General features: G+C 35.7%; 6 protein-coding genes across 7 annotated transcripts; 2 read left to right on the top strand and 4 right to left on the bottom strand.

Annotated features, from left to right (window-relative positions):
- The first annotated feature begins 24,944 nt into the window (after positions 1-24,944).
- Positions 24,945-38,226, top strand: LOC147544994 (kinesin-like protein KIN-4A). Of its 2 annotated transcripts, none has more exons than XM_086633038.1 (26): positions 24,945-25,739; positions 27,191-27,337; positions 27,441-27,587; positions 28,605-28,858; positions 29,551-29,738; positions 29,824-29,948; positions 30,146-30,182; positions 30,341-30,432; positions 30,647-30,760; positions 31,281-31,394; positions 31,522-31,615; positions 31,883-31,998; positions 32,361-32,459; positions 32,535-32,648; positions 32,751-32,867; positions 32,971-33,051; positions 34,290-34,361; positions 34,715-34,808; positions 34,901-34,932; positions 35,043-35,140; positions 35,217-35,315; positions 35,515-35,736; positions 36,184-36,346; positions 36,630-36,785; positions 36,922-37,232; positions 37,766-38,226. In XM_086633038.1, exons 1-25 carry the CDS (start codon positions 25,623-25,625, stop codon positions 37,129-37,131), a joined length of 3,102 nt encoding a protein of 1,033 aa, XP_086489164.1. In that variant the 5' UTR covers positions 24,945-25,622; the 3' UTR covers positions 37,132-37,232; positions 37,766-38,226. The 2 variants fall into 2 exon arrangements, with proteins under 2 accessions (XP_086489164.1, XP_086489163.1); XM_086633037.1 differs by having other exon boundaries at positions 31,880-31,998.
- Positions 38,227-40,590: 2,364 nt separating this feature from the next.
- On the bottom strand, positions 40,591-45,436 carry LOC147544993 (Leucine-rich repeat protein kinase family protein). Its single transcript, XM_086633035.1, has 2 exons — positions 43,625-45,436; positions 40,591-41,581 (listed from the first exon to the last, which is right to left on the bottom strand). Exons 1-2 carry the CDS (start codon positions 45,054-45,056, stop codon positions 41,016-41,018), a joined length of 1,998 nt encoding a protein of 665 aa, XP_086489161.1. The 5' UTR covers positions 45,057-45,436; the 3' UTR covers positions 40,591-41,015.
- An 8,889-nt stretch (positions 45,437-54,325) lies between these two features.
- LOC147544992 (2-oxoglutarate (2OG) and Fe(II)-dependent oxygenase superfamily protein) lies at positions 54,326-58,353 on the top strand. Its single transcript, XM_086632821.1, has 12 exons — positions 54,326-54,627; positions 54,746-54,867; positions 55,565-55,683; positions 55,761-55,824; positions 55,975-56,042; positions 56,481-56,539; positions 56,633-56,798; positions 56,907-56,926; positions 57,025-57,071; positions 57,494-57,574; positions 57,665-57,754; positions 58,122-58,353. Exons 1-12 carry the CDS (start codon positions 54,594-54,596, stop codon positions 58,248-58,250), a joined length of 999 nt encoding a protein of 332 aa, XP_086488947.1. The 5' UTR covers positions 54,326-54,593; the 3' UTR covers positions 58,251-58,353.
- A 167-nt stretch (positions 58,354-58,520) lies between these two features.
- On the bottom strand, positions 58,521-60,072 carry LOC147544991 (uncharacterized protein At4g06744-like). Its single transcript, XM_086632818.1, has one exon. The coding sequence runs from the start codon at positions 59,967-59,969 to the stop codon at positions 58,659-58,661; it is 1,311 nt and encodes a 436-aa protein (XP_086488944.1). The 5' UTR covers positions 59,970-60,072; the 3' UTR covers positions 58,521-58,658.
- Positions 60,073-60,827: 755 nt separating this feature from the next.
- Positions 60,828-65,006, bottom strand: LOC147544990 (FMN-linked oxidoreductases superfamily protein). The gene is made up of 3 exons (XM_086632819.1): positions 63,405-65,006; positions 62,109-62,215; positions 60,828-61,920 (listed from the first exon to the last, which is right to left on the bottom strand). The coding sequence occupies exons 1-3, from the start codon at positions 63,885-63,887 to the stop codon at positions 61,161-61,163; spliced, it is 1,350 nt and encodes a 449-aa protein (XP_086488945.1). The 5' UTR covers positions 63,888-65,006; the 3' UTR covers positions 60,828-61,160.
- Positions 65,007-68,162: 3,156 nt separating this feature from the next.
- LOC147544989 (putative WRKY transcription factor 15) lies at positions 68,163-70,025 on the bottom strand. The gene is made up of 3 exons (XM_086632820.1): positions 69,143-70,025; positions 68,901-69,026; positions 68,163-68,661 (listed from the first exon to the last, which is right to left on the bottom strand). The coding sequence occupies exons 1-3, from the start codon at positions 69,895-69,897 to the stop codon at positions 68,502-68,504; spliced, it is 1,041 nt and encodes a 346-aa protein (XP_086488946.1). The 5' UTR covers positions 69,898-70,025; the 3' UTR covers positions 68,163-68,501.
- Positions 70,026-71,443: the final 1,418 nt, after the last annotated feature.

Raw genomic sequence — 71,443 nt, 5'->3', positions numbered from 1 at the left:
CCGTGTGCCCCTTTCCGAAATATTTTTTCTTGTTTTAATTATCCGTGTGCTGGCCAAGAAAACCAGAGACAAAAATATGTGTAGTAATAGTCCCATAATATGGCGCTTTCCTTCCACCAATAGTGTCAGATTCATTGATTTTAAGAACATCTCCAATGCAAAATTAAAAAAAAATCATATTCATCTTATATGTTGGGTACCGATTAAGATTCTCTTTCTTAGATGACACTATTGAGATCCTCCAATTTTTGTACGTCTCTAATGCAAGTCTCTAATATTGATTTTTGTACTTATTTGACGTGATCACTTTTGTAAAGAAATATTTAGTTATTGCGAAAACTTAATTTCTATTGGTCTAAATTTAAAAAATGATGAGTTGGACAGTTAAAGATATCTCAAGAAAACACTCTACAAATAGAGTGTTATCTTGAGATATTTCTGTTTAACTACCTCCACATCATATCAGAGATTCAAATTGAGCTTTGCACTGGAGAGAGCTTCCAAATACAAAATTCTAAAAATTTTATGTGACCATTAGAATTTTTAAAATTGAGCCTTGCATTCATGACGCTCTAAGGGAGCCATTGGAGATGGGAGAGAGCACAATTAAAATTGAGCCTTGCATTCATGACGCTCTAAGGTAGCCATTGGAGATGGGAGAGAGCAAAATTAGAATTTGTTAGAGGTAGTTTCAACTATTTTTCATTCTCATATCCACCCACGTCTATATATATATATTTTTTTTGTTGAGAGACCCATTTCTATATTTTGATTAGCGTTTTGGATCACTTATGTGAGGAAATAATTCTTCAACAAAAAAAAAAAGAAAAAAAAAGGAAATAATTGACTGTTCTACTTTTTTAATAGGACCAAATCCACTATTCATGAGTGGGGATCTTTCTATCAATTTATTTCTTTTGTTCTCTGTAACTTCCTTGAGAAATGTTGTTTAGTGCGACAATGCTATAACGACTCAAAAGCAATAGAATGAGAATTCAACACGTGGCTTCAAAAGAGCTTAGAAGAACGCACTTTGAGGTTCACACTTCAGTCTACAATTATAATGTATTTACAATTAAGTCCCTCCACCCCAAAAAATAACATAGACTATTGATCCTTTCAACGATTCAGATCATGTCATATCCTTTCCATTCTATCCGACGGTTCATATCAAGTCCCTAGAAAAATCCAACGGGAGGTTACACTGCTACGTGAGGGACTGCAAAAAATACGTGTTCATCTCTTATACTGTACCAGAAATGCCAACATTATCTCTCACAATTTCACTTCTGAAGCTTTGGTACTCGAGAGATAACTTGGGGACTATTTTGAATATTGTTGTTAACTTTTCACATTTTCTTTTACATCTTGTATTGGAACTTGTATGTGATTTATGATTGCTTTTTTCGCAAAAAAAAAAAACAAAAACGATTCAAAACATATCCAGAAAAATAAACTCACAACCAACTGGTCTCGGCTTGTCTCTCTCCCGATTGAACCCACCAAAACAGATCGCTATCTCCTTCTCTCTATCTAAAAAGCTAAATCCAAGAATCAACCATGTTGCTGAGATTTAAGGTGGTTCTCTATTCCCTCTCTTCAACAAAACACGAAGTTGCTTGTGTTACAGTATTTCCTCAAATTTCAGAAGATTTGGTGAGGTAAAATTTAAGATTTTTCCATTTGGGGGTTTTCTATCTAAAATGTTTTTATTTAAGGTTTCTGTTTAGGTGAAAAATGACTGCTTTAATCGGCTATAATTCAAATATCTTTTAGGCTAAACCAAATGCTTTTCTTTTATAATTCTAGGAACTCTTTTTCAATATTTTTTGTTCTAGTGTTAAATTATTAAATCTTCTCACTACTAACATTTTCTATTGCAAGAACGACAACCGTCTCCCACCATCCCCTTAGGAGCATCCGATCTTGAGCCTTAACCACACTACAAAAATACAGTACATTTGCAACGATGGTCGTAACTGTTACAAATCAATAGAAAACCATTGCGAGAAGGTATTTGTAACGGCTCAAAGCCACGAAAAATATACGACTTCAGCTACCACAAAAACAACAGATGGTGAGAAATACTATCATATCTAATTTACGTTCTACGTTTAAAACCCATAATATCATATCATATAGAGGGATTGAAGAAAAAAAAAATTAAAACTCTCCACCTATCTCAAAATACTTATGCATGTATTGGTGGTGTCAGGTTTCACTAAATTAAAGACCTGCTCTATAATATTCCTCCTAAAACTTTGAATCATAAAAAGAAGAAACAGTAGTGGGCAACTCTACCGGAAAATATAAAATATGATATAGGATGTCTTTGAAGTACCCATTGATAATTTAAACCTCTCCAAGTGGTTTGAATAGGAGTTTAGAGTAAACTGTGATTCTTTCAGTTGAAGTTGTTTCATCTTTAGAAGAAGAGTTTCTTTCAGAACTGAAGTTTTGTGAAGAGTTCGAAAGAATTAGTCAATACATATCCCAGAAAGTCAGTTCATTTTAATAAAGATAACACTTGGCAAAAGGTCGTACATTTGCTTGCTTGTATCAAAAGACAGATCGAGGAAAAAGTGTATCAACATTGTCATGGTTTTGAAACTATTAAGATCCGTGGATAATCCAGGGTGTTTGTATTGCAAGTACCCTTTGATGAGGGGTGATCATCTGTCTCACTTCATTTGGGCTTACTCAAGACATTCAGCTTCTTCTTCGTCTTCGATTCCAAGAGCGACGGAAATGGTGAACGAAGAAGTTGAGACATATAAGTTGTCGAAGTTGAAGATGGATAGAGTCGAAGAATTATTAAGAGCATACTTTTTACGTTACAGATTTTAGTTGTTATTGTATTAGTGTACGTTTATCATTCATGGTAAAGATTAGACTTAGAAAAACTATTGCAGGAAGTCTATTTGAATACTACGGGAAGTTAATGAAATATGAATTGTTGCTTATGAATGTAAATTGTGAATTGTAAAATGTTATTGTATTAGTGTATGTTTACCTCAAAATATCTTCACCAAATTAGAGTTGATTTTAGCTTGAAAAGGGATGAATCTTGAAAAGGAAAACTTCACCAACAATCTAATGTCAAACTCTTTAGAATTGATGAATTTTTGGTAAAAAAAAATTGTAAACCAAGAAACTATGAGTTCGTTTATCTAGAGAGAGAGAGACAAGAGTGGGTTGAAAATCTCAAATTTGGGTTTAAATTCATAGATAAGTTAGGGCCAAGTCCAAGAATTTGGATGTGACATATTTATTATAATCTGGATCGCCAGTCCACATCATTTTTTTTTGGGTGGAGGGACTTAAATGTAAACACAATATAATTGTGAAGTGAAGTATAAAACACAAAAATGCTTTCTTCCAGATCCACTCGAGCCTCACATGTCGAGTTCTCATTCGTTGCTTTTGGGTCGCTATAACACTGTAGCGCTAAACAGTAGCATTTCTCAACTTCTTTTCAGCTCTATCATTAGTTTCCCTTTATAGAAGTTGTCATTTCCAATCACCTGTCTGCTAAGACAAAATGAGTGGATCAAACGACTTTATACTATATCATTTAACCTACAAGAAATCATGTGGATTCAAGTTAGAAAAGATTATATGGTCATCATTCACAATCTTCATCAACTGATGAATTCCATTTTTTGAGTCAGGGTTTAAAATTTATACTTGGTTTACTTGACCTTTTTCTTTTTTTTTGGGTTAATTCCGTTTTAGCCCCCGATTTGTGACCAACTGGCCGTTTTGGCCCCTAATTGTGTCCGGCAGTTCGTTTTGGCCCCAAAAAATTCCTAAATGGCCCCAAATTTTTTCAACCTCCCAATTCTACCCCCATGGCATTTCTGTAATTATTTTTTTTTCTTTTTCTTTGTCCACCTCATCTAACAATTGACACATCACTCTGTCCACCTCACCCTTCTTCTCCGGCGAAAGGTTGCCGGCCGGAATAAAAAATTCCGGCCGGCCACCTTTACCAAAATATTTTTTTTTCATTTCTCTCTCTTCTTCTTTCTTTACCTCTCTCTCTAACCCTTCTCTCTCTCTCTATAATCCGGCGAAGGGGCGGAGCCCCTTCGCCGGAAACCAGACCTTGAAGGTCTGGTCGGAAACCAGACCGAGATCTGGTTTCTACAACCAGATCGGGATCTGGTTGTAGAAACCAGATCTCGGTCTGGTTTCCGGCGAAGGGGCTCCGCCCCTTCGCCGGATTATAGAGAGAGAGAGGTAAAGAAAGAAGAAGAAGAGAGAGAAAGAAGGAGATGAAGAAGAGAGAGAAATGAAAAAAAAAAAAATTTTGGTAAAGGTGGCCGGCCGGAAATTTTTATTTCGGCCGGCAACCTTTCGTCGGAGAAGAAGGGTGAGGTGGACAGAGTGATGTGTCAATTGTTAGATGAGGTGGACAAAGAAAAAGAAAAAAAAATAATTACAGAAATGCCATGGGGGTAGAATTGGGAGGTTGAAAAAATTTGGGGCCATTTAGGAATTTTTTGGGGCCAAAACGAACTGCCGGACACAATTAGGGGCCAAAACGGCCAGTTGGTCACAAATCGGGGGCTAAAACGGAATTAACCCTTTTTTTTTTGATGAAATGGTTTACTTGACCTTGGATGTTTTTTTTTACTTGACCTTGGATGTTGATAGACTGTAGTAAAGGTTTTGGGATAGTTAAAAATCGAATAAGAACCACTATCATCCAAGTAAAAGACCTTTTGGTATAACAAGCAGAAAATCAAGATCTACATGTAAGAAAAGAGAAATGTAATGATTTGTATTGGTTTCCTAGATATTACATAAGATCCTTATAAAGACTAGTACAAGAAAGGTACAAGAGAGAAATTTTAAACATTTACACAATGTGGGACTATATGTTCTAACATTCCCCCTCAAACGAATGACTTTTGCTAGTGAAAAATTCATGAGTTTGGTAACAAATTGTAGATTTTGGACTTCGTATCATGCTATCTTGTTTGTTGTTGTTGTTGTTGGCTCCATTGCCAGGTTGGCTCCATTGCCAGGTATTTTCTCTATTTAAAGAGAATTGTGGTCTCTATTTAAAGAGAATGCGGACAATTATAACCCATTGTCCGGTTGTGGGCAGAGATATACTCCTTGCTATCTTGTTTGTTGTTTTTCTTTTCTATTAGAAGTCCATTTGAAGAAAAGTTGGCTCCATCGCCAGGTTTTGTCGTTTTGTCATTTTGTCGATTTGTTGTATCCTCTATTTAAAGAGAAATTTGACAATATAAACCATTGTCAAGTTTTTGTTGGAGTTCTTCCTCCATTGATGTTGTTTAGAGTTCTTCCTCCATTGATTTTTTTTCAATAGCCCTCACACATGATTATTACTCCATCATCAATGCAATCAGGGGCGGAGCTATGTGTAGACTAACCCAGGCTATAGCCTGGGTTAGCTCCTAATAGTTCCGGACCACAGGGTTGACACTAGTTGGATTTAGCCCTGCTGGTTGAAGGCAGTTTCTTACACACCCAACATCATGGGTTCGAATCCACCTAAAGGGTGGTTTTTCAAATGTTTTTTGCAGCTATTGGAAAGGAGTAATTCAGTTTTGGCCCCCAATTGATATCAGACTTCTGATTTGGCCCTTTGTTCGTATGTAACTGTCATTTTGGCACTCAATTTTGTCAAAAACTTCCTTTTTGGCCTCCATATCTTTTTGTGCTTATTCTTTTTTATTTAATTTTTTTTTCTTCTTTCATTTTTATTTTCTCTTATCTTTTCTCTCTCGTATACTTTATATTTCTCTCTCGTATACTTTATGTTCTCTCTCTCGTATACTTCGTCTTTATCTCTTCTTCTTCGTCTTCCTTCACTTTTCTATTTTCTCTTAGTTGCTACGCCGAAATGTAGAGTCTCGTTTCTCAGATTTTTCCTCTTTGTAAACGAGTAGTGTAGTATGTTTATCGTATTTTATTTCATTTACTTAGTAAAACAGAATATTTTATATCCTATTTTTTTGTTTATCTCGACGAGTCTAACTTCAAAAAAATTTCTCCGCTTCTCAAATCCTAGGTATGTCTATTAGTAGAAAAATAAGAAAATATTATCATAAAATGAATAAGTGTACAGAGAAAATTGTAATTAAATAAAAAAAAACGTCGTTATTTTTTGCAAGCACTAATGCGTTTGAATACAAATTCAATATCCAAATTTTAAGCTAGCCCTAGCTAGAAACAAATCCTGGCTCTGCCCCTGAATGCAATAAAGTACAAACCCTTAATCTTATGATTTTATCCTTTTTCAACCACTAGCAATCACCATTCTTGATCTTTCCCACTTCAATTCTTGTCTATACTCTTTTATCTCATCTCCATTTGATCTTATGAAAACTAATTAACAATGGTAGATTACTAAAGGAACAAACATTTGAGAGTTTTCATCTTGGATATAAGAAGTATGAGTAAATCAACTAAGAGGATGAATTTGCTTGCCATTAACGGACCCACAAATATGTTTACAAAAAGCATCAAAAGAAAACCCTCTATGAGAATAAGCTTCATTTCTTTCACACATTCTATCAAACATGTGGCGTGCATCATTTAGTAGATCAAAATTTTGGGCAACTATAAGTATAGTTTCAAGATAAACATGGAGTAAATAACTAGTTTAAGAAAAGCCCATGAAATCTTTCCCCCTCTCTAATAGCTTTCCAATTTCTCACATCTCAAATAGACCTTCATTTAAATGACCATTGATCCACATAGATTTCATGTTGTGGAGAACTTGAGGCATAAGAAATGCTTTAGATCTTTTGATTTCTTCAACAATCCAATCTTGTTTTGATTTCTTCTTCTTGTTAATCTTCATCATTTTCAAATACTATTGAGAAAAGTATTGAATAATGACTAGATTTGAACAATAGAAAAGAACTACTCTTATTGAAAAAAAAACTAAACTTGAAGCAAAAACTAAAAACCGACAAAAGTCCGGCGGACAGTAGCCATTAATGGGACTACCGCCGCCGGCAAAGCGGATGACTCTTTTGACTAACTATTCCCAAGAAAGAAGAACTAGGCTCTTATACCATGTAAGAAAAGAGAAATGTAATGATTTGTATTGATTTCCTAGCTATTACATAAGATCCTTATAAAGACTAGTACAAGAGAGAAGTTTTAAACATTTACACAATGTGGGACTATATATTCTAACAGTACAAATCGCCAGATTTTTAAGTCTCCAACAGATCATGAGAGACCAACTTTGGAGACTCTTATGGGATATTTCATGGGGGTTAGAAACGAGTTAAGTCCAAGGGTCACATTTCTGCCATATAGATATGTATGTGTGTAGACCGTGTCTGTTTTGTACACAACACGACCATTTCACAAAAATGTCTGAAAGAGTTGGAAAAATACACATATTTTACACTACTTATGTTATTCTCTTATAGTATCGCACCAAATTGATTACTTAAATGGCTTTAGATTGGAGTTGGAAGCGAAACAATATTTGCCTCCACAAAGAAACATTTATGCGTATTGATATCAAATACATTGTTTAAGTCAAACAGATAAATAAATGTGTTCAACCATTTGAATAGTAATTTTATCTAAATACAATGAACATGACTTAAATGAAGTTTATTGCAATATAATATAAGAGTTCTTTATTTTTAAGTATTCAACATCTATTACTAACTCAGTGTTTGTTTAGTTTGATCTAGAGTTATCTTCAAGTTTAAAGTTTTGGTTCAACTAAAAATGCTTATAGTCAAAAGATGATATATGTATCATGATTTGAAACTATGATCATGAAGAACACCACCAAAACAACCCAAACTTGTTCTTCTCTCCACACTAACTAACAAAATTATCCACTACCATAAGTGGTTAACCTCAAAACTAAGAGGATATATGAATTCTATTCATATAGTGGCCAAATATAATAACTAGTATTAAAGAAATTTATTAGGGTAAAAATGAAAACAAATAGTTGGGTTGATGAACCAACCAACCCAATAAATAAACAAAACTAGTCTCTTAACTTGACCTAAAATTTACTTTTCTCATACGGGGTTGTATTCAATTATAGTGTGGGCGAAGTTGTGCTTACCGCATAACATTCTTAAGATATTTTTCGAAAGCGTGCAAATGAAATTTGTACTTAGCCATTGAATTATTAAAATATCCGTAAATTATCAAGATAGGCAAAAGCGAACAAAATTACTATGTCTATAAATAATGAAGTGGTTGACAAGTTGAATTAATTTTGGCATTCAAAATTTAATGCAAGGATAGTTAGGGACGCAAGTAGTAAGTCCTATCATGTTAGTTTCGTGGTGGATATATATTTCAGATACATTAGTTGCAAGCTAAATTGACATATAAGATAGAGACTTGGAAAAGATGGAATTAACATTAATTAAGATGGAGTACTATCACAAAATAAGGAGAGTATCGACGCTTTAAACCAGAATGAATAAAAAGAAACTTTTATTTTTTTCCTTTTACAAGAAAAAGAAAGAAAGTGATTTACTAAAAGAATAAAAAGAAGTTAGATAGAGAACATTAGGGAGACATAAGATTGACAAAAAGAAGGTAAAAAGATAGAATCACATTTGATAAATAAGTGATTTGTAGGACATTTGCAACACAAAAAGAAGTTATTTATGTTATATGGTATGTGGTTGCCCATATAATCATTGGCTATGCAAAGGGATGTGGACGCCCATAAGATTATTGGTTTAGCATATGTCTTGGGTGCTTTTAAGGTTACCTTTCTCTTACCAAACAAATACTATGGATGCCCACCATTTTCATATAACCACCTATATGTGGTGCCACTATATGCAAAGTGTCATCTTGGTTGTGACAACACATCATGCAAGTGACAACACGTGAGGTTATGTGTCACCATTCTACAACTCCATATGCAAAGTGTCATCTTGGTGGTGACAACACACCATGCAAGTGACAACACATAGGGTATGTGTCAACTTCCTATTACTTCTCCCACCCTATAAATAGATGCACTTGGTGTATTGTTTGTATAAGTTTGTAAGAGATGAGTTGGTAAGAGATGGAAAAGGTTTGGAAAGAATTCATCTAATAAAGTTTGGTTCAAGTTTATCTCTTTTGTTTTAGTATAGCTCATTACCTATACCTCTTCCCCTTCCCTTAATTCCATTAAGTTGCATGCAAATATGGATACACATTGAAGCAAATAGACTGACAAATTTACAACATGTTATCAGCACGAGTCTCTAGCCAGCTGAAAGAAGCCGTTACTCTGCTCCGTTACCGAAATAAACATCGGTGGAATATCGAACAAACTAAGCCGCTACTCCGTCTAGTGAAAGGTATAATATTTTAATTTATATTTCATAATGTCTAACCTTGCTAGACTTGAATTTGCAGCTCTAGATATAACAGGTAAGAATTACATGGAGTGGGCAGTCGAAACTAGACTGAATCTAAAATACAAAAATCTCCTGAACACTATTGAAGAAGGGAATAATGCAGATGAAATGTTACGGGCTCATGCTTTAAGCTTTTTGAGACGTCACATACATGATGACCTGAAGTCAGAGTATTTGTATGTGGAAGATCCCTTGACTTTATGGAATATCTTAAAAGATAGATATGATCACCTGAAGATGGTCATCCTTCCAAAAGCTCGAAATGATTTTATAAATCTTCGACTACAAGATTTTTCTTCCATTTCTGCTTATAATTCCAGCCTTTGTAAAATTGTTTCAAGACTAAAAGTGGGAGGTGATATTATCACCGATGAACAGATGATAGATAAAACATTGAGTACGTTCCATACCTCGGATATTGTCCTGCAGTCACAATACCGAGAGCGACGTTTCTCTAAATTCTCCCAGTTACTAACCTGTCTTTTGGTCAATGAACAGAACAACCAGTTGTTGTTGCATAACCATGAATCTCGACCCACTGGGTCCGTACCTGTGCCTGAAGCACATGCAATATTGTCAAAAGATCATGGAGGGAAACAAAATTACAAAGGGAAGCGTGGTTCCGGAAGAAACCACCAACGTGGATCCCGCACGAACAAATGGGAGAGAAACAAGCAAACCCCTAACCACCGGAAGTGGGAAAAGGGAGAAAATTCAAAGAATTACGCAGCGAGAAAGCCTGATAAAGTAAAGGGTAAATATAATACCATTCCCAAAGCTCGTGAAGAAGCTTGTTACCGTTGTGGTATGGAAGGTCATTGGTCCCGTACCTGTCGTACGGCGAGACATTTGGTGGACCTATACCAAGCATCTCTGAAATCTAAAGTTGCACCAGAGATGAACCACATGGAACTTAATCCACCATTGTGTGTTGGAGATTATCTTCCTGAAGGAGAAAATCAAACTGATGATATGTTTAATATTTAGTGTATTAACTTTTCTATCTATTATAATGCTATATTATAATAACTTTTGTCTGTTAGATATTAGATAGTATATTATATGTATCTGTAATAGTTTTGTTTCTGTTATAAATAGTTGTGGTTTGAATCTTACATTATATTATGAAAGGTATAGATTCCAGAAGAAACATATCTAAAGGTGATGAAGATAGCTGTCTAGCAGACAGCGGGACCACAAATTCGATACTTCGAAATACAAAATATTTCTCGACCTTAAAATTATGTGAGGCAAATGCGATTATTATCGCTGGCTCATCAAACATTATAGAAGGCCCCGGAAGAGCTACTATAATATTGCCTCGTGGTACGAAAATAATTATTGAGGATGTTTTGTACTCGACTAGATCCCTGAAGAATCTATTGAGTTTCAAAGACATTCGTCTGAATGGGTATCACGTCGAGACTGGGTCTGAGAATGATAAAGAATATTTATATATCACCTCGAGTATATCATTCCAGAAGCGTGTTCTGGAAAGACTTGAAGCTCTTTCTTCTGGGTTATATCTTACAGAGATTAAAACAGCTGAATCATATGTCGTTGTCAACCCGAAGTTACACGATCCAAATACTTATAAAATTTGGCATGATCGACTAGGACACCCAGGATCTACCATGATGAGTAGAATAATACAAAACTCTCAGGGACACCCTCTTCAGAACCAGAAGTTTCTGATAGATAGGGATTTTACTTGCACTGGTTGCTCATTGGGGAAGTTTATTACACCCGCAGTGTGGACCATTTAAATATTTTATGGTATTAATCGATGCATCAACTAGATGGTCTCCTGTAAATCTGCTCTCGACGCGGAATCAGGCGTTTGTAAAGTTATTAGCTCAGATAATTCGTTTACGAGCTCACTTTCTTGATTATCCGATTAAGTCAATTCGTCTAGATGGAGCAGGAGAATTTACATCGAGTACTTTTGATTCCTATTGTCTCTCAGTTGGAATTAATGTTGAACATCCTGTAGCTCATGTTCATACTCAGAATGGTCTAGCTGAATCATTCATTAAGCATATCCAACTGATTGCGAGACCAATGTTGATGAGGACTAAATTACCGGTTATTGCATGGGGACCTGCAGTTCTTCATGCTGCAACCTTGATAAGGTTACGTCCTACTTCGAATAATCAATTCTCACCTTTGCAATATGTTCAAGGCCAGCATCCAAACATATCTCATTTGCGTATTTTTGGATATGCTGTATATGTTCCTATTACAGTCCCACAACGCACAAAGTTTGGGTCTCAGCGCTGACTGGGAATATATATTGGTTTTAATACACCATCTATTATTCGATATCTCGAACCCCTGACGGGTGAGACTTTCACTGCACGCTTCGTCGATTGTCACTTTGATGAGACAGTTTTCCCACCATTAGGGGGAGTAAATTTGCCTGAAGCAAATGTTACCAAAAAGGAACTTTCTTGGGTTACACCAAATTTGTCTCATTTTAATCCTCGTACTAATCAATCTGAAGTTGAAGTACAAAGGATAATACATCTACAAGAGATTGCTAATAAAATGCCTGACGCATTTAATGACGCTGCGATAGTGACAAAATCACATATACCTGCTGCAAATGTTCCAGCAAGGATAGATGTCCCTGAAGGACACGATAAAAATATTGCAGCAAATGAATCGTCCAGAGCACGTCTGAAACGTGGACAACCAATCGGTTCTAAAGATATAGTTCTCTGGAAGAGGAAAAACCAACCACAAGCAAGTAATGTTCCAGAAGAAACGACAAATGCACCCCTAGAAGTGGGTAAAGCCCAGAAGAGGCAGAAGCTCTTGAAGAGCACGAGTTATCTCCAAATGAAGAAATGTCTATAAATTATGCTTGTAATGGTAAAGTGTTGAATCGAGATAACATAATCATCGATGATATATTTGCGCTTTCGGTAGCCACTGATATTATCACTGAAAATGATGATTATGAACCACATTCTATTGAGGAATGTCGGAAAAGGACTGATTGGGTAAAATGGAAAGAAGCAATCCAGACAGAGCTGAATTCACTGTCAAAACGTAACGTTTTTGGACCTGTAGTCCTGACACCCAATGATGTAAACCCTGTAGGTTTCAAATGGGTACTCGTTAGAAAACGGAATGAGAATAATGAAGTCATTCACTATAAATCAAGACTTGTGGCACAAGGTTTCCTGCAGAAACCAGGGATCGATTATGAAGAAACATATTCTCCAGTTATGGATGGAATAACCTTTCGATATTTGATCAGTTTAGCAGTTCTGGAAGAACTCGAAATGAACTTAATGGACGTGGTCACTGCGTATTTGTATGGAAAGTTAGATACCGACATTTATATGAAAGTCCCTGAAGGATTTAAATTGCCTGGAGGCAACCCACGTACCATGTATTCACTAAAGCTTAATCGAGCTTTATACGGATTGAAACAAGTTAGACGAATGTGGTACAATCGTCTTAGTGAATATCTGATCAAGGAAGGTTATGTTAATGATCTCGTTTGCCCATGTTTATTTATCAAGAAAGGAGATGTTAGATTCGCTATTCTTGCAGTATATGTTGATGATATCAACCTTATAGGAACTCCAGAAGAGCTCTCTAAAGCAGCAGAATATTTGAAGAAAGAATTCGAGATGAAAGATCTCGGGAAAACAAAATCCTGTTTTGGCTTACAAATTGAAAGAAGCACAAGTGGCATACTTGTTCATCAAACATTATACACAGAAAAAGTCTTGAAGCGCTTTAACATAGAGAATTCTTATTCGCTTAGTACTCCCATGGTTGTTAGGTCTCTCGATGCTCTGAAAGATCCATTTCGACTTAAAGAAGAGGACGAAACACTCCTTGGTCCAGAAGTACCATATATGAGTGCTATTGGTGCATTATCATACTTGGCTCAATGCACTAGACCGGACATTGCTTTTGCAGTAAATCTATTGGCCAGATATAGCTCTGCACCAACTAAGAGGCATTGGGTTGGAGTAAAGCAAATTCTAAGATATCTGAGAGGAACAACTGACATGGGATTGTTTTATTCAAAGAACTTATCCGGTGATTCTCAAGTAAAAGGATACACAGATGCCGGTTATATTTCTGATCCGCACAAAGGGATTTCTCAGACAGGTTATGTATTCACAAGTGGAGGTACAACTTTCTCATGGCGATCTAGTAAACAAAGTATGCCCGCTACCTCCTAACCATGCAGAAATTATTGCTCTCCATGAAGCAACAAGAGAATGTGTATGGCTTAGATCCATTATTGAACACATTAGAAGCTCAAGTGGTCTTGATTCAATCACAAATTCTCCCACAGTCATTCACGAAGATAATTCAGCATGCATCGCTCAGATCAGAGAAGGATACATCAAAGGCGATAGAACTAAGCACATATCCCCTAAACTGTTTTACTCACATCACCTCCAGAAGAATAATGAGATTGATATCCAGAAGATACAATCATGTGAGAATTATGCTGACTTGTTTACTAAGTCTCTGCCTACTACATCGTTCAGAAAATTGGTAGATGGCATCGGAATGCGACGCTTGAATAGCCTGATGATGTAAGACTACATCCTTCCAAGATATGATATTCATCAGGGGGAGTCTATTATCATGTGCAGGTTCATGTATCGCTATCTACGCTCTGTACTCTTTTTTCCTTCGTCCAGTTTTTGTCCCAATGGGTTTTTCTGGCAAGGTTTTAACGAGGCAGTATTTAGCGTATCCAACGTCACTCGGAATCTATTATTTGTACTCTTTTCCTTCATCAAATTTTGTCCCACTGGGTTTTTCTGACAAGGTTTTTAATGAGACAATTATTCCAAGTGATGGTCATCCAAGGGGGAGTGTTATATGGTATGTGGTTGCCCATATAATCATTGGCTATGCAAAGGGATGTGGATGCCCATAAGATTATTGGTTTAGCATATGTCTTGGGTGCTTTTAAGGTTACCTTTCTCTTACCAAACAAATACTATGGATGCCCACCATTTTCATATAACCACCTATATGTGGTGTCACTATATGGGAGCTCCATATGCAAAGTGTCATCTTGGTTGTGACAACACATCATGCAAGTGACAACACATGAGGTTATGTGTCACCATTCTACAACTCCATATGCAAAGTGTCATCTTGGTGGTGACAACACACCATGCAAGTGACAACACATAGGGTATGTGTCAACTTCCTATTACTTCTTCCACCCTATAAATAGATGCACTTGGTGTATTGTTTGTATAAGTTTGTAAGAGATGAGTTGATAAGAGATGGAAAAGGTTTGGGAAGAATTCATCTAATAAAGTTTGGTTCAATTTTATCTCTTTTGTTTTAGTATAACTCATTACCTATACATCTTCCCCTTCCCTTAATTCCATTAAGTTGCATGCAAATATGGATACACATTGAAGCAAATAGACTGACAAATTTACAACAATTTATACGACATTGGGGCTTGGCATTGTGATTTTGGTAGTGCTCACAAAATTTTCTTGTAAGAGTAGAGCTATAGAAACTTAAGTCCAAAATTTGTGCTCCAACCAATTTCAAGGAGTGTAGATTAGCTAAAACAGGGCGCGCCTTTAAAAGTGACTAGTTTCTCATCTACAGGCTCCTAACTAGGAAAATGTTAAACCACTCACCATTTTTGTTATATACACTCACATCTCTCCTTTGATATTAAACAAAAAATATCCTTGATGTGAGTGTATATAATAAAAATGGTGAGTGCACTTAAAATTTCCCTCCTAATAAGCTATGATGGATGGAAGTTATCTCTCTCTCAATTTTACAATGCCTTACTTTGCGAAAATAGTTTGACATGGACAAACATTAATATTCTCATAACATAGATATAATATCTAAGTTGTCTTACAGACTTAATAATGCATCAGCTTTAGAGCCACACATGATAGGTTTGACGAGAAGACGTGCTCTATGTAGCTCAACAAAAGAAGAACAATACAAACTCAAAAGAACGTCACATGTGAGAGGGTGAGGGGACAAGTACAAGAAGAGACCACACAGATGAAACAAACTCTTAGCGAAAGAATATAATGTAATATTTAGATCTATCTCCTCTCATTGTCAAAGCTGTGAAAAAGACCAAGTAGGGAAGTTCCCATTGCCATTTTGAATTCTTGGGTTCTCGTTTGATCTCTAACATTCCCAATGTGAATAAAGAGGAATAGGAAAAATTAAAGAGGGTTGAAGATGAGAAAATGAGTTATTCTCAACCCATTTCTAGGGCAGCCCTCAACCTAAAAATGGGTCACTTATAGCAGGGACCCTCCCTATGCAAAGTCACTTGTCAATGACAACCTATTTCGCTCTTAGGTGAATTTACATACACTCCCGTTTTCGCTATAAGCATTCCAAACACCTTTTACTGCGAAAAATTTGGGCTCGGTAACTAGTTAATTTGAATGGATCCCCGTCGCCATCAAATAAAGTAGACATGCAACTTGCTTGGTGCCTCTTTCAACAAAAAAAACACTTGCTTGGTGCCTCATGAAGTCATGAGTCCAAGCCGAGGTGTTAGTGGTGCCTCTAAACAAAAGTCAAAGGCTATTATCCTCATGTGTATATTCCTAAACGATAATTAACCATTTTATGACATTTAAATTCATGAATGAATCTGTTTATATCAAACAAAACTTTAATCAATTCTATTAATATGGAATAAGCTCAAAATAAAGATTTTTACAATGAGTATTTTTTTATGGGTTACACGATGAAGTAGACATTCTTGTCATAAAATCAACTGTTCAATTATTTTTGCAGGTTCAAATGAACTCTAGAATAAAATTATTTCAATTATTTTAAACTAATCCGTATTTAATGTTCATGGATGCTTATGTGATCTACTGCAGTCTGGATACCGAACATTCAGAAAGATATTTTAATAAGTTCTATAAATCTTGTACTTTGAAAAAAAGAATTACAATAAAAAGAAATGAACCAAATTCTCTTTTCTTCTACATTTAAATAACAAAAAAAAGTGGTGGTGAATCCTAGAGTCACATGAGTAAGGTATATTTAACCTAGAGAATAATGGAGTCCATTTATGTCTAATCCAAACTCAGACCCTTAACTATGAAAAGATAATAATAAAATACTCCTAGATGACCCAAACATGGGCTCTAAACAGAAAAAGAAATCCACAAGGACTTGTGACTTTCAGTCTCAGCTGCCCGCTGCCCGGGGCCTCCTTGCACATGTATTTTGTAGAAAGAGAGTGTTGTTGCATGAGTGATGAGTTTTTTTTGTTCAAGACAAGAAATGGTGGAATTCAAAAAGTAAACTGGGGCTTAGTTTGGGCTGGCAAAGGACCACATTGATGGTATAATGAAATAATGAATCATTTCTCATTTATTGCTTCTGGCCCAACCCTATTAGATATCTGAAAAACAATTTAAAACATTAATTACTAGATTATTTAAAAAGAAGTCATGAAACTATCAACCATTTATTCTTGCATTGCCAAAAAATTAGTTCAATATCGTCTATTTTGGGCCGGTGTTGAAATGTTGAATCCGACTTTGAACAGTACTGGAACTAATTACAAAAAGTTGGATCAGGGAGGTGATTTGGAAACTTCAATGTTACTGCTTGCTTGATGTGGAACCCATGGAAGGGGAGGATAGACTTCAATGGTTGACTTCGTCGGGTAGAGTCCATTGTATGTTGTGCTCACCTAGAACTGGCTGGAGTATTCCGGTGGGCGAGACTACAAGCAATAATACATATACGGCCATATCAACTCGGGGGCAACCGAGTGGACACCCGTCAGAAGGTTGGTGAAGGTGAGCGTTGATGGCACGTTCAGTGTGACTGGGGCTTTGTGTGCGGCACTACTTAGTAATCACCGAGGGGTAATCATCACCGGAAGAAAGTGAAGCTGGAGCGTTCTTACTTGGTACGAAACTTGGATTGTCAAGGGGACCCAGGCGAAGGGGACTCCCAAGTTATGGTTCATTCTCTTAACAACCTGGAGGTTGATATACCACGGCGCTACCAACACACTATTTATGATATATTCTTTTTGTATAAGACATTATAATGAAACTGCTCATAAGATCGCTAATTTTTCTTTGTTACAGAATGTAACAAGGACGTGGCTTCAAACTAGACCTCCGTCTTGTATTATGGACACTCTCATTAGAGAGATCGTCGGATAAGAATATCAAAATTTAAACGTTTTATCGACCACAATATTTTGAGAGTTTACATCCACTATTGCATGAAACTGATAGAAGGAGCAAAGGATATGGTCATATGCATTAGCATTAAAGTCAGAATTTCATTTTTAGTAGGGTCCTTGGTCGTGAACAATAAAAGTACGTTAATTGGGGAATTAAGAAAATTATCCGGGAAAAAAAGTGAAAGTCCTAAAACACACAAACCAAACATATCCTTAAAGTCGCCAGCAGTATGTCGCTGACCAGAGTTAGCCGGCGACTTCGTTCGCTCCCTCTCTCTCTTCTTTGTATTTTCTCTCCTTCCCTTTCTTCTCTCTCTTCTCTCACTATCTCCGGCGAAGGGGAGGAACCCTTTCGTCGGAGTCTGGTTTGAAACTCAAACCAGATCTCATCTGGTCTGATTAATTTCCAGACAAAATCAGATCTGATTTCGTCTAGAAACCAGGGCTCAGGCAAAGGGGAAGAGCCTTTTCGCCAGAGATATAGAGAGAGAACAAAGAGAGAGAGAGAGAGAACAGAGAGGGTACAGAGAGAGGGAGGGGAGAGGAGAGAATAGAGAGAATATGAGAGAGGAGAGGAGAGAGAAAGAGAACAGAGAGAAAATAGAGAAAATAGAGAAGATAGAGAAAGAAGAGAGAGAGAAGATGAGAGTTGCTGGAGATGATGAAAATGTGGGCGGGATTTGTTGTGGAGGTCGCCAGAATTTATGATGGAAGTCGTCGGTGTTCGTGGTAGAATTGGGAGAGGGGGAAGTTGAAAATATAAGGGTTCAAGTGTTTGGAGGAAACAAAAGATTTTAATTTTTTTTATTTCAGCCCAGAACTTTGTACCCCGAATAATTTCATTATTTTCCAAAATCACCCACCTGATAAAAGGAACAAATTAAACTCGATCGAGAAGTATGAAAGTTAGAATTTTGATTGAAGAACAAAACGTTTGGTCTATCACGACCAAGGAAAAGACTTTCAATGAAACATGATTTTCTCTTTTGTTTAAGAAAATATCATTGTGGGACAATATGTCTTTTTGTTATAAAAAGAATATCGTGCTTATGGAAAACGAAATTTATAGATTTTCTTGAAAACTAAATTTGTAGATTTTCTTCTCTTTTAGTAGAGAAATAAATTAATAAATAAATAAAAGGCTGAATTTCATGGTGCAATTCTTCGTTAGAATGTTGACACTGAGCAAGAAAACTAGTTTTGTTTCAACCCACAAAAAAAAAATGAAAATTAGTTTTAATTACTAGTTACATATTTAATATTAGTTGAGAGGAATAATATAGTCTAGCCAGGAGGTGAACGTGCTTCTTTGGTTCAGGCCTCAGGGAGTCGCTGATGTTGTACACATGATGATGGACACTTGGAAGTAATGGAAGATAAGTACTACAATATATGAATATGCTTAAAATCTAGAATGAACTTACAAATATCTTACTATGATATTTCACTCTCAATCATTTCTCATTTTTATTTTTTTACGCCATTAATGAGGTCTCTTGTTACTCAAGTACTTTCATATTTGTATGTGGGCACCCATGATTGATACCTCTTGCAGGGCTCGTGACATTGTTTTCTAAGCATTTCTCATTTTCTCAATGTGTACCCTAAATGGCTAAATGCATGCATAAAGTTAGAATTTGCACCTCCTAGAGAGAGATCAACAACGACCGCGATAAGTTGAAGAGATTTGCGCTAATTTTCTTTTGAATTTCTCAGTTGGAAAGAAAAAAATTATAAAATCTTTAGTTACGACATTGACTGAGAGGCTTTCTCTAATTTAGTTTGAGTTTGATTTCTACAATGATTAACTTTTTTTTTTTGTATTTTGACTCAACATTTTACGTAATGGTACGAATATCCTTATAGATATTAGTTGGTGAAAGATAAGTAGTGGCCAAGATGGATGGGAAATAGAAAGATAGAAGGAACCACATGGGATGTAAAGGAAGTGCATGTGACCAAGTAAAGGGTCACAGCAGTAGAAAGCTGCAAGAAAGAAAGATGGAGTGAGAAATCAGAAATAAAAAGTGATGGCTTTTATATAGATCAAGATCAATAAATCTTAGTTGTGATTTCATACATTTTTCATCAACATATGAGATGTATTTATCAATCTAATGTTATGTTGGTTGCTAGTGTGAATGTTGTGTTGGTTGGAATATACAACTTTGTCTAGCTCAATATTCAAGTTTAGGGGCTATTAAGTTAATTAGATAAAATTAGAGATTAAAGGGCCAAGTGAACTAATCATTAGGAGCTATTAAGGAATTCGTTAACATGTTAATTTGTAGCTCAAAGAAAAAGTATTTTGAACCTGACCTAATGAACTACAAATTCTGTGTTTATAGTGGTTAGTCTGCCACTTGAGATGGAAAAATTCTTGAAGTAAGTTTTCCATAAAAATAATAATAGCTCGGATCTAAATAGTTGAAGATTAAAAAGGCAGAGGGTATGGAATGCGTTTTAAAAGGAATCAATAAATTGTTGTGCAGATTTGTTGTTTGCGTTGTGTTGATGTATCACACACACACACACGTATTCTTTTAAGTAATAAAGCATTGTTTTATACGTGAAAAATATGTTACATCATTAGCTATTTAATTTCAGTTGTTAGAACGAAAATGATTCACGGCAGCCTACCTGATCGAACACATCGTCTCCCTACATAGCTAATAGGATAAGGACAAAACGTCACTATTTTGCCCTTCGTGTCATATAAGCGGTATTGTAGGCGGTGAATTTGGGTGGTACATGTATCATCGCCTTGTAGAAACTAAGCTTGTTAACATTTTTTCTTTGAACAAATGAAAGCCCTTCGCGTTAATTTTACATATTAATATATATTAGGTCTTCTTAAAATAATATTGTGGTTGTTGGACTAAAAACTAAATAAAATCAGAAAATTTGAACATGATCATTGAAATCCAATGATAAATAAAAGAAGAAAACAAAAGTATTCACTAATAACAATTAATTTGAGTCCCTAATTTGTTTCACCAATTTTTTTTCCCTAACTCTACCTTAGAAAAATCAAACAAAGCCAAGAGAAAGTAAAACACAAGATAGAAAATATAAAGTGGATTTGAAGGAATCCAAGGAACATAAATTAGTTAGGGAATGTGAAATTCTAAGGTTATTTCTCTCTCTAACTCTTTTTTTTTCTCTACTCTGTAAAGTGTATAGTTGAGCAGAAAAGCTGAGGCAGGGTTTAGAGGGATAGAAAGTACACAGCATATTTACCTATGAAGGAAGGGTATTTTGCTTAGCTTGCATTCTACCACATGACTTGAGAAACTAAAACTTTGAAACCTAAGGACACTTAATGTCCCACCCATTAATGAAGGAATAAAGAACTTTTTTTCTACAGTTCAATTTTCTTTGAGCTTCCTTCATTTTACTTTATTACATGTAGGTCCCTCCACATATCAACTCATCAAGACCTTTGAAATTGACATATCTTGGTTGAGTGAGAACTCAATGATCACCAAATGTGGAACCTTTTCAATGTTGTAATTGACATTAGTTTTACATTAGTTTAGTATTATATTATTCTTCAAGATTTTGCTGTTTTTGAAAGTTAAATTGACATTTTATCTCACTTCTTTATGTTTAGATAAAGATCAAGATTATTCCTAATAACTTATTTATGTTTTAGTGGGATCTACGAGGAACTTATAATAGATAGTTACGTGTTTTGTTTTGTTGAAAAATAAAAGATTTTTTTTTTTTTATAATTGACTACGATCAGCGATAGTCATTACATTGTCATTGATACATCAAAGATGTGATAAGCACGAAACTGTCGAATTCAAACTCTTATAAGGAACGGGCCTATAGCCCAACTAAACTCTAGCCTAAAGCCCAACAACATTATTTATACCTTAATAACTCAAGTTCAATAAACCATGAAAACCACTTCTTCTGAAAATCGAACCCGAGACCTCCAAGATTTTGGAGTTTATGTCAATACATTGGACCTCCAGGATTTTGGAGGTGAAAAATAAAAGAGTTAATCATGTAGTTCGTAAACAACTCTGTCAAGTAATATACCTATTAAAGTTGGGTGTCAGTTTTATCCATCATTAAGTATTGAGTGTTTAGTTCAACTAAATTGGAGACCCCTAATGTATGAATTAGACTAAAGTAGTGCTTATATTTTTAAGCATCTAAGTATAGTAAATGATTGATTATATATATATGTACTCTACATATTTTAACACGAATTGATGCATATATTTTTTTTTTCTTTAATAAAACCGGATCTTAAAGCAAGGTTTCTTTTCAAATTCATAGAAATTTTATAGCAAAAACTTTGTTGAGATAAAGACTTTTCAGTATAGAATGTCATATCATAACTTTATATCGTACGTAAATTATTTACAAACATACAGTGGGCGAAAGATAGTTCTTTGCCCTTTCTTTCTTTTCCCCGAAAACAGCTTCTAGTAAGAAATAAGCAACGAGGACCTCGTAGTGTTTAGAAGTCGGGATGAAAAAAATCCTTACTTCATTTGCTATAAACATTAGTATTTCAAGTTGTATTTTTATTTCTGCAATTTGGGCATAAAACATTTATGGTTAAACACAGTTTATATAACTCTACAAGGAGGATTGTCAGTAGTGAAATTAGGGTGTCGATGTGGCGTTCCGTCGAGGTCAAGGCTTCCCAAGAATGATTCAGCTGGCAGTTCTGGGCTTCTGGCACAAAATAACTTCTTGAGACTTCTGCCAAAGACAAGAAAATCAAAGATTGGACTCAACTCTTCTGACTTTCCTTCATAAAAAAAAACTCTTCTGACTTTTACATTCTATGGGAATAGGGACCCAGGCAGTTGGGGGTTGGGTGTAAATTTCTAATATGGAGGTGCTCATCCAAATTTGACCCAAACTCTATATTTCATGTGTTTTCTTTGTGAAACTTATAGATTTCATAATGTTCATCTTATAATTTCAACTTTTCGTACATTTTTTTTCATCATGTTGGGCACATCGTACGTTACATCAATTGACTTTGATACATGATAAGAATGTGATATGATCACACCGCCAGAGATCTACGAAAGGTTGGTATGTTACATATGTATTACTTTCTTTTGTTGAAAACGTATATATTACTTGCTACATAAATTTTGTTTAGTGTCGTAGTGCCTATAAGTGAAGTAGACAGAGCCTCGAAATAAATTATTATTTGATCCCCAATTGTGACCAACCCCAACTCTCCCTCTTAATTATGTTACATTTCGGTCAATTAACTTTTTAAGTCATAACTTTCTTTTTCTAATTATGCTCTTGCTTTCACGCACTCTGTTTCTCCTTCACCTCTCTCTCTCTCTCCTCTTCTGCTAGGGAAAACAGACTTTTGACTTTTGAGCGATTTAATAGATTCATAATACATAGTAAATGAATTGCCCTAGTAAATAACCGGGCTTAACGTATCTAGGAGAATTGTCTACGTAAGTTCCTCTGTTAAGGCAAGAGCGTAAACATCTTTGTATGACTTTTAAGACCTGCCCAAGCTGCATTCGCGACGACAGTTACATTGACTATTAAGTTCATAATGTTTTCATACCATATAATGAATGTATAACTATTGGAATCTCATGTTAACAAAGATTGTAAACATAAAGATTATTCATTTTAACAAGAAACCCAAAGTTTATTTTACAATGAAATTGGATTAACAGCTAGAAGAAGAACTTAAACAACAACAACAGGCCACATGACTTCGGGACCCACCAAGCTACTGTCTAATTGATGTCTGGGTTGTGGGACACCTACCAAACTACCCACAATATAGACCGTTATTTACCAAAATGCACTTACCCAACTATCATCACTATAACTTGCCAATTGGCAATGAAAAGTAAAATAATAGACCCCCCATTTCTTCTTTGTTAGATTATATAATTCCATACCACGTGATCTTGTATTGTGTAAGAACATTGTATATTTTTTTGGGAAGGAGACAACCTTTGGGACTTTCGGCCAAAGTTGCACTTTCCTTTCCTAATTAATTTACTCAATCGATCTAAGATTTATAGGGAAGGAAAACAATACAGAACCTTTCAATTTTAAAGAAGAGATATTTCGTATTTTTAGTTCAAGGATATGTTGTAAGTGTTGGTAAAAGATCAACTTTAGTGAAATGTACAAAAAAATAAGGTGAAATCTAATGTATACTTTCGGATTTCGACTTGGCCATTAAAAGAGAAAAAATAGACGAAATTCGACTGTTCACATCAGATTACAGTCTTCTTTTTCGTGCATAATAACATTTTTCTTAAAAGATTATCTTTATATGATTTTCGTATTTCGAATCACAAATTAGTAGAATACCACTTTAACGTTGTTAGAGTTAACTTGACATCTTAGATCTCGTTTAGCGTTGTTAGAAGTCACTTTCACATTGTTAGTTAGTTTTGTGTTTCGTCCCATGAATTTCGCATTTGACCTATTCTAACTTAAACATTTTTAATTAAACAACGAAATCTTAATAAAAACATAAATTAGAAGCCAAGAGATGTATAAGCGCTGATATTTGTGTTCATATTTCTAGAAGCTATCGTATAGTATGAATTACTAATCATATCAACTAAAACACTAGTATGTACATAATCACATTCAAATAACAAAGTATCAAAAAAAAATTACTTGCTTTAGAAATTGTCTGAGTCTTTATAATGCATGTGGTTGTCCTTTTAGTTTTTTTTTTTTTTTTTTTTGTTGTTGTGGTTGTCCTCTTAGTTGAAGGCCTTACATGACATTTCAAGAGTCACCTTAGGTGAATCAAATTATCATTGAAATGGGACGGTGAATGACTCCGGTGAGTACTAACCTTCATATTTTTTTTTTAAAACGATCTACGCTAGTCGTTACAAAGTATTGATACATCATGAAAATGTGATAAGCAAGATAACTGCCTAAATTAAACTTATAATGAAAGAGACCTAAAGTCTAACAACATGAAAGAGGCCTAAAACCCGATATACTTATTACATCATTTATACCTTTAACAATCCAAGTTCAATAACTACGAATTCCACTTTCTTTAAGAATCGAACCTAGCACCTCCAGGTTTTTGGAGTTTATGTCTCCCACTTTGAACCACTTGGGCAATCAAGTGTTGACATATTATCTTGTTGGGTTTCAAGCTCGAGAGTAGTGTGGTCACAAACTCGAAACTGAAAAGAATTGACAAAAAAATACAACTAAAAGTAGAACTTACGATTTAATGCGAAACTCAATATGCGGAACTCTTTCTTAATTTTATGGGTGTTGGTGCTGGACCGTTCTTAGTTGGTGAAGCGATTTGTATTTTATATCGGACCTAGACAAGCGGGTTGGTTGCGGGCTGACGAGCTAAAATCCCAAACCTGTGTTCATTAGGGGTAGAGGAATAGAGGATAGGTAAATCTGTAAAAATGTGGAAAGGCAGGTCGCTTTCTTTAGTGTTAGGTATAAGCTTCGTGAATTAGGAAGGGTATAATATAATCTTCACAAATTTGGAAGGGCATTTTCAGAAAAAAAGAATAACAAAGTTTCACCAAGTAACCCAGCAGCGATACAAGTATTCCGTCACCAATCACCACCACCACCACCGTCTCCACCTCCACCACCGTCATTCTGCAAACGCCACCACTTATTTTATTTTTTTTACCTTCTGGTTTGCAGTGAAGTCTAAGGAAAATGATAGTGGTGGTTGTTGTCTTTGCAGTTATCCAAGCCTCTCTATTCCTCAACAACCTTCAAAAACTCTCTCTAGAAATCTTCTAATTAACTCTTCCTCTATCTAAATTCTCTTCACTCGTTTCAAATCTTCTCTTTAACTCTTCCGTCATTTCTGGAACTCCATCATAAACTTTTCATCTTTAAAAAAAGAAGAAGATCAGTTCTTTTTTCATCTCCTCAATTCTAGTTTCCTTAGTTCAGATGAGAGTGATTTATTAGTTTTCACTCACTAACTTTACTTTCTCTCTCTCTATATATCTTTCTATCTCTATATAGATTGAAATTAAATGGAAACTAGTGAAGATTGTTGTGTTAAAGTTGCTGTTCATGTTAGACCACTTATAGGTGATGAACGTCTTCAAGGATGTAAAGATTGTGTTACAGTTGTTCAAGGAAAACCACAGGTACTGATTTCTGTTACTACATTTAATAAATTTTTAGAATCTTAAAAGTTCAATTCTATTCAGTAGATGTGAAATTTTGATTGAAAAACAAAAAGATTTTGCTTCAAGAATGTGAGAATCAATGATGTTCTTCAATTTTAGGTTATTCGATCGGTAAGTTTAAATTGGAGATCTGGATCTACAGTTGCTTGTAAAGTTTTACTTCTTATTGTTTAATTTAGTGATTCGATTTTTCCACCAAAGAACTGAAATTTCTTGCTTACCTGGAGTTCGTGTAAGATCGGACGATTCATGTTGAATTAGTCATCTCTGATCTTACCAAAACTGATTTCAGTTTTCTTCTTGAGCTCGAATTAATTACTGATGAATTTTGGCTTTAATTCTTCTTCTCTATTTGAGTTCCAATTTATTTCATCATTGTTGTTTTTCTCTACAAATTTGGTGTTTTACAGAAAACTGCACACTTACACAATTTTTATATGTTTTTGTTGGTTTTTTACTCAAAACCTAATCTGCTCAAACACTGAATTATTTCTCATTTGGAGTTTTCATGTTTATAACCATTTGTATTTTCTTGATGAATTGTCTTATTCCTCAATTTGGGTTCTTCATAGTGAATAATTCCTTTGTCCTTACATATAAGAATTGCTTTGTCTCTCCCTCTGTTTAAGTGTTTTTATTTGTCTGTGAATCAAGGGCCAGAAACCTTCATAAGAAAATTTACTTTTTTGCAGTGTAGTATGATTATTTTTTTTAGTGTGAAGATTAGTGTGATTATGAGTGAGGTAAAATTTCGGTATCAATCTCATTTGAGTAGGAACTCAAAATTACTAAATTGGGTAGAATAAACGTGTAAATTTTCCCTTCCTATATAGGTCGAGAAAGAATGCGTCTTGAACACTTCCTTTGATCCTATTTGTCAAAACCTTCTTTCTTAAATAAAGAGCGAGCGCCTTTTTCTTGTCTTAGCAAGGGAAAATAATTAAGACTGTTACCATTTTTATTATAAATGAAATCAATTGAAGATTGCGTAACATTAGTAGTTCTTGAAAAAAACAAAAAGCTCAGATTGCAGGTAATAGAACCTTATTCTCATTGAAAAATAGGATTCTGCATTTTAATACTGAACAAGTGAGAAGAAGGATGGAATTTTGTCGACTTGAGTCAGAACAGATAAAACAAGTGGACTTAAAGCTTCATGTATGGAACTTCTATGAAATGACTTGTTCCACTTGTATGTCACTTTAAATGAACGAACAACATCAATATGAACCATTTTTCTGTCTACCGACTCTATCGTTTCTGTCGTTTTTAACTGATGAACTGGATAATTATTTGTTAGCTAACAGCTTACTCGAAGCATATTTGTTCTGTAGTTGTTGACCTTACATATCTCTATATCATAGTGCTCGGCTATTTTTCAATTGACACAAGTTTGATGTTTTATGCAGATACAAATTGGTACACATTCTTTCACTTTTGATCATGTCTATGGAAGTAGTGGTTCTCCATCATCTTCTATATTTGAAGAGTGTGTTGCTCCACTTGTTGACGGTCTGTTTCAAGGGTACAATGCCACTGTTCTGGCTTATGGTCAGGTATACGGTTCATTGAAAAGCTAAGCAAGTAAATAAAGCTCTTTTTCTTTTAAGTTTTATTGTCTGATTAGCTTTCCGTATATGATCTGATGGTATAATTCAGACTGGCTCCGGAAAGACATACACCATGGGAACTGGATCAAAAGATGGCCAAACAGGGCTCATCCCTCAAGTGATGAATGCTCTTTTCAACAAGATTGAAAGCTTGAAGCATGAATCAGAATTTCAGTTACATGTCTCCTTCATCGAGGTTCATGATACTCTTTATGTCTCAATTTATGTTTTTGAACTCTTGTCTTCAGTCTGAAATATATTTTATTTACGAAGAATGAATGAAAGGGTGAACCAAGACAACCTAGTTATGCACTCTTACTCTTCACATGTATAACACATCTCTAGAATGTAAAGAGCGTAACTTATTCCAATACCAAGAGTTATCATATTTAGAGCACTCATATATTTAGATCTCCAATTGGGAGCAATTTTTTTCTTATCTGTTCAGTTTCGTACTGATAAGCTTACTCTTTTCGGAACTTGTGACATACTTCTTTTTAAGCACGAGTCACAACTATCATCCTCGTTCTTTTTCTCCTTAAATTGATAAGAAATTTGTTAAGTTATGCATGCTTGAGAAGCTAAGACAAATGGAGATAGCAAGAAGAACTCGTATAAGTGCCAGCATCTTATGTAGAGAATAATTTATGTACATCCTCAAACAAGATGAACATGTCTAGAGAATAATGAATGTAAACTCAGAACAAGATGAACCTGGTTACTGTTGAAACCAATCAAAATTTATCCGATTAAGAACGTGATTATGTGCATCTGAGCAAGACCACACCCTACTATTTGGTATACGTTCTCCGTATTGAAGAAATATAAACAAGAAGTTCGAGAAGAAAATAAAAATAAAGGAGAATAAAACTATCGTTCTAGCGATTGATAAAAATGTGTAGTTCCATAAAAATGACATCCCATAAAGCTTGAATACAAAATTATTTGAGATTCACAGTTATCGCATTAACACCTCAAAAAGAGCTTACAGATTATGCTTAGATCCAGTACCTCACAACATCTGGTAAAAGCTTTCTAGGTGTCATTCATCTACTTACTTTTAATGTCTAGTTCCAAGATAGGTGATTTGTATTGCACTTACAAGAAAAGGTTGTTTGGTGATATAATGTGCTCCATTCAGATAATCTTGTATTTTTTTTTTGTATGTTTTTCTTGCTTAATGCAAATATTTAACTAGAAGTTTGATGTGAAGATTCTAAAAGAAGAGGTGCAAGACTTACTGGATCCCACAAGTTTAGGCAAATCAGAAACTGCTAACGGACATGCTGGGAAAGTAACAATCCCTGGTAGGCCACCAATTCAAATTCGTGAGACATCAAATGGTGTTATAACACTAGCAGGGTCAACTGAAGTTGGTGTTAGCACTCTAAAAGAAATGGCTGCATGTCTGGAACAAGGATCATTAAGCAGGGCAACAGGAAGCACAAATATGAACAACCAGTCTAGGTAAGACGACGTCTGCTTTTCTCTTCTGTTACTTTCTTTCAATCCCACATCATTCAATGAAATTAATTGCTGTATTTCCTCTGATTAATTTCTAATTACCCCGAAAAAACTTAATTTTGGAGGATATCGTTTTAAGTACAATGAGATTAAAAAAAAATATATGGTGATTTGAATTACTCTTACTGTGTCCAAGAGACTGATTTGGATATAGTTTAGCTGCGATACACCCGATTTTTGAGTTCCCTGATGAAAAAGTTACATAGGCTTGTAATGCTAACTTGTATTTTGTAACTGTAATGTTGATATTGTTTTCCGAATCTGCCCAACCAATTTTTGAATGAGAGTTCCTCCATTCTGTTAAATGACGGTTAACCATGTTCTACTAATTGGAAAGACTACGCTTTGGTAACTCGTGTATAACGTTCATAAGGATAAAGGATATTATACGTTGTTTTCTATTATTAGTATTTTTGCATTTTATTTTTCTTTTACTAAAATAAGTAGAACGGTTTTCTCCAGTTTGGTTCAACTTTTCAAGATTAGATAATATTTCTCTGGAATCCATGCACCCTTGCAGTTTTCTTTGATTTGGATAACACTTAATAGGCTTATGACCAAAACTTAGTGTTTGTATCGCAATTATATTTCTGATTTTGATCCATACTCTTTCCTATTTGCATGTTTGTTTATAGTCGTTCTCATGCCATATTCACAATCACACTGGAGCAGATTCGTAGAACCAACCCAGTATCTCCTGGCAACAAAAACCCAAATGAGGATATCAACGATGAGTATCTATGTGCCAAGCTCCACTTAGTAGATCTTGCTGGGTCAGAGAGAGCCAAAAGGACAGGGTCGGATGGTCTTCGTTTTAAGGAAGGTGGGTAGATCTAAAATCAGTGCATCTTGAAGTACTTTCGCTTGACAATATCTCATCCAAGTATCTCTCCCGTGTGTGAAAACAGGAGTTCACATTAACAAGGGGCTTTTGGCACTCGGTAATGTTATAAGTGCACTTGGGGATGAGAAAAAGAGGAAAGAAGGTGCTCATGTTCCTTATCGGGATAGTAAACTTACTCGGCTTTTGCAGGTATGATATTTTGCTGAGGTTGAAATGGTTGAATAGTGCTACTCGAAAAATGTCGATATAATAGATTAGATTGTCAATTGAATTGGTTTTACACAAAAATGTGGATTTTATCTATGATATCAAGAACTGCATTATTGCTAATCTGCGATGCATTAGTTTTCCGTATAATTTTATTAACTCCAGTTGTCTTTTGCCAGGATTCGCTTGGTGGGAACAGTAGAACTGTAATGATAGGTAATGTCTTGCTATCCAATTGTTAATCACCCTTTTCATTACGCTAAGCCAGCATGACGAAATAAAAACTAGGCTGGTGTTGAATGCTGGGTATGATTTATATTTTTGAGTGCATTTGTGTTTTCCTTATGGTGTTCAGACTTGTTTATTGGTTGCAGCCTGCATCAGCCCAGCTGATATTAATGTTGAGGAGACTCTTAATACCCTCAAATATGCCAATCGAGCTCGAAACATTAAAAACAAGCCTATTGTAAGTTTCTCATTTGACTGCATGTTGACATAATTCATTCCGGCTTTAAATTGGTGAGCTTCATTTATTTGAAGGCAATATATTTTTTTTATAGTTATTATTTATGATTTGATATGATATATTATCTTGGTTGAAATATTTTGTTACTTCATCTTAAGTGTTATACAATAATATTTACTAGTGAGATGGCTTACGACGATAATTTTTTTTAAAGGTTAATAGAGATCCAATATCAAATGAGATGCAAAAGATGCGTCAGCAACTTGAGTACTTGCAGGCAGAGCTACTCTGTGCTCGTGGGGGAGGAGCTTCATCTGATGATGTTCAGGTAATTAGCTTTGACAAAATCTATTCCTGTTTCAAATTAAAAGTTCTTCTTAGTCGGATTATTTACTATGCTATGTGAGATGTATACTGCTTAGTGTCCGTTTACCTCAAAGTTCAAACATTCGGATGATCGTGTCAGATACTTAGATCCTTGTGTCATATACTTAATACTCTTATCTGGCTCACAGTCACTTCAATGAGTATAAGGTGAATTTTTATAGTACATCTTATGTGTACAGTGTAGCTGCGCATAATCATATCAGGACCATAATATATCACTCTAGGTTGGTGCCTTTAGTCTATATAACAATGATTGATCAAGAACATAAAGAAATGCAAAACTATAACAATGTGTCCTCGTTTTGACATTTTTTTTGGCCACTGTGTCAGACACCTCATCCTGTTATCGCACACCAATACCGATAATGGTTTTCAATGTTAGATAGGATTATATTTTGCTACAACAAGGTGAACTGAGCCTATGAAACATATAACATTGTTCTGATACTGCTACTTTATAGGTTCTCAAGGAAAGGATTGCTTGGCTTGAGGCTTCTAATGAGGATCTTTGTAGGGAACTTCATGAATACCGTCATAGATTTGATGGCGTGGAGCATTGTCAAACCAATTCGCAAGTACGTTGATAGGAATTTGGGGCTTCTACTAGCTTATACTTATCCGTGGATAAGAAATCGTCCTATTAGTTACATAAGCTGGTTAACCTCTCAATGCATGTAGTAATTTTTCACCTTAATATCTCAGCAAAGTGGGAACGGTTTTCCGAAAAGTGATGGGCTAAAGAGGGGCTTGCAGAATCTCAACACTTCTGACTCTAAAATGAGTGAAATCACAACAAGTATGCTACTTTTCTTGGTTCTGAGCTTCCCCTCTAGACGTTTTACTTTCACTTAAAGATCTTTTTTTCTTTTTGATTAGTTAGTAACATTTAGAGTTTGCTCAGAATATGTGATGGTATATGAAATATTAGTTGTCACGCAGTTCGGTTGGCGTTTTTAAATAGTTCGGTTTCCTCAATCCTCATTTCCATCACACATTTTACTCTTCAATTATCTTTTTCTTTGCTAATTTGGAATTAAGAGAATACATTGGCCAACTTCAGTAGGTGATAATCCCAAGGAAGTTGATGAAGAAGTAGCGAAAGAGTGGGAGCATACACTTCTACAGAATACGATGGACAAAGAATTGAATGAGTTGAATAAACGGCTGGAGGAAAAAGAGGTATGCCATTGGCTTAACAAAATGACTTGTTTTCTATATGTATCAAGGTCAATCCGGCAGGTTTCTTTCTAAGTGAACACTATTATGGGTTTGTGTTTTCTATTTTTACCATATGCATATCTAGAATACACAGATATTGAGTTATTGACTATCTTGGACACTGTTCCGTGCGGTTAAATTTGAAAACTTTCTTATACTAGAAAATGAATGTGATTACTTCAGAGTTTAGAAGCACTGTGAAGTTAGCATCTCCCCTCATCATATTACTTCTGAACTAGGAATTTTTAGAAATTCCATGAAACTCTTTTACTATTCAAAATGAGTCTGGAAATTTGATACAGAGTTCTTCTTTATTTGTGCAGTCGGAGATGAAACTGTTCGGAGGGTTCGACACTGTTGCGCTAAAGCAGCATTTTGGCAAGAAAGTCATGGAACTTGAGGATGAAAAAAGAACAGTGCAGGTCAATAAAACATGCTTGGTGTTTTTTTTTTTCTTGACACTCCTTAACTAACGTTTACTTATTCTACAATTGCAGCAAGAGAGAGACCGACTTTTGACTGAAGTTGAAAGTCTTGCTGCTACTTCTGATGGCCACACACAGAAAATGCAAGACGTGCACACCCAGAAACTGAAGGCACTTGAGGCACAAGTGAGGATACAGTTCTATGAGTTTTTTTTACCACTAGTTCTATGAGATTTTCATATTGTTATCTTTGTCTTTCTCAAAATATTGGTGGTATGTATGCTACAGATTCTGGATCTTAAGAAGAAGCAAGAAAACCAAGTTCAGATTCTAAAGCAAAAACAAAGAAGTGATGAAGCAGCAAAGCGGCTGCAAGATGAAATACAATTTATCAAGGCACAGAAGGTTGGCTTTCAATTGTTTCTAGTCATCCTTGGGTTCTCTGAAGCACTTCGAGTTATCATGTAATTTCTGGGTGTTATATGATGTCGCTTACATTCAATGACAGGTCCAACTCCAACATAAAATTAAACAAGAGGCAGAACAATTTCGACAGTGGAAGGCCTCCCGTGAGAAGGAGCTGTTACAGGTATACTTTTGTATAGTATGTTGACCACATTTGACTTCCTTTTATTCTGTGGTTAACTAGTCTTTTCTCTGATGAGTAATATTATCAGAGTAAAGTAACATATGCGGAACCTGAAGAGATCAACACATTATCGCGTATATAACAGTGCACCCGAATTCTAGACCAGGTCGTCAAATAGTCCTTATGAACCCTTCCAAGAACCCCAGTATAGAAAATTAGAAATATGATTTCAATCTCAATGACAAGCTTGTTGACAGTCTTATACTTCTTCCATTACATAATGAGTTCCATTCAAACAGAAAATTACCACTTCCTGTCAGAAATTGGTTCCCAGTCAAAAGTTTGTTAACTATATGCTCCTCCAAGGCCCCCATCATTCCGAAATTCCTTAAAAAGTAAAAAAAGGAAAGTTCCAACCCTGGATTTCATGGGAAAATGAAGAAAAGGTGATCAATGATTTCTTATCTCTTCCTTTTTTGAGGAATCGCAAAATATTGTGGAAAGGGCCAAAAGGTCAAAGAATAAGCAAATGGGCAATGTTGACAGTTGAGTAATTATTGTTTCTCTATCCATTTGTACATAGTACATCTATTCCCAAGTCCTTTCACATCATATTGATGAATTAACCAAATGAAGAACCTTGATTGGAAGTTGGAACACCAGAAAACTGCTGAACATACAAATTACAATTACCAAATCTTTGACCAAGTGGAACAACAAATCACCGACTTTAAGAATCAATTAGTTTATTTTTTACCTGGAATTTGATTCCAAATATTCAATTTCGAGTCACTAAGTTAGTAGGCTCAAATACTAGAAGGTGCCCAACCAAATGATCCTCGAGGGATTTTAGTTCAATATTAGCGAGTTGAGAACTGAAAGTGACTAAACCTCCTGTCGTTTTGCCTCTAGGGACGCATGCGAGAGAAAAAAAATAGTGATTAGGTACAGTGCTTTTCAGATAATGACTTTGAATGTTGCATATCAATTTTCTGTGGTGTTGTGATTATATGGTACTACTGTCTTATAGCCATGAGAGTTCATTTTTTGCATATAATCTGTAGCAACAGACACTACAGAACCAACTACTTTTCATATGGCTTGTAATTATGATACTTCAATTATTTTACGAGTATATAGGATCTCTCGGATGATGTTTAGAGTTGCTGTTATACATCTCAAAAGGATGGACTTTTCACATGTTTGCCGTAATTTTTCATTTTTACCTGCTTAAACAGTTGCGGAAGGAGGGAAGGAGAAATGAGTATGAAAGGCATAAACTGCAGGCTCTAAATCAGCGTCAGAAAATGGTAATCAGATATTGCATATGTATAGACTTAGCTTTTCCGAAAAATAGTATGGTTATGAATAGACAATGATAAATATACCTATGAATGGGTACTTCATTACGTTTGGTGCCGATACATTTCTTGATGGTTTATCTACTAAACTACTTGTCTCAATCAGATTATAGAGAAAAGGTCTTAATTATTACATGTACTAGTCAGTGTTGCATATCTTTCTCTACCTTAAACCTTCAAAGTTAACCTTGTTATAGGGATCACATATTTCCGATCCATTCTCTGTAGAATGTAGTCTCTATTATGGATACTCGAAATTGAAGTAAACAAAAGATGCAGTTATCATGAGTATTCTTGTGCAGGTTGTTCAGAGAAAAACAGAGGAGGCTGCTATGGCCACCAAAAGGCTAAAAGAATTGCTAGAATCACGCAAATCCTCACCACGAGATAGCACAGGTACATAATTTTTTCTTTGCTGTTGTTTTTATTGATTTTTGTATAAGTTTTATCGTTGTGTTCTGATGTTGTTGCTGCTTCGTCCTTTACAGTAACTGCCAATGGAAATGGGTCAATTGGCCAGGTAATCATTTTTTATTACTCAGAAACTATCATGCCTTTGTTCTGGAATTGGGGTTCAATGCTTTTTATTTCCCTTCGGAGCTAATGTAGTACAATTTTTTTCTTCATTAGAGCCATGAAAAGTCGCTGCAAAAATGGCTTGATCATGAGCTAGAAGTTATGGTGAATGTCCATGAAGTTCGTTATGAATATGAGAAGCAAAGCCAAGTGTACGTACACAATACTTAATTCTTTTTGCGTAAAATTGTGTTTGAAATCTCTTTACAGAACTAATTGTCTTTGCAGACGAGCTGCCTTAGCAGAAGAGTTGTCCATATTGAAGCAAGAGGATGAGTTCGCCTCCAAGGGGTTTCCTTCCCCCAAAGGAAAGAATGGGCACTCTAGGTGAGTGACTAAATAGAGTAGGTCTACAGCATTTTTTCGTCAGATGCCAATTTTAGAGATTGCTTACATTCAAATATTGAAACGTTAAAGAGCTAAAACAAATTAAGTTTCTAGTTAAACCCTCTTTCATTTTTTTAGTATAACAGTATCAGAACGCATTAACATTCATAGATTCTTATACATATTCTTGCTTGTTCAGAGTGGCATCCATGTCGCCAAACACAAGAATGTCAAGAATTGAATCACTTGAAAACATGATGAGCATTTCTTCAAGCACACTGGTAGCAATGGCATCACAGCTCTCAGAGGCAGGAGAAAGGGAACGTGCCTTCACAGGTCGTGGACATTGGAATCAGTTGCGTACGATGGTAGATGCGAAGAACTTGCTTCAGCACATGTTTAATGCTGCTGCAGATGCAAGGTACCATTCTGAACCTGGTAGTGTTTCAATAGTTGTGCTTACAATGCCAGAAAATTAAGTGCAACTCGAATATAGTTCCCTCGTCTCTGGGTTACTCAATCCGGTTGACAAAAAACTTGGTACTGCAAAGTTTCTCAGTAGCTGGATTAAACCAGTGAAAGCTCGGAGCTGTAAACTACCTAGTCGAGTTCTCAAATTTTCCATCTGCTATATTCAATGAGGTCAAATACTTTCACTTCGGAAAATTTGGGAAAACAGAAACGCAACAATAATTGAGGATATAGTAGACAAGATTTCATTTGACCTTTTTTATACTAGTTATAGCTAGACATTTTCTTAGGGAAAAGTACTAAGTACTTAGGTTCCTTCATCTTTGGTCCTCCAAGTTACTACGTAATAGTATATTAGTATGCATACAAATGAGATATAAGTATGTCTTGTCAACAGGTGCCGATTATGGGAGAAGGAAGTTGAAATCAAGGAGATGAAAGAACAATTAAATGAGCTTGTTAGTATACTACGACAGAGTGAAGCTAGGCGGAAAGAATCTGAGAAGCAGCTAAAACTGAGGGAGCAAGCTATGGCCATTGCCTTGGCTACATCAGCTCCGGTGAGATTATCACTTTAACTCCGATAGTTAAGAAATTTATTCTCATTTTCATGAAGAGTAAAATAGTAAATCATACTGAAAACCAAAAACTGAGGTCTGGGAACTATAGCTACCTGAACTGAGACATACTTACAGGCTGTTTCTCTCATACTTCATTATACTTTAAAATAATAGATTTAGACAACTTTAATTGTTTAGGCTATCACCATGGTTTCCAATCTCATAACTAAAATTCTGTTACATTTCAATTTTCATCCCGACACTTCAAATTTGCAATCAACAGGTGAACTCAAACGGTTTATTGAAACACTTCGCCGATGACATGAGTGGACCGACATATCCTCCATCAGTACCAGCACAGAAACAGCTCAAATATACACCAGGCATTGCTAATGGTTCGGCGAAAGAATCAGCAGCTTTTTTGGACAAGACACGAAAGGTTAGTTGTTTCTTGTTTATTTCCTTTCTAATAATATACGTTTTTTATTAATCAAAGAAAAGAAAGTTCTTGCTGGGTTTATTTCTTGATTTTCCACCTTCTGTCACGAAATAATAGTGATTAATTGCCGATGCAGATGGTACCCCATAGCCAGCTATCAACAGGAAAGAAACTGGCTATTGCAGGACAACCTGCGAAGCTTTGGAGGTGGAAAAGGAGCCATCACCAATGGTTAGTGCAGTATAAATGGAAGTGGCAGAAGCCATGGAGACTCTCTGAATGGATAAGACACAGTGACGAGACAATAGTGAGGTCAAAACCTCGGCAGCAGATTCGACAGACGTAATTTAGTACCTAACATGATCACCAGCTCTTCTGTGCTACTTCTTCAGGTTTCACCAACTAGGATGATTGAGTACTGCGCGGAGGAAACAGAAACTGGTGCACGTAATTCCCTAAACTTAAACTCAGTTTAGTTTCGCCTCTTTACTTACTGGTTTAATAACTTGCAACTCTAATTCTGGAGCTTACCCACTTTTTGGGAGGCAAGTTTGTGATGCAAAAATTAGAAGTTGTTAACCAAAGAGTATGACTTTGTTCAATTGTATTTATGTCAGTCGGAAGAAACACCACTACCCAATGGTGGAAACTTGAACGTTCAAACCTACCAAATTATCGACCTTCCAGGACTCCACAATAAACAATATATAAACTATTTAGGCATATCCTTTGTGGGTTTATAAATTCACTCTTTGACCAGTTTATTTACTGAGGCAGCCGTTTTCGTTTTTTTTTTTGTTGTGAAATTAGGAGTTATGTAATCAGTAAATCTAGTTGTTGAAACTAGAAATCTGTCAAAAGGCCAGTGAACTCAGTTGTACTCTTCTGACTAGGGAATGCACTTTTCCACACAATTTCTAGAGATGTTCCGTTTACCCTCATACTATGTGAATCTAACGAATTTTTTTTTTTCATTGCAGATGCGTTGTAAAGTAGTTTTAGGAATATCTTCGTCTTTTCGCTGTCTTCACTGAGATACTATCAGATATGGAATTCGTCCTCCGTATTCTCCCTTTTGATTATCAGAATTAACGGCAACATGTAAAGCATTTTCGACCTCCTCTATGGAGAAGGCAATCAAGTAGTAGTCGGAGAAAAAGGCGCAGAGTTATTGGATGGTGTAAGTATAGATTTCATTGGTTAGGGTAATAATATTGTTTTGAAGTTATTTTTATTTCTTTAATTTACACCAAAAGGAGAGAGATATAAATTCCTCTAGTGTGCCATGACCTAGTTATAAAAAAATTTGTAATAATATTTTTTTTCAATTATTTGTTTGTGTAGTATAAAAACTCCATTAACGTTGAGTGTGTTGGTTTTTTGTGTATATACTACGAAAACAGCATTTTTTCGGTTTAATGAAATTAATCTCTATTTAACATTTTCTTTCTCACATATCGTACTTTTACTTTTGCCAATACACAGTCTTTTTGCTCTTTGGCCTCCCACTCACTATGGCCTTATACTGAGCAGTCCGAAGGTACTCTCGGACTGGACCGAGTTTGTGTTGTTTATCCCCAATCAGGAATGGCCTTGGATTGCCCTAGTCCGAGGGGTGTGAAGAGTGAAACAGGCCAAGAGAAAAAGGGGAGGGGAGCCTGTAGACCCTCCTTATATCTAGCCTAGATGTAGATAAAATGCCACGTTTTTTTTTGTAGAAACTACATAAAGATATTTTGAGAGAAGAAAAACGGTAGGGAACAAGAAATTCTAGGGTGAAAAAGTTAGATACAAATTTGTGGGAGCTTTAATCATGAAAAGTTACATCAGACTAATGCGAGAGAAAAAAGTAGAGAACATCCATAGTTCAGTGAATTTGTTTCCTCTAATTTGCGGAATCATATAAATTTCCATACCGAAGACTTGAGTAAGTGATGTATTTTTTTTATTTGATTTTCGTCACAATATTTTTGTATTCGTTCAACAAAAAAAATGAGGCGAAAGTCTGATAGACAAGTCATTTTCCTGGTTTCAGAGCTCCACTAGCCAATGAAAATAATTTACATAGTTGTTGTAGCTGAGGGATCCCTCAGGACCACCATTAGCCAAGTAGGTTGTCCCAATAAACAATCTAAAGCCTGATATGTTGTTTCAGGTGGACCAATGTGAGGTCAGATGCATTATATATCTTCCAAAAGTCATGAGTAGGAAAAAGAGACTCAATCCCCCTTTATCCTTTAAGCCAAATTTCTAGAGAGAGAGAAACAATTAGAGATAGAGAAGATATGGTGCTCCATTTATTGTTGGTAACAAAATTACGTTTCATAAACTTGTTCAGGTTATGTCCTTTACTCTGGGTATTCAATATCTATTTACCACCAACTAGGCAGCTTCCAAGAATTTGTGATGTTGTATCAAATGCTTCTTCTCTCTTAGTATTTCGCCTCCGTCTTATTCTCGCCGAAGACGGAAGAGGAGGTGGAGGAGAAAGAGGAGGAGGAAACAGATGGGAGAGGGCTTTCCGGCTCTTCTGCCAAGAAGTTTTACCTAGCTCAGCTCACCAACGTGGAAACATCGAAACTGAAGCTGCCCTTCACCTTATGCTCCTATCGTCACCTGTCTGAATCTGATTTATCTGAATTCGCACTTTATTTTATCAAGTAAGCGTAGCATTTTATACAAAACTCAAGTTAGATATTTCAAAAAAGGCATACTATTCTATTTGCAGTTTGGATTTTTGGGTTCTCCTAGTATTTCTTTAGGAGTTATCTCATTCTAAATTACTCATCTATTTTGAGTCCTTATGTACTTCTGTGGAACCTTATAATTATGAAGTATAACTATTGAATAGATTTCACTAATTATTTTTGCTATTCTGTACTAATGGATGGATTAATTTGGAAACTTTACTAAATCAGATTATTTAGTATCATGTGAACTTGACCTAAAGAATTGATTATTGAACCTAATATACTGCTCTAGGGGAAGCATTAGTGATCAGAAGGAGCTACAAAACGAGCTAGCTTACCCTATGATGATGGGGGTACGTACGACAAAAGAGTTCATTAATCATGGCGTAAATTACGATCTTCCGTTTGACATATTTCGATTGTAAGGTCTATTCGGAAACTAGATAATATATGAGGTGTCATATTATTCGTGGAACCAGTAAGACTATAAAATAATATAGTAATATTTTAGCTCCTGTATTATATTAAAGACACTATTATTATTATTATTTTAAAGATACATGACTAGGATTGTTCTATTATAATAGGTATCCATTTAGCGGTTAGGAGTTTTTTCTTCTAGAGAATAAGTAATAGGATTTCATATTCAATAAAAGTAAAGAATTTTTTTTTTTTTTTTTTTATAAATAATCAAGTTGAAATCATTAATAATGTATAAGAAAACATTATGAAAAGGTTTTCTTCAATTTGTTTGGTTTAATTTTAAGTATTTTTTTGGTATTTGATTCTCATGGACATGGATAGTTGATTGCTATAAGAAATATATGTGCCCTTCTATATACAAGTTGCTACTATTATGAGGAGACTTTGGTTGTTCAATTTTCTCCCCAAATTAGGAAGGATTGTATTATTTGGGATGTCACTTCTCTTGACATCTTTGTTGGTACTAAAAAATTTTAGTCAAAAGAATTGAACCTCGACCAACCAGTCTAGCTACTTCAAGCCCTACCCATAAGGAGAAAAATTACAAATTACGAAAATCCGGCTTTTGAATGAAAGTGTTATCAACTTGACAAAGGAAACGAGTGCTTAATCGACAGATAAACATAAAAATATCCCAAAAACTCTGACAAAAGTCTAAAATTATCCTCATGGCAAACCCTAGCAAGGAACCAAAACTCCAATCGCCATGAAGTAACATCATGGATATACGATTCACGACAAGCTACAAAGTGATTAGTTCCAACTTCCCGAAACAACTCAAGAAAGGTAAGAGAAATTATACATACCCAAAACTAAAATCATCAATACATCCATTATTCATGGGGGGTTTCTGAGTGCTAAGTTGGGAAAAAATTAACTAGAAATTTTACTCTATATACAAACCATAAAATGTGTTCCAGTTATGTCACTCTGAAGAGAAGGCAAAATTTAAGTTAGAAATCACTCTGCTGTTTAATTCCTTCATCATCGAAGATATAAGAGGAAAAAGAGAAGTAATGAAACAACTAGCTACCATAGATTTGTAAGAGTAGATGAACTAGGAAGTATATGTTTTAGATAAGTTCATCAGTTCACTATCTTCTCTCACAACGGTCTCCTTGATCTCCTGTATCATTTTAATCACTTGCCACATTGTGGGTCTTTGTTCCGGCGATGTCTTACTACACGCCGTGGCTAACTCTAGAAGCATCCATAGTCGATTTTCATCTCCGCCTTCGAATTCTCTCTCAGACCCAACCCAGTTTTGAAGATCAGTAGGGAGATGAAATAGATTTGATGCAGGTTTACCAGTGAGAAGTTCTAATAAAAGAATACCAAAAGCATAAACATCGGATTTCGTTGTGGTTTGAGAGCTTGAGTGGCGAATTTCAGGTGCTCTATAACCAGCAGAGTCCGGGTCGTCGATGGAATCGGCTAGTGTTGTTAGAGAGTAATCCGTTAGACAGGCTTCAAAATCAGAACCAAGAAGGACATTTGAGGATTTGAGGTTGCCATGAAGGAGTTTTGATGCTTGGTGAATGTATGCTAGGCCTTGTGCTACATCTTCTGCTATTTTCAAACATGATGTCCAATGAAGAGGTTTCGATCTTGTTGATCTTGATCCTGCATTTATAATGACAATACATATCTCATTAGAAACAAGAAGGAAGAAATAAATTCATTTTCTGTCTGTTAATTTAGACGACAACCCGTATGCTTCTGAGTCATGGTTTGTCATGGCAATCTATAGAAGAAATCCGACCCGAATCATATCAGATCGTGCTAACATCACGCTTGCTAGGCGCTAGCATCACGCTACATAAGCGTATGCACATCATGCCACGAATTAACAAGAGTCTCTATCATAGACATGTATATATATATATATATATATATATATATATATAGTGATGCAGGCGCATAAACGTGTGGGCCCACGTCCACGCATGCCCACACTCTATTGGGTCATAATAGTAGTTTATTTAGTAGAGGAGAAGTTACTTTAATTTGATATTTCTTTAATTTTAAATTTCTATGTTTGAGTAGTTTATTATTTTAGGAATACTAGTTTGAGTCCAACTAGGAAAGCTTATTATCTTATAAAAGGGGATCTAGTCTATGTTATTATGCACCTTGAGAAGAAAAATCAATTGAAGTTATTAATATTTTGAGTTTAGTTTATCGTTTTCTTTAGTTGTTCTTAGTTAGTATTTCATTGTTCTTTACTCTCTCCGCTGCGTCTACATCATATAGTAACACAGAGTGATGAGATGGGAAACCCCCGTGTTCCAAATAGCTTGACCTTCACGGTCGGTAGGAAGAACTTCCGACTTTAAAAAATTCTCTCCTAGAATTACTCGTCTAAAACCCTAAATGACTGTCACACTACCCCTTAAGCCCTCCCTTACCTCTGAAAGTTCGACTTGTTAGAGACACATAAATGAAATGTAGTTATGCAGGACTTATAGGATGGACCACATTCATCTAATAACGACCGTCACAAAGACAAACAACAATAGAAGGTTTTTTATGAACTTAGATGCGCCTAATCCCACATGACTTGGGTCAAATGCAGTTGACCGACAACAAATCCAGAACAACCTCAATAAAATGATTAGATTATATGTTGTATACTGATGACTAATGTACAATTAAGGGCAAATTAATAGTTTATCTTAATAATAAAACGGTATCACCATCACATGTCCAGCTAAGTTAAGTACTACAATTTCCTTTTTCTATGGTTCTGATTAGATGGGTCTTGCACTAAACACAATTTAAATGAGTATCACTGTCGAGGCTCCAATTCCGACACCGTTAACACCGCTGACAACACCTCAACCTATAAAATCAGCCTCTTTTCGCCCGTGACATCCATTAAGAAACTACATTTCCATAAACTTTTCATGGAAGACAAGGAGTTGGAACAGTTTCTTATTTTAATACTACTAAACTCCACTGAACAATATTTTTATATGTGAGGTGTTATGGGTTTTTTAGGGCACAAAATGCAACTCTTGGGTCCACCTAAATGATAGTTTTGCCCTAATCATTTAACCTTTTGTAGTTTGATGGGAACTTGTGGGTCAGGAAAACAGGGAAGAAATGACTGATCAGTCTTCTTCCTATTGAGTGGTCCACTTACTAATAACACCTCTACCAATTGTCCTATTACATGTAGTTATCCCTTTTTACTCACTTCTCATAAAATTTCCAATAGAAATACCAATGACAAATGTGTTATCTATTCAGATATCCAATAATTCAAAATTGATTCATATACTGCACTATATGTTCTGTTAAGCATAGGTTCCGTTGGACACACCTTCTATCATGTTGGGGAGGGTATAGAAACTTTGCCCGAATTATGGAAACAAAGACCCAACAACTGGTAACCCAGTTAACAAGTGCATCTATTTCGCAATGCAGAGGTTCTAAGTTCGATTCATTAGTAGTGCAAACCCAGAAATATTGGATAGTTTATGTGGGCTTTACACCATTTAATTCATCGAATTTTAAGCCATTAATTTCGTCGGACTTCAGGCCAGTAGTAATTCGAGAGTCATCGTGTTTACTGTTTAGCACATGATGTAGCAATCCAATATTCAAAAGATAATAATTTATGGAAACAAAGAACAAGAGAGATAGAGAGAGAGAGAGACATACCATGAATGAGAGAGAAGAGACTGCCATTAGGTTGATAATCATAAATGAGTAATTTTTCTTCCTTAGCTTGAAAATAAGCTCTTAAAGGAACAAGATTTGGATGACGCAATACACCAACTAATTCCATATGATGTTCAAACATCTCTCTACTTGTATTAGCAGTTTTAATGGCATCCAATCTTTTAACACTAACAATCAATTGATTATCCAATACTGCTTTATATGTTGTTCCAATTGTTCCTCTTCCTAACATTTCAGCTGAAGCTGTCATTAATTGTTCTAAATTATAAACTTGACCTTCTCCTCCACAAAATATCAAACTCCCACTTTTCCCCAATTCTATTTTCTTCATTTGTTGTTTCACTTTTCTTTCTAATTCATTGTTCTCAACTCTTTCAACAACTGCTGATGGTGGTGGTGATTCTGGTGGTGGTGGTGATTGTGGTGTTGATATTCTCTGTTTCTTTCTCCTTTTTGTTGCTATGAAAAACCCTAAAATTGACCCAACTATTAGAAATACAACAACAGTAACTGAAAACCCTACAATCAATCTGGGTTTTTTGTGAGATGATTGATGGGTAAGAACAACCTCTGTTAATTGTTGATTTTGTTGAGGTTGGGTTGGTGTGGGTGCAGCAGAAGAACTGAAAAATGGTAATCCAGGATGACAATCTTTTAAAATAATCTCCCCACAGAGTCCAGGATTAGATGAGAACGATGAAGAATGAAAGTGGGAAAGAGTTGGAGTAATGGGTATTGCTCCAGTTAGATTATTTCCAGAAACATTGAAGATTTGAAGAGAAGTTTGGTTTAATGGCGGAACCGAACCGTTGAACTGGTTCCATTCGAGTCTAAGATAATACAACCGATCTAAATCGGTTAACTTGAGCGGGATTGAACCATTGAGCTTATTGTAAGAAAGATCAAGGGTTCTAAGACGATGAAGAGATAAGATTGAAGGTGGGAAATAACCAGAAAAGGAATTATGATTTAAAAACAGAGATTTAAGATTAACAAGTCCAGATAGATCAGGAATCGGTCCAGTGAGTGAGTTATTTTCTAAACTTAATACTCTGAGTTGATCCAAACGAGTTAATGTATTAGGACTAAAGATACCTCCAAGATTAAAACCTTCAAGAACAATTCGAACTACTCTTCCTTGATGAGCACATTTAACACCTACCCATTGACAATGATTCGAAGAAGAAGATTTGTTGTTAACAGAGAAATGGAGGGTTTTTCTCAAATCAGCAGTAGATTTAAATGCTAAAATGGCAAGAGCATCATCAGTGGGTAATAATGGGTTTTGGAGTAATGAATGTGATGATTTAAGAAGAAGAAGATTTTGAGTACTAACAACAGAAGGAAGTAGTGAGAGAAAATATAATAGAGTAATAATAAAAGGGAGATGATTAAGAAAAAGAGCAAACATTTCAATGGATTTTTCTTCTCAACTTGAAATGATCAATCTTTTTTTTTTTGGTGAAAACCAAAGATTTTGGTAGAGATTTTAAAGGCTCTCTGTTTTGAGCCCTCCCCTCTCTCTCTCTGTCTCACCTTTGTTTCTTTGTCTCTCTACATTATCTATCTATCCATATATTTCGTCGAGATTGAAGCAAGATACTGATGATGGATAGTCTCATATAGATAGAGAGAGAGAGAGAGTTTTAGAGAGAGAAAGGGGTGGTGGTGGTGGTACAGTGGTACGTGACAAGGAGGAGTAGTATTTAGTAGTAGGATGTAGTGGTTGTGGAGCAGAGAGAGGCGCAGGGAGGTGTCGGTGTGTTGTACTAAAAGAACAGAAACCGGAGCAAGAGGGTCACGTGAAGGAAGGGGGCAAAGATATGTTGAGCGAATCGTGTGGATTATTATTCGACCTACTTTTTCATTTCTTATTATTAGTAGCTCCTCCTGGACCAGCTAGTCCAACCAAAAGTTACTCTTTATGTTATTCAAAAAATTTACGGGAGTACTACATGTACAAAGTCTTTGACAAAATTCTTGACTTAATGACTCATTTTCACTAAAAAACAAAAATTGATCAAAGTTTTTCAAAGATTGACTTTAATCGGGACCGTTCACTTAGCATATTGTCAAGAATCTTGTCAAAGATTCTTTGTACACTTAGCATTTCCCAAAAATTTAAGTCTTTAGAGGTCAGATTAGGGTTTAAACTTTAAGGTTTAAAGAATAACATTTAGTGTTTAAGATTTATGTAATTATGCTTGTAGGCTCCTAGCAAGACCAACCATTCTTCCCCGTGTACAATCGTTCGAAGAAGTTTTATTGGTTTTATGAGGTTCAAATTGGATTAGTGGTAACTCTTTTAGTATGGGAAGTTTTATAAGCGCCTCTTTTCTTCCCAAACTCCCACTCAAATTTGAATTGAGGGAGATGCCTATAACACTTTTACAGGGCGCTCTCAAAACTTCCACTTTTATTTCCTCTAGTGCCCCTACTCGGTTGGTGTCTCCTTCTCTTGTGTTACTCATAAGTGGTGTAACGATGTTCAGATAATTGGCAAAAAAGACAATCTTCTTTTGACCTTCTGTAATGGCACATTGAACAACTCAACAGTTGATTGGTTTTGGTCTTCCAACAACACAACCACATGTAGCTCCAAAGATAACAAATGCGATATTAGTTTTTACTAAAAAAGGTAGTAAAAGAAAGATCAAGGTATATTCCAAACAAGAGAGTTCAGGCAAAGGTAGTGCTAGCTAACACTGCAGAAATTCTTTCTTTTTTTTGTTAATCTTTTTCATTTGAGCTATCACTCAAGATTGTTGGAAATTAAAAATACTTGCACAAACAAAGAAGAATAAAGAAGATATTTAACTTGAATTGAATTACTTGACTTAATTGTTAATCTTCAGCAAAGTTAGCATGCTCTGAATATTTCTTGGAAACTCTACATTCTGACTTATAATGACCTAATTTTTTGCAACGAAAACATCTAACTTTAGATTTGTCATACCTTCCAAATTTTTTTGGTTCTTTACCATGACTCTCTTCACCGTTAGAAACACATTTTTCAAGCAGAGTCACTTTGCTTTGAAAAGCTTGCTCAATAGACCCTGCAGCAGCTCTCTGGTCATCCTATGTTCATGAGAACATAATGAACTCATCAAACCTTCAACTGACATAGTTGAAAGGTCTTTTCCTTCCTCAATTGCAGCAACAACATAGTCAAAACGACCTGTTAATGATCTCATGATTTTCTCAATAACACGAAGATCAGTTAAATGTTCACCATTAATCCGCAATTGATTAACAATATATTGAACTCTAGAAAAATAATAAGAAATATTTTCAGAATTATTCATATTAAGAGATTCAAATTCACCTCGTAAAGTCTGCAACCTTACATTTTTTTACCTTCTCATCACCTTTGTAGGATCTTTGCAACAAGCCCCACACTTCTTTAGCTGTTTTAGCTCTTAAGATTTTCTCGAAGACAATCTCATCAACAGCTTAATAGAGAAAGAACAATGCCTTCTTATCCTTCTTTATGTTCTCTCTCAAACTATCTTTTTGGACCTGAGAGAGAGAGCTTCATGTGCTACCTGATCAACTGGTTCTATATACCCAAATTCGACAACCTCCCAAATTTCCTAGAAGCTAAATAATGCTTTCATTTGGATACACCATTGATCAAAATTTTTCCCACAAAATCGCGGAAGCTGAGGTTGGATTGATCCATTCATTTTGTAATTCGGTTAGTAATCATAAAATAATTCTAGCTCGGATACCAAATGTTGGAAATTAAAAATACTTGCACAAACAAAGAAGAATAAAGAAGATATTTAACTTGAATTGAATTACTTGACTTAATTTTTTATCTGATTAACTACAAAAACTGGTCTATTTATAGACTCAAATTCTACCCATTAACTAAGACCACTACTAACATGATCCCACTAACTCATTCATTAACCCACTAACTAGTACATTAACCCCACTAATTAGTACATTAATCCCACTAAAATTAACTCTCTAATTACTTAACTACTAGCACTAATCCACCTCATCTAACACTAATTTAATGAATAAATAAATAAATACCTTTTGAGTTTACAATTTTAACAAAGATGCATTGTAGAAAAATGAATTTATCGAAGGATTACTTTCTTTAAAAAAAATTACATTTTTCTTTCCAACAGAACCACGATCTTATGATTATTGTACAATCATAGATATGCTTATCGTCATTTAGATCAAACTTTATCCATTCAGTAGTAGAAGTTGGGTTCACTATGAAGTCCCTTACGTAACTCACATGTAATGCATTTAGTAAATGGGCAATCTTGAAAGAAATTGTACACCAAGAAATGATACCCATTTTCAAACTTGTTCCCACATAAAAGACAATTCGTATAAAAGAAATCAATAAAGAGGTTTAGAACTACAAATAAATACAATGCCCACACTTAATTTTTAGAGGAAAAATTTGACCTCCAACCAATCTGTAGCTAAAGTCATAAATGGAACTGCTATTTTTTTTTTGAATGCCCACAATGATGCAGGGAGATTTTCATGAGATATTCCAAGTATCTTGGATATCTTAAAATCTAGTTATTTTAATAGTATAATATTTTTGTTCGTAGAGAATTATTATTTTTAGCAGTTTTATATTTTTAGGAAACCTTTTAGCTTTTAGATTATAGTATTTTATTTATTTAGAAGTTGTTATTAGAATTTGATTAGGTTTAGGAAACTAGTATTTTATTTATTAGAAATTGTTATTTGAGTTTGATTAGGTTACGGAAACCCTAAGTCTATATAAAGGGAATCTAGGAGTTGTTTTATTCATTCAGTTCAATCAATAAAATTCAAGTATTTTAGTAGTTAATCTTATTAGTTTTGGTTCTACAGTCTTTAGACGGAGTTCTAAGGCTTTTATCAGTTTTTCCGCTGCGTCAGTTGGCATCAAGAGCGAGGTTTCTCCTGGCTTAATGGCAGAAGACGAAGCTAGAAACACAAACCTCGACGGTGAACGAGGTAACAATGTCATGTGGGCAAAAATTGACGGTTTGAGTCATCAACTAACCCAAGTTATGGAGATGATTAACAACCTGAATGTCAATACAAACCCTAGGCAACCTATTAACAGAGAACGTGTTGAGGGATTCGCCCACAACCAAGCTGTTAATGGAAACGAAGGCAGAGCACAACCACTTCAACAATATGCTGGCAACCAAGAAAATAGAGGTAACTATTATCCTAACCAATTATATACGCGTAGATATTATGATGAATACAAAATTAAGGAAGAAATACCACTCTTCAATGGTTATTTGTCGGTCGAAGAGTTCCTTGATTGGCTACATGAGGTTGAGCGGCAAGTGAATATGTCATATACTGTTCCTGGTGAACAGATGGTAAACATTATTGCTTGTAGACTGAAAGGAAATGCTGCTGTTTGGTGGGATCAGTTACAACGTCAAAGAGTGGGGCAAGGAAGGGCTCCAATTCAGAATTGGCCGTCTATGAAAGAAAACCTGAGAGAGAGGTTCTTACCACCAGATTATCAACAACACTTGTTTATGACTTACCAGAATTGTAGACAAGGATTGCGTTCGGTGGGTGAGTACTATGAGGAGTTTTCAAAACTGGCTCAAAGAAACAATGTGGAGAACATTATAGAATATGAAGATGTTGTAGCAAACCGATTTTTAAGCGGATTAAAATTTAGTTTGCGAGAAAAAGTGGGGATAGTTACAGTATGGACTATTCAGGAGGCGTACAACTTGGCCCTAAAAATTGAAGCTGAGGAACGGGAATATAGGAAGTTTGGATTTCGGAGGGAAGAACAACCTCACTTAACTATTAAAAAGGTAAAAACGACTCCCTTAGAGAATGTTGAACCACCACGAATTATCACCATAGACGATTCAAACAATATTGTTCATGAAGCAAAATCCGACGTTATTGTGTTCAAGGATAAGTCTCCTAAAATCAATTTACACAATAAAATAATTAATTCTGAAGAAATTATTCAGAAAATTGAGTTAAAGGAAGTGGTTCAACCAATTGAGTCAAAGGAAGTTGTTCAGGAAATTGAGACAACGGACGTTGTTCAGGAAATTGAGACAAAGGACGTTGTTCAAGAAGCTGAATCAAAGGAAGGTGAAAAGCTTCGGAAGTTAGACATTAGTCCAATTGAAGTTCCTTCATACGAAGACCCATTCTCAGAATTTTGCGAATCTCAAGTTGTTTCACATGGATTGACAAGTAATTTTATTCGAAAGTCTTCATCGAAGTTCATAATTTTCAATCATTATACTCATGATCTGTACAAGTTTATTTTTTGGGTGAAAAGAGAGCTTGAGTCAAATTACAAATATCGGCAGAAAATATTTTATGGCCTAGTAAAATCGTCAGTCAAATCTGAAAGTTTGGTAATTCCTATGCATAGTTCACGAGAAGGATATATCAAGGGACTGTCAATCAAGATAACATTCAAGTCAATTAGTAAACTCGAGGCGAGTTTTTTTGAAGTGGAGGAGACTGATGCAGGGAGATTTTCATGAGATATTCCAAGTATCTTGGATATCTTAAAATCTAGTTATTTTAATAGTATAATATTTTTGTTCGTAGAGAATTATTATTTTTAGCAGTTTTATATTTTTAGGAAACCTTTTAGCTTTTAGATTATAGTATTTTATTTATTTAGAAGTTGTTATTAGAATTTGATTAGGTTTAGGAAACTAGTATTTTATTTATTAGAAATTGTTATTTGAGTTTGATTAGGTTACGGAAACCCTAAGTCTATATAAAGGGAATCTAGGAGTTGTTTTATTCATTCAGTTCAATCAATAAAATTCAAGTATTTTAGTAGTTAATCTTATTAGTTTTGGTTCTACAGTCTTTAGACGGAGTTCTAAGGCTTTTATCAGTTTTTCCGCTGCGTCACACAACCCCCTTTAGATATATAAAGAAGATAGGAAAATAAAAAGGATCTAAAAAGATAAGACGATGTTACTTCTTATCTTAATCAAATCACTAAGGTGGACAATCAACCAGAGTGTGCATTTATTGGAGTTGTAAAAGTGGTGTATATTTTGTTAAAATTTGAATCACACCAACACTAAGACTGCTGGTTCAAGTTCAGTTACAGGTCAGGCTCGAGCTGAGGCTAAGAGCATCTCCAATGCAAAACTCAATCTTAGAAACTCGGAGTGCCACATAGGATTTTCTGAGTTTTTCTTAAAAAATCATCTCCAATGCAAAATTCAACTAAGATCTCAAAGATGATGTGTCGAGAGTGGAATAGAGATATCTCAAGAGGACACTCTATTTTCAGAGTGTCCTCTGAGATATCTCTAATTGTCCAACTCATCAATATTTAAATTTCAACCAATAGAAATCAAGTCTTCGTATATTTCCAAAATAACTAATTATTTTTTTACAAAAATAACCATGACACGTAAGTAAAATAAAAGAGTTTAGAGTGTTGCATTGGAGACATACAAGAATTGAGGATCTCTATTTTCGACACTTAAGAGTGAGAATCTCAATTGAAACTTGACAAATAGAACGAATTGAGATTTTTTTGAATTTTGCATTGGAGATGCTCTAAGACTGAGACTCGATAGTATGTATGTGTGATATAAGAACAAATGGTGATTGATAAGTATACCAACAATTATTTCCAATTGTGGGACCTTTAGCCTTGACTTTGGAGACAGAAGGCCTAGATTTTCCCCTAGTTCCTTCCTCCGAGTGTAAAATCGTGATGGGAGGGGGGGTCCTACTCTTACCTCCCTAAAACAAGCCATTGGGCGACAGCATGTGACAAGAGGAGATAAAAAGGAAAGAAAGAATGAGGTCTAACATCTTCTGTCCGTGGGATAGTAGCTACTACTACTATTACTTCTCCCCGTGACACATTATTTCCTCACCACCAACCATCACCTTATCAATCCACCAGTCCTTGCTGAAATTCGGTGAAAATTTACAATTATAGAGTTTACTATGCTTTAAGGCACGTCCAATGTATAGGGGGTCGGGGCTCCCAATTTGAATTTCGGAACCCCAACCCCTTCAATCCAACCCTACAGTTTCGGGGTTGGGCTCCCTGTGGGGCTGGAAGTCCCATGCTCCCAAACGGGGGCTCCCAACCTCCAAAATTTGACCGTTGAGAGTTCCAACCAACGCCCATATTTGGGGTTTTTATTTTTTAATTTTTTTTAAACTGGTTTTCTTTTATCTTTTTATTATTTTAAATACTTCTTTTAAAGTATTTTCTCTAATTTTTTTTATTTTTTTGTGTTTATCTTTTTGAAATTATCTCTCTCGAATAATATCACATTTTAATTCATAGTCGAAATCTAATAATTATAGTCGAAATTTAAAATCAAAATTTCGCACACGTACTTCGCACACGTATATTATTTTGATTTGGGAGCCCGACGTTGGAATTGAGAAAAGCTCCGGGACTCCCAAAATTCAGGGGCTCCCAAAATTGGGAGCCCGAGCCCCACATTGGACTTGTCCTAGATGTTAGTTTTAAGGGCAAAAATCCAATTATCTGCTCCCCTCCAAAGTTACTTACGAAGGAAGCTAAGATGAGCAGTTGTAATTAACATGTGTTATCCAATTCGATGTTCAAATTAATTTTTGTTGGGTTTTAGATTATTATCTGACTTCAAAATGTATACCCAATTGAACTGCACGTGAGAAAAATAAGAATTTCTATCTCCTCTCACATGTTCAGTCATGTGAAAAGAGAAACTTTTGTTTCTCTCACATGTGTTTCAAGTGAGAGTCCTAAGAGGTTGATTGTGTAGCCTTGTTGATTTGACTTCAATGTTACATGCCTTATTGATTTATTTATTCGAACATGTCTTATTTGAGTAAGATGACATGTTTGAATTAAGAACCCATAAGTATTCTTAAGTTATTTTGTGCCTATGTCTAAAAGAAATCAAATTTGAAAGAATAATTCAGTCAAGTTGGACTTAGGCGAGTAGAATTCAACACTTAAAAATTGCAAACACCACTGACTCTCATTTTCAACATTAATGTGTACAAAGATGTATTTGTTCTTGACACCACAATTGAGTTTGACACAAAAACCAATTGAAAATGAGTTAAATTTAAGAAAAGTGGGCATCGGTTCAACAAAAAAAAAAAAAAAAAAGGGGACATGGCAATGGCAGCATATGAAAACTAGTCCACCAGTTTGTCCAATTTGCATCCTTATAACTGAGGAAAAGACACGTTTCAGAAGATGAGTGGTGAGTATCTGTGTGATTATGATTAGCAACTCTCTCTATCAACCTCTAGGGAAGAGGGTAAGAAAGAGATACAAACAAGAGGAAGCTATTGCATCTCAGAGTTGATGACGACAACTATGTCTGAGTCTGAGTCTGAGTCTGAGTCTGGGCGTCTGAGTCTGAGTCTGAGTCTGGAGGGTCGGGACTCCGGCCCACACCACCTACTCTATCGTGAGTATTCATGACTATCCCATAATGCCTATGACCTCTATCTACTTAGGAGACCAAGGAAATTTGGATCCCGAAGATGAGTAGTGCCCATAAGACACTTCTTCAAATTTTTGATACGCCATATTCTTCTAGATAAGCCTGAAAAGTCCAGCCAAAGATGGAAGAGGCCCGGTCCATTTTCCCTTGAATGGAATACTGGTAGTTCTACTGTAACCAACAGTGACGTAATGTGATAAGGAGTGATTGGCATCGAGCCACTCCTAGTTGGACCTAATTACTTATCTTTGCAATAAAAAGAAAAATAATAGTAGAAGAAAGATTGCTTCTTTTAACCTTGTACACTAATTCAGTGTTATTTTCTTGGGAAATACTATTTGTGACTCAAGAGGTAAGGCTTCTCCCACACTTATTCATGCACACCCTGTCCCTTCCACAATCAATGTGAGATGAACCTAACAATCTCGTTATTGGGCCGCGACTTGTTATTACCCGGGCTCTGATGTCAGTGTTGGGTGGTCCTGGGCTTCTCTCACCCCAAAAGCTAGCTCAAGAGGTAAGACTTCTCCCACACTTATTACCACACACCCTGCTCCTTCCACAACTAATGTGGGATTAACCTAACGATTTGGTCCGACAATAAATTTATTATCTTAGGAAATACTATTTGGTCTGGCTATAAGTGGTTTGAGACTCTGGTACGCACAAATAAAATTTATCTATACATTTCCGTAAAAAAACATGGGTTGTTTGAGCTTACCCCCTCATCACTAATTGATAATTGAGTTTACCCCCCCCCCCCCCCCCCCCCCCCTCAATAATGGGTAATTGAGCTTACCTCCTCGCACTTGCTATTTTTTACAAAGACACAAAGGACGTGTTTGGCGTACGTGAAATAAATGCGACTACTAAGAGCAAATTCCCTTCAATATGATTCCTCATAGTTATTCCACCTTACTTTGTTGTTTGATTCGGTCGGTAATATGATTAGCAATTGTTGATTTTGTTTGTACATTATTTAACTTATGATTCTATTATCTCATGCCAAACATGTCCTTAGTAGTTTTGTAAAAAATTCTAAATTTAAGGGGGTAAGCTCAATTACTAATTATTAAAGGGGGTAAATTCAATTACTAATTAGTGTGAGGGGGTAAGCTCAAAAAACCCAAAAAACATTTTTGTTTCTTGAGATGGAAAACTATATACACTCCTGACTCTTGTATAAAAATAACGTTAATTATGTCATAACGTTAATCTACAGTCAGATTTGATTGTCCAAGCAGTTGAAAGTGTTATGTAGACTCTCAAAACCTAGAGGTTCCAACTACAATCCCTTAAAACGTTTAACAAAAAAAAAAAAACAATCCCTTAAAACGAACATGACTCCAAATGCCACTCAATGGGGACAGTTGGAAAACTGAGTAATAAAAAATAAATTCCCGCTATATATCAAGTGTCTGTCTCTGTTGTTCAAGAAAGACAAACTCAATCTCATCCCTTTTCTCTTGTAAGCATCAATAATGGGTTGCAATTTCAAGTCCATCCCTTTAATAGGTTTGCTAACTGATCTCAATTAGAAACCCTAATTCTAAGAGTTTCAATTCATTTTCTCAACTGCTTGAATTTAGTGTTAATTAGTTACCCTTTGTTTTGTTTTGTTTGAATAATTTAGATATAAGTCCTTTACTGGATAAGTATGATGATGATCCAAAGATGGTTGAAGAAGATCCAAGGGTAATTGAAGTTGTTAAACAATTAGATCAAGCTTGTAAACAAGCAGGTTTCTTCTACGTGGTAATTTCAATTATCAAACCTATATTTAACATTCATTTGATTGCCCCTTCATCATAATTCCTCCATACAAATTCTTGTCTGTTCTTGTTTCTTTCTTGGTCTCCTAATTATATTGTGCCCTTAGGGCTAAAGTTAACTCATAAACTTTTTCTACTTTTAACAAGTAAATGTTCAACTCCGTCACTGATTATATCTATTTCAGTGTTTCTGAGTTAAAAATGAGAAGAAATTCTTCCTTGCATGTGCCCTTAGGGCTGATGTTAAGTCATAAAGGTTTCTACGTTTAACAAGTAAATGCTCAACTCCTTCATTCATTATATCAATTTCAGTGTTTCTGAGTTAAAAATGGGAAGAAATTCTTCCTTACATGTGCCCTTAGGGCATTAATTAGGAAAACCTCCTTTTTTTTAAAGAAATATTGCGCGGGCCTAAACTTGACTAATCCTAAAGGCCAATGGTGTAAAAACAGCGCAAATTTTCTATTGGCCTCAAAGAACTCGAATTTCGACCCTTCTTGGTGAAGTTAAATGATTATTATTGATGGCTTATAAGAGAAGGATGTTTAAATTTTTCCAGTACTTACTCATAACCATGATATTTATTTTTTTGGAGTATTATAAACCCATGATACTAATGCTAATATATCGCAAAATCGAATGGTAATTGATCTTAAGTTGGCTTTTGTGGTGCTTATCAGAAAGGCCATGGTATTCCTGATTCTTTTCTCAAAGAAGTTAGAGACATGACACGAAAGTTTTTCCAACTCCCGTACGATGAAAAACTTAAGATTAAGATGTCCGCAGCCACCGGATACAGGTCTGCTTGCTCTCGGCTTTACTTCAAATGCTTCTTATTGATTATCTGCTTAGTCGTAATTTTTTTTTCTATTGCAGAGGATATCAAAGAATTGGAGAAAATGTAACAAAAGGCAAACCTGATATACATGAAGCTATTGATGTAAGTTTACACTAATGGGATTTTAGTGCATTCTGATAGACAGGAAAGATTGTACGAAATTGTCTATGTTTGTCGTTTGGCCTTCATGGTCATCTTTTCGGTCCTCCTTAGTTTGATAGTTTTTTTTTTTGAACTTTCTTTTGTTTACAGTGCTACAAAGAAATCGAACCTGGGATGTATGGATCTCTCGGTAAAGTTTTAGAAGGATCTAATCAATGGTACGCAATCGTCAAATTTCTTAAGTTTAAGCTTATCGTTTGTATTTTGTTACAGAGTTCGTCATGTTTAGGGACAGCACTACTAGTAGGCTAGCTTATTAACGTTTCCTTTTGAGAAGGACTTAAGTTTTAATAGGTACAAATTTTTCAGGTTTTATGCTAATTAATTCGGCTCAGTCTATCCATTAGAGTTGTGATTTAAGCCGACCCTCAGCAGAAATTTCTGGTTCGCCCCCAGTTCTGTTTGTTACGGATTGCATTCTATATTAGTAACATTACTTCTTCTATCTGAAGAAACGATAGATTATTTGTTAGCGATAAATAACTTATGCTTACGGTCAATACTTGGATTTGAAGGCTTAGTGCTGGATATTCCTTAATGATTGAGCATTTCAGCAAATATGAACTATACTAAACCATCGATATATCTTTTTGCAGGCCAGATAAGCCTTCAAATTTTGACTCAATAATGGAAGAGTACATTGGTCTTCTAACAGGCATGCTTTAGATATTTTACTTGTCATTTTCTCCTCTGTGAGTTTTGGTGCGTCGATGAGTAACAAATCATTTGGAACTCCAACCATTGACAGATTTGTCTAGAAATATTATGCGTGGACTTGCTCTAGCACTTGGTGGGTTACCTGATGAATTTGAAGGTGACAGAGCTGGAGATCCCTTTTGGGCTATGCGATTCATAGGTTATCCTGGTATTTCTCATTCAAATGGGTCAAAAATGCTGGAAAATGACATCGGTTGGTAAGACTTTATGATCTCTTTTTTTGTCCGCATACTATTTTTTTGGTTTGCAGAGTTCTTATATGAGTGCTGATTATGCTTTCTATGTCATTTGGCGAAAAAATTCAGTGGAGCTCATACAGATTATGGTAAGAGTTATGTTATAATAGACAAAGGTTGATTTGGCATAAACGTCCCTATAAACATGAGTTTATGTAGCCTAATTCTTGTACAATGTTCATAACAGGAATTTTGACACTGGTTAATCAAGACGACGAGATGTCTGCACTTCAGGTACTTTGGTTAATGTTCAATTTAAAAGCATCCAGATGCATAACCCTGACCTCTACTTTCTTAGTCAGTAATCCCGCAATAAATCAAACAGTATAAAAGAGTATCTAGTTTGTTAGAGTATTGTTCTGCTTAGCCTCTTGGGATGTTGGCGATACTGTCAATTTTGCCACCTCCGACTTCACGGATTTAAATTGTGTAATAAGGGGAACCACTTCAGCCTCCCACCTATGTGAGATTTTTCACTTACAAAACACCCTAAAAATCCCACATCATAACAGAGACTATCGTGTTGATAACATGTATAGGATTGGGGGACAGCCTCCCACGCTGCTAGCAAAACGATCTGCTTTGACACTTCCAAACATCATGGTTTTAGAACGTGTCACGTTTTATATGTTGATTACTAAACTATGTTGTTATAGGTGAGGAACCAATCTGGTGAGTGGATATGGGCAGATCCAGTCCCAGGTACATTTGTCTGCAACATTGGTGACATGCTGAAGGTATTATTCTGACCTAATTGTTTCTATTGTTTATGCTATATTCCTCAATTTTTATGGTATTAAGTAAACTTCAAAATTTTTGAATTACAGATTTGGTCCAACGGTTTATATGAGTCGACGCTGCACAGAGTCATCAACAACTCTCCAAAGTATCGAGTTTCCGTAGCCTTCTTCTATGAGGTATAGTAGTGATGTAACACCTCTCCAATACCAGCCACATTGTCCCCCTGATTTAGGCGCCATTAGGGCGCACCAGTGCCAGTGGAGTTCCACGTGGTATGGGGTTGTTTCTTGTCATTGGGATTCTTTAACGACTCTAGGCTTCTCCACTTGACCAGCCTGGTCACCAAGCCCGCCAAAAGACCTAGCCTATATGTAAAACAAGGTGCGACAATATGATCTAGGTCATTCTGAGTAATATGGATTAAGTGCAACACACATGAGCCTCCTGAATCGTAACATATATTTCTCTCTCGTCGTGCTTAATTATAGTTTGCCTCTGAAGTGCAAGTTTGTTTATAAGGATAGACGTTTGTTATGTCTGCAGCCAAACTTCAATGCTCTTATAGAGCCGTTGGAATTCTGTAAACAAAAGGTCGGAGGGATTGAGAAGTGCGAACGAGCTGTATATGGAGAGCATTTAGTACGCAAAGTTCTCACCAACTTCGTGGAGTAAAATACATATGTATTTACGATAAACCTGTAATATATGTTGTTTGAGTTGGATGGTCCCGTTTGTATGTTTCATGCTTAATAAATTGTTCTCCACATCACCTTCACTCAAGTTTTTGGTAGAATTATGTGAAAGCATGCCTAAAATATACGAGCAAATTCGCCAAACTACGATATTTTCTTGATAGATGCAGCTTGCAGAGATCAGAGAGAGCATCGGACACAGGTGAATAATACTCAAATTTCGACTACTCATTGAGAGATACTAAGATTAATAAATACAACACAAATTGATATATCGATAGCAACTTTTTTTTGTTGATAGACGTTTGCAGCAACTTAGAAACTTTTTATGTACATGTCTTGTGAAGCATATGGTATCGAACATGTTATATACACATTATTGTAAGACCTAGAGACGATGTCTTTCCAGAGCAGAATAAGTAAGTGAAGGCGCCTTTGGGTACTTTCCCGAAGATGACTGGTTTCCACCCAAAACATCCTCCGATAATTTACATGGTATAACACTGAACGACTCAATGAAGGGGCAATACTCAAAATGTTTATAAAAGAAGACACATTCGGCCTTTGATCTCTGATCCGGAAATCCAATAATACAATTCTTCTTCACATCTAGGGCTCCACTTTCTATCAACTTCTTGCATATTGGTCCTACATAGGTAAAATAGTTATACGACAATGATAAATTTCCTAAACTACCCAACGAACAAATCACCTCAGGTATCTGACCGTATAACAAATTCCCAGTAAAATTAAGTATCTCGATCTTATTTAAACAACCAAACGAACACGGTAAAGGACCAGTTAATCGGTTATAACTAGCGTCGAAAAGAGTCAGTTCTTTTAGGTAGCCGATTTCGTGTGGAAGACAACCCGATAATTGATTATTTAAGAACAAAATTTCCCTTAAAGTGTTTGAAGCATTTCCAATACTTCTTGGAATCGGACCAACAAAATAATTATTGGCTAAAGTAAGAAATAGTGCAGGAATTAAGCCCAAATTTTGAGGGAGCGTTTGGCCAAAAATGTTGTTATTGAGGAAAAAAACACTTAGTTTTTTAGTAAAGATTTGGGGTGGAACCGAACCAGAAAATGAGTTGAACCGGATATCCAAGAAATCTAAATTGTTGGTAATAAGGAGTGCGGGCGGAAATGGACCGATAAATTTGTTGTTACTAAGATCAAGTTCGTATAGATAACGAAGCTTGGCGATGTTTGGAGAGATAGATCCCGAAAAATTGTTGGTGTTGGCGTGGAATAAAGCTATATCGGGTAATTGGTCTATGAAACCATTTAGACTTGCCGCTCCTAGTTGGAACCCGTTAAAGTCGATTGAAGCTAATGCTATAGCAGACGAATTATCTGGTGGGCTTTCACAATAGAATCCTCGATAGTTGCAGATATCAGAGCCGGTCCACGAATTAGTTATGCCAAGAGGGTCAGAGCTTATAAGGTTTTTGAACCTTTGGATTGTTGGGTAAACTACAGCGAGTCGTTCGTCTAGAAAGACTAATGGTGGTTGTGGTGGTGGTGGCATTGGTGGTTGTGGAGGGGGACAGTCGCCGCTGCTTTCGGAAACACCGTGGCTGCCGCCTATGATTTCTACAGTTTGGCTTGTGTTGGGTTGAACATGAAGAAGGAAACATGAGAGCAGAGTGAAGTAGGAGAAGAGTAGAAATTTGGCAGAGAGGTGAATACCCATTGTGTGTGTGTGTGTGTGTGTGTGTGTGTGGGCTTGAGTTTCTCCCTATACTCCTTTTCTTTCTCTAGTTTTTTTGTTTTTGAAACAAGAAACAATATTTCATCACCAAAGAGAATGAGTGTTCTTTAATAACAAATCAACAAGATTTCTTATTTCCCCACTACAAGTTTAGGATTTTCTAATGTCACTTATTTTACTTCTTGGGGTTAATGGATTTTGGGTTATCTTCACCAGATAAAATACTTTATTTTATGTGGTGTTTTCAGACGTCAGGGGCGAAAGTAAGAAAGCGTTAAGTATGGGAAAATACCAAGTGGGCTGGGTGGGAAGACCACATTATATAGATATTATTATGTCGCATTATATCACATGTTAATAGGCTAGCTATTCGACGACATGAACTAAGAAATGAAAACACCAATTACACATGTTAGATGGCTCTAAGCAACTACTGTCTAACCCTAGTCTCTGTCATTTTTTTTTGGAGTAAGATATCCAGTATCAGGCCAATTCATCTGTTATTATATAACCTAAATCAATTACTAATCGTGGTTGGCCCCAAAATTTTTTGGAGTTTCCTTGATAACATTTGAATAGACCACTTCACAGCTAGTTGAAGCACACTCAATTTTCATAGATATCTTTAATAATGTGGGAAATACCTAACAATGGTCGGAGTCAAAGACGAAACACCAATCACAAGTATTGGAGTACTTGTTTTAGACCCACAACAAAATTCTCCAATAGACCAAAGCTGAGCCGCCCAAAAGACCTAGCTAACATAAGTACAATATAATCTCTTACCTCATAAACCAGGTCCGGAAATTCTTCCTAAATAGTTATTAAGCATGGTACATGTTTAATACAAGTACATCTAGTTCTTCCATTTCGGAGCAAAATTGTCAAGTTCCATGAAAATTTTAAGTTAAATTCTCAATACAATCAAGCTTACACAGTAATTATACCTGAAATCGAACCAACATCGAAGAAAGCTTGCAAGCTGCGAAAATATCCACTACTCCGAAGAAATATGTTGGTTGCCAACTTGCCACGCTAAATTTGGCTCACAAAATGGACGGAAATTAAATACCTAAGTCCAAAGTGTAAATGGGGCGAACTGGAACCACGTCTAATATGAACTTGCTCCAGTTAAGCCAAGAATATTAACCACAATGAGTACGTATTACTTCTCTAAAGGGCTGATGGTTCCTGCGGCTTTTGGGCTGCTGTACCTTCATCACTTGTGACCTCAACTTCAGAATTCCTCACATATAGTGGAATCCTTGTTCCAAGATCCCTGAGCCTATTCACCATATCATAAAGAAACTCGAATGTGAGTATGTTTTGTTTATTGAAATCTTCTCTCACTTCTGGATGAATTCGAAACCAGTCTCCCAACAGCTTATGAACGTGGGAACGGATCATTCGCCATGGAACTGGGTATTTTTCACAGAGTTTCAAATACTCCACTACTAAATCTCCTTGATCTAATCCTCCATCTTTAGTTTCATCACCTTCAATCCATTCTGTAGTTCGAAATCCAGCAAATAAAGCTGGATTCTCGAGAAGAGTTTCTGCCGAAAGTATACCATCAACCCCTGTCTCTTTCAAACAATCTTTCGCGTCATCTAAATGGCGTATGTTGCCATTGGCTAGTACTGGAATTCTAAGTGCATCTTTAACTGCTTTAATGGCTGCCCAATCAGCTCGAATTTTCTTCCCATCTTTTTCATCTCTGGTTCGGCCATGAACAGCCAAGAGAGAACAACCAGCTTCCTCCAGCATCTTTGCATAAGCCAATGTGTCTTCTAGCTTTGGGAAGATACGGATCTTGCATGAAACTGGAACCGGGAGGTTTTGAGACAGTTTTTCTACTAGGGATTTGACCAAAGGTAGATTATCCATCAGGAATGCCCCGTAATATCCTCTCCTAGCTATACGTTGTGGGCACCTGTAGAATTACACGAAATCACAAGAGATATCAAGAACTAGTAAAATGATAATGTAAAATTATATTTTCGAAACGCCATCTAAGTGAACTACTTGAAATGGATGAATCTCGGAAGTACCAAGTACTAAGCCGTGTAACAATATCTCATAAAACTAAAAACACTGAAAGATGAAAAGAATGAAAGATACCCGAGATTGATGTCCACATAATCACAGTGAGGACCAACCATCAGCGCAGCTTCTAGTAAAGTATCAGGATTATTTGCGCAAAATTGGACAAATAGTGGACGATCTTCCTGCAATTTATATATTAGCTGCCAATTTAGTTCATGTACGAGGCTACACATTCAACAAATTCCTTGATGCTATCAGTTTTTACTGTCATCAAATCTTTCAACAAGTAACTCTGAAACAGCTATTATAGCAATAAAAGAAACAGAAATGACTCGGGCATTAAGTATCACTAGTAGGGTCCTGGCCAACAGCAAACAAAAGAAGATAACGAAATTGAAGTGATGATCTCTTGTTCATGTAGAGAAGTAGAATAACTCATGCTCGAGGGTTACGGCTTTTTGTTGGTGCGTACTTATCTAGAATAGACCTTTTACTGCCAAACCATGCCCCCATATACCTTAGCTCTTACATACGTACGATGGATACATAAGAATACAGAAGCACCAAAATAAACAAAATGTAAAGAAACTACGATAAGAAATGATAGAAATTTCTAAGGAATCTATAAGAAGAATTTCGGAAGAAAAAGTTTCATGTGATATTGGAAAAGTTTGTACAAACTACCAATACAATGTAAGATGTTACGTATTCTCTAACATATGGAGTTTCTCGCTTGTCTACTCTCACATCCTCCTAAGTCCTACCCAAAAAAGCACATAAAAAACCCCCAAATACCATACCACCAACTTACCAAGTTTTATTTCTCGCTCAAAGTCTCAAACCCCTCACATGTCATCGGTGGTGACTTTGACATATCCGTAAAACTTGACTGTAAATTGGATCACATACCCAGAGTAGCAGGTGACTTATAAAACATGAAACACCTCTCCAACTAACATAACTAACAATTCATTCAAAGTTTGCCTGTTGCCTAGTTTCTCCCATAGCCTCGACAAATAATCCTATAAAATCACCATAAAATACAAATCTTTATGCAGTTACTGACCCCCACCGTAGCATCAGTGGCGAATCGAATTTCCTTAAACTTGATTATGAAGTCAACCAATAACATAGAAGCAGGTCATATAACTAGCTCAACTTCCTAACTGGTACAATATGGATTCTACTACTATTCCTGCCCACTAAGTTACCCCTCCATTAATGAATTTCTATACTAAATTAACTCTATCCCATCAAATTAACAAGCTTTAAACTTTTAAAGTAGAAGAACATATAAATTACTTTCAGTTACAACCCAAAATTTTAAAACAAAATTAGAACTTGTAATCAAAATTAGTAGTAATGTTTTACCTTGCAAGTAGTGAACTCTTGAAGGCGATATTTTTCAGTCTCAGTAAATATACGAGAATGAAGCATTGGAGTGTAAGCAGCAGTAGCACCATATTTCCGACAAAGCATTCTGAATGGAAGCTCAGAATTATCCACCATTGGAGCAACTATGAACTTGGGTTCTCCCAATTTCTTCCAATGAGCCCATGCTCGTTCTATTCCATTCAATTCACTACTAGAAACAGAACTAGATAAACATTGGGGGTTTTCTTTTTCTTTTTCTTTTTCTTCTTCGACGAGAGAGATATTAGTGATGGAGGAACACAGGCGTTCGTCTTCATTTTCTGGTTCGGAGGTGGTGGTGGTGGTGGGGAGGGTAGAGTTTTCAAGATTGATTAGAGTAGACATGAATGATTTGGTGAAGATGGAGAGGAAGGGAAGAAGGGGAGAGTTAAGATTAGGGTTTCGTTGATGGTAGATTGATGAGAGGATTCTGGAGTTCATTAGAAGGGGACGACGGAGTGGATATCCATCGCGCCGCTAGTACTGGTTGCGCCGTCAAACACAGATTTGTTTGAAGCTCTTTGTTGAACAAGGGTTGAAACTTGAAACCCGTAAAAGAGTTGAAGTATTTCTTCTAAAAGCGCCCACCATTTGTGTTATCAGCAATCTCACAGAAATTGGCGCCCCCCATGTGAAAAATTGTTAGAATTTGGGTCATTTCAGCATCTCCAATGCAACACTCAATTAATCCAATGTGTCAAGTATGAGTTGAGTTTCTCTTTCCTAGGTTGCACTATTGAGATATTCAATTCAAAATTCATCTCCAATGTAACACTAAAAAAAAACTCAACATTTACTTTAGATTTACTTTTGGTTCTTTTTGTAATATATAAAATGTCGATGTGGACCGATTGAGATACAACAATAAATGTTGAGATACTCAAAAGAAAACTCAACAATTGAGTTTTCTTTTGAGTATCTCAATATTTATTGTTGCCACATCATATTGAGACTCTAGTTGAGTGTTGCATTGGAGATGCTCTAAAGTATGTTAATTCTGCCAATTCGATTCAAATATTTTATAGAGTTTGAAATCGGAGGCGATAATAAAGGCCAAACAAAAACACCCGGCTACAAAGGTGGGGAGGGTGCTACTAAAACTTCCCAAGGGTTAGCCCAGGTTGATTGATATTAAAATTTGGGTATAGGGGTGCACAGATGCCTATAGAATTTCTAAAATTGTGAAAGTGGCCCACAAACTCATGTTCATGCTGTCATGTTGATTATACATGTCATGAATGTAATGCAAAGATTATTCTTTTTTTAAGACTATACTCACTTTGAATTTGATTGAGGTGTAAGTATACTCACCTAATAGATTGATTAGGGTTGAGAAAATTGTCACTAAGGAATCTCACTTTGTTTTATGAATCTGATCGTATATCTGTTAATCTATAATGACTATGTATCTCATAGCAACTTTTTGATCAAAATAATCAACTAGAAAAATATCACTCAAAATTTGAAACTTGAAAGTGTATTGTGAGGTGAACTTTTTTTCTTTTTTTCTTTCCTTGTGTTTGTAGAGAAAATAGACCAACATAAATGTTGGGTCCATGTGGTTGTTTGAATGCCGTTACAACAGTTTAAATCTTCATTATTTTCACACACACTCTATGGCCATGCTTATTTAGCTTTCAACTAATAAAGTACCAAAAGTCCACAATTATACAAGCAACCGTTGAAAAACATTAAAGTTTTGAGAAGGACACCTTTGGCCTCTTTCAAGACCATGAAAAAAGATAAAGAGCAAAAAGGAAAAGTCAATCTCCATGATTGACCATGACCCATATCTAGGTAAGAATCCAAAGTATTAAAAAAGAAAATTTACATTTTTTTATGTTTAGTAGTATGTACTTTGACACCTATTGCATTCCATTAGTTATGTACTCTTGTAAAAATGTTAGTATTACGTTTAGTTGATTTTCTACACTATGTTCTCAAAAGACAAAACAGAAGAAGAAAAAGAACATTGACAAATACGAAGGAGGAGGAAGAAGAGGTGGGGTTTGGAAAAGAGTGTTAAGTTTGTGGTCGTCCAATTCAAAACCAATTGGCAATGAGTGGAGATGACCTATACTTTATATTATTGGTTGTTAGTTACTCATTCTCGCACGTGGGACTATTCTCACACGCCCCCTCACGTGTGGCGTTCTTTGAGCCTAACACGTGTGTTTTTTTTTCTTTACGGGTGACGTGGAGCACGTATGGTTCTTAAGTCTATCACGTGTGGGCCTAGCTCTGATACCATGTTAAGTTTGTGGTCATCCAACTCAAAACCAATTGACGACGTGGAGCACGTGTGGCTTTTTACCTATCTCGTGTGGGCATAGCTCTGATACCATGTTAAGTTTGTGGCCATCCAACTCAAAACCAATTGGCAATGAGTGGAGAGGACCTAGACCTTTTATTCTTGGTAGCTAGATATTCTCCCATGTGGGACTATTCTCACACGCCCCCTCACGTGTAGGGTTCTTTGACCCTAACACGTGTATTTCTTAGGGCGACGTGGAGCACGTGTGGCTTTTAAGCCTATCACGTGTGGGCCTAACTCTAATACCATGTTAAGTTTGTGGCCATCCAACTCAAAACCAATTGGCAATGAGTGGAGCACATATGATAGGCTTAAAAGCCACACGTGCTCCACGTCACCCGTAAAGGAAAAAAAACACATGTTAGGCTCAAAGAACGCCACACGTGAGGGGGCGTGTGAGAATAGTCCCACATAGAAGCAGGGGTGGTCCGTGACCAAAGCCACCAAAGCGATCGCTTTGGGCCCCACATAATCAAGGGCATCATATTTCAATTTCGTATGTAACTTTCGAAAAACTAATTATAATTCAAATCAATTTCTAAAATAATTTAAGGTGTAGCTTAGTGGTAAAGAGTTTAGATTTTGAATAAAAGGTTAAGGGTTCGATTCCTACCATTTGCATTGTTTAAATTTTATTTAATTTTTTCTAATATCCATTGTACGGGGCCCCAATTTTAATTTCGCTTGGGGCCCCCTATATACTTGGGCCGGCCCTGCATGGAAGAATGGGTAACTTTTCTTTTTTTGGAAGTCGACTACGATCTACGTATGTCGTTACATTTGGCACTTGATACATCATGGATGTGATAACTAGCAATCAAGAATATAAAGTATAGGTCCTCTCCACTCATTGACAATTGGTTTTGAGTTGGATGACCACAAACTTAACAAAGAGTTGAAAGAGATCATAAATATTAAAACCAATCACGACATTATTTTTTATAAGATTTTTTGACACCCTTGTTAGTTCTAGCCCCAGCTATTAAATTCAAACTCCACTCTATAATGATTTTATGCACGAACTGATCCCCACGGGGCCTAGACATAAAAGCAAAGGGGTCATTTTTGTTTGGCTCCATGCATTTGGACTAGATTCATGTTTGACTCACTTTTTTTTAGAACACTCTTCTTGTTTGAGCTTCTTTTGTGATAACTTCATTATCTCTTTTCATCACTAATGAACCTCAGTCGCTAGTGTAATTGTGTAAAGTGGTCGGATGGTTCGCTTGCACATGGCTACTCATCGACTAGCAAAGCTGAGGCTGAGCCATCTTCTCAACCCATCAACTAGAAAGGCCCCGGTTGTGTATGACTTGAGCCAGTGCTAGGCTGATCTCTCCCATTTACAAGGCAGATTTGAACTCTATTCCAAATTTTACTCTATAGCAAGTTGAAGTAGAAAGTAAGAAAGGATCCAACAACAACCACATCATTTTCCCCACCGCATAATTTGACTTGCATTATTTTTCTCAATTTTTTGGGTGGTGGGTTAGAAAAGTCATCCCAAATCCAAACCTTCCTCTACTTTCTCTCACATATCTATCTCAATCCAACCAAACGACTAAGCTTAAAACAAAAGAAAACTTAAAACAAAGCCAACACTCTCACCAAAATAAAATAGTCCAACCTTCCCGTTGGCTTTGCCCACCAGCTCTCTCTCTCTCTCTATGTAAATGCTAGAATCACAAAGGACTTTGACAAAAGAAATTACCAAGCTGATGTGACGGTTCTGATATTCATCTTTCAGTGGCCTGAATCTAATCAAATTTCTTTTAACATTTTCGTAAAATATATTTCTCTCTCTTCTATGTAGAATGTCTAGCCTCACTCTGTCAAAGTCCCTTACATAATATACACATAAAACTGATGAGAGTCTAATTGAGTATTTATATAACTATATTACGAATTTATGACAATTTACAAGTATTTATTTAAAATAGATCAATTCAATCTAATTAATCTAACTTTTTGACTTTGAACAATATGCAAGTCTATTTCAAACAATATACTCTCATAAACAACCCATATAACAAAACTATCTCCCTTGTCTCAACATTTTTATCTCCCTCATCTCAACAATTTTTGACACATTGGTTGAAATAAGTTCATATGCATACTCATTAATTTTGTATTGGAGCATGGAAATCTTCCACATTTTATACCTAACTTTTATTATATTTAACCCAAGTGATTCTTGTTAATCTCATTAAAAAAAAAAGTGATTCTTGATACATATTTCAAAATTATTTACACACATTTCTAATTAGTCAAACTTTATGTTTTTTGAGGAATGATTAGTAGATGATAAAGAAAATGGAATAATATTATCAAAGTTAACTTCTCTCAAGAATTAAACAAAAAAAAAGTAATAAAATCAAAAGTAGAGAGACAGAGAAAGAAGATTATCAAAGACAAGTTTCAAACTTTCTTCCACCAAATCCACAATCATCCTTTCCTCTTACTACTTTACTAAATTTTCTTTCATTTGAACACTAATAAATCAACAACTAAAATTCAAACAAAAGAAAATAAAAAAATGAAATATAACATTTAATCCTGTATGCCATGACTTTGTGATAATGATGATGATGAGTGATGACCTTCTTCTTCTTCTTCTTCTTCTTCTTCTTCTTCTTCTTCTTCTTTCTTGATGACTGAAATTTGGCTGGATAGATTCAAACTCTAATCTTGATTTAGGGTTTCTATATAATTTGGGTTTTGTTTGAATTGAATACTCCTACTTAAGATGATTCCAATATTAAACCGGCTGAATCGGCGACTGAGTGAGAATGATTATGTTCACTTTCATAAGTAACAATAAGCATGGTTGGATCATCTAAAGCTCTTTCCACATGTTTACGAGCTGGACAACCTCTTAAACTACTGCATTTGTAGTAACCCCTGATAATCAAAAAAAATTTAAATCAGAAATCATTTAATTTAGGAGGATAATTAAATAACTGAGTCAACTCGGATGATCATTAAATTACTTAATTCAAAACAGTGTATGAAGAAAAAACTGAATTTTCGAACAAAAAAACACATGATCAAATATGGGTCATTAGTAAATTTGTGATTAATCAATCAATAAATATATGGAGAAATTAAATCGGACGAGTTTAGTTGAGTTGACTCAGTACCTTGGATGTGGGGAACCTTTGATTGGTTTTTGACCATACTTTCTCCATGAATAATCATCAGGAGGAATATCAGACATCTTCAAACTAATAGCTGGAACTCTAATAACTCTTCTTAATCTTGATTTCCTGTTAATTAATTCAAAAACTGATTAAATTAGGTGAAATTTCATTGTCTTATACCCAAAATTAAGCAAACCCCAGAAACAGGGGAAGTAAGATGAACTCATAACTCAATGACTCACCTCTTTTTAGAACAATGGCATCGGCCGGAATTTCCACCGCACTTAGTAGCAGCGTCATCAGAAGACATGCACTTTCTTTTTGAAGATAAAGGAGGTCTTCCCCCCGATGAAGCTTGTGATAGATTTGTGATCTGAAAAGCTGATGAAGATGAAGGGTTTTTCATATCTGTATCCCCTGTTAATGAAGATAGAAACGAAGTGGCAGCAGAAATTGATTGTGAAGATGTGAAATTAATAGTAGTTGATGATTCCTTTCTCTCAGTAACACCATTTTTGGACATAATTAGTGATGGGTATTGATGATTTTGATGAGATGATGATGGAAGAGGTGGAAGAAGACGTTGAATCGGTGTTGGATAATAAATCTTTGACACCGATTCAGAAATAGAAACTGGATCGTCAAATATCTTCTGTGACTCAGTAGGAGGAGAAGGAGAAGAAACAATAGGAGCTCTTCTGAATCGGGCATGACCAGTTCGAGTTCGACCCAGTAAAGAAATCACTTTTTTAAACTTATTAACAGCAAAATCAGTAACAGATTTACAATCCATATCGATTTCCATGGCGGATTTTGGATTCTCAGATGGAATTTCTTGTTCATATTGTTGTTGGCGTTGAGAAAGCAATCTAATTAGTTTTTCAACGCTTTGTAATCCAGCTGATGCAACTTCTTCAACTGAATTTTCTTCCATTTTTGGTGTAAATTTATGAGTAGTAGTAGTTGTATATCCTCCCGTCATTAGTTGTACCGCCATTTCTGTCTGCTATAAGACCATGAAAGAATGAGAATGGAAGAGAGCAATTTCACCTTCTAGTTATAAGAAGAAAGTGGAAGATTGGGAAAGCTAAAGTTATAGATTTTAGAGAGAGAAAATAAAAGAAGTCTGCTTATCTGTAGTCAAAGGCTGTTGCTACTAAAAATTCTGACACGTGTCCGTATTATTATTGTTACTGTATTGATACAGTTATATTTTCGTAACGTTTCCAAATAGAAAAGTTAAAACCCATTGACCGCTTTATTTTGATAAAGGATTCTGCTATACAACACCCTGTTTTTTTTGCTTTCTCGTGTTACTGTGTGATTTGATATAGTAGGATACCCCATATATTTTTTGTCCTCGTAATTTTGTTTTGTCTTTTCATTACTCTGGAGTTTCCTAGAACTTTTCTTCTTTCATCTTCTTCCCTTTCCTATACGCGAGACCTTCGTTAGTGAGTGTCTTACGTGAGGTTCGAACCTGCAAAGAAGAACTTGCCCTTTGTATAGGACAATCCTTGCAACAAAAAAAAAAAAGAATTGTATAGGACAATCGTAGGAGAAGAAGAAAGAAAGGTTGACTATCTCTCTTCTTGTCTAAAATCTAACTAATTTATTACTTGGCAACATTTTATTGTATGTAACTAAAACATGATAGTTATCAGTAACTTTGACAAATAAGGCTACCATTGGACAGTGTCACGAATATGAACTTTGTAGTTGGGACAATATGTTTGATGTGTCATAGTATATTAAGTTAGTATGTCAGGAATTTTATTTATAATATTCGACATACAATAGGAGAATCAACCACACGTGTATAGTCAACATATTAAGAACAATTCATACCCACACGCCCCCACACTCACATATTTATCTTAACACTTTGACTTCATACGACTTGTGGGAAGTCTAAGAGCAACTCCAACGTTGCCGGGCTGGGGCTCCCAAATTCAAATTTTGGGAGCCCCAGCCCCTCCTTTCCAACCCGGGAGCCCCGGGGCTGGGCTCCCGGTGGGGCTGGGAGCCCCATGCTCCCGGGCTCCCAAATGGGAGCCCGGGCTGGGGGCTCCCAGCCCCATATTCTATCCGTTGGGAGTCCCCAACGGCTAGTTGGGGACTCCCAACAGTTGAATTGGGGTGGGGGGACCCACCCCATGTTTAATTTTTTTTTTGTTTTTTTTTTTATTATTATTTTGTTTAATCTTTTTCTGATTTAATTTTTTTGGTGTAATTTTTAAATGTAAATCATTTTTTATTATATTTTTTTTAAATAGAATTTCTTTGATTTTTTCTTAACACACTTCATAGATTGAAAATCAAATACATAATAATCGAAATACATAATCATTTTTTAGAGCCAAAATTTAATGGGTGAAAATTAAAACACAAACCTCACACACTTACACCACACATGTACAAAATTTAGATTTGGGAGCCCAACATTGGAGTTGCTCTAAGCCCCGGGGCTCCCAAAATTGGGAGCCCGAGCCCCACATTGGAGTTGCTCTAAGTGATCAAATCCCAAATTACTTTGTGATATT

Source organism: Eschscholzia californica, unplaced genomic scaffold, assembly GCF_041429995.1.
Source record: "Eschscholzia californica isolate CP2 unplaced genomic scaffold, dmEscCali1.0.p SCAF_4, whole genome shotgun sequence".
In the NCBI taxonomy this organism is placed as follows: domain Eukaryota; kingdom Viridiplantae; phylum Streptophyta; class Magnoliopsida; order Ranunculales; family Papaveraceae; genus Eschscholzia; species Eschscholzia californica.
The sequence above is the reverse complement of the archived record's forward strand: the minus strand, read 5'-3'. Positions and strand labels throughout refer to the sequence as shown.

Coding starts and splice junctions, on each gene's coding strand:
- LOC147544990 (XM_086632819.1), bottom strand. CDS start 63,887: ATGAACTCCAGAATCCTCTCATCAATCTACCATCAACGAAACCCTAAT. Junction 62,216..63,404: donor AAGAGTTCACTACTTGCAAG/GTAAAACATTAC, acceptor TATAAATTGCAG/GAAGATCGTCCACTATTTGT. Junction 61,921..62,108: donor TATGTGGACATCAATCTCGG/GTATCTTTCATT, acceptor GTAATTCTACAG/GTGCCCACAACGTATAGCTA.
- LOC147544989 (XM_086632820.1), bottom strand. CDS start 69,897: ATGGCGGTACAACTAATGACGGGAGGATATACAACTACTACTACTCAT. Junction 69,027..69,142: donor TGCCATTGTTCTAAAAAGAG/GTGAGTCATTGA, acceptor ATTAATTAACAG/GAAATCAAGATTAAGAAGAG. Junction 68,662..68,900: donor AAAGGTTCCCCACATCCAAG/GTACTGAGTCAA, acceptor TTTGATTATCAG/GGGTTACTACAAATGCAGTA.
- LOC147544994 (XM_086633037.1), top strand. CDS start 25,623: ATGGAAACTAGTGAAGATTGTTGTGTTAAAGTTGCTGTTCATGTTAGA. Junction 30,433..30,646: donor ACATTAAAAACAAGCCTATT/GTAAGTTTCTCA, acceptor TTTTTTTTAAAG/GTTAATAGAGATCCAATATC. Junction 32,460..32,534: donor ATGAAAAAAGAACAGTGCAG/GTCAATAAAACA, acceptor CTACAATTGCAG/CAAGAGAGAGACCGACTTTT.
- LOC147544991 (XM_086632818.1), bottom strand. CDS start 59,969: ATGGGTATTCACCTCTCTGCCAAATTTCTACTCTTCTCCTACTTCACT.
- LOC147544992 (XM_086632821.1), top strand. CDS start 54,594: ATGGGTTGCAATTTCAAGTCCATCCCTTTAATAG. Junction 54,628..54,745: donor CAAGTCCATCCCTTTAATAG/GTTTGCTAACTG, acceptor TGAATAATTTAG/ATATAAGTCCTTTACTGGAT. Junction 56,043..56,480: donor TTAGAAGGATCTAATCAATG/GTACGCAATCGT, acceptor ATCTTTTTGCAG/GCCAGATAAGCCTTCAAATT.
- LOC147544993 (XM_086633035.1), bottom strand. CDS start 45,056: ATGTTTGCTCTTTTTCTTAATCATCTCCCTTTTATTATTACTCTATTA. Junction 41,582..43,624: donor TCTCTTCTCTCTCATTCATG/GTATGTCTCTCT, acceptor TTATAAATGCAG/GATCAAGATCAACAAGATCG.